The 72,089-nt window shown below is 40.4% G+C and overlaps 1 protein-coding gene across 1 annotated transcript; it reads right to left on the bottom strand.

Moving 5' to 3' along the window:
* Positions 1 to 15,139: 15,139 nt before the first annotated feature.
* On the bottom strand, positions 15,140 to 35,100 carry LOC121996708 (disease resistance protein RPS2-like). The gene is made up of 2 exons (XM_042550773.1): positions 32,328 to 35,100; positions 15,140 to 15,422 (listed from the first exon to the last, which is right to left on the bottom strand). Exon 1 carries the CDS (start codon positions 34,968 to 34,970, stop codon positions 32,328 to 32,330), a length of 2,643 nt encoding a protein of 880 aa, XP_042406707.1. The 5' UTR covers positions 34,971 to 35,100; the 3' UTR covers positions 15,140 to 15,422.
* Positions 35,101 to 72,089: the final 36,989 nt, after the last annotated feature.

Consider the following 72,089-nt stretch of genomic DNA (forward strand, 5'->3'; position numbering starts at 1 on the left):
AAATACTAAATATATGTGCTTGTTATTATATCGGGATTAAGAGTACACACATCCATAATAACAGAGGTTCTGTTCTTTTATGCAGTCAGTATAAAAAGAAACAACCTCAAATGGTCCTGCTTAATACACATATAGTGTACTAGTGTAATTTTATATTCAAGACAAACTAATACCAAATTACACTATAACCATTCCAATGGTTTGTCCCAATCCATCTTAGTTGTGAGCTACTATTTATAATTTATAAGGAACTGATAACATGATCTTCTGTGTGACACCACACACCATGTTATCTATAATATAAATTAAATGAGCAACTACATTTAACTAAATGTAGACATTTGACCAATGTGATTCTCACTTCAAAATAAATGTTTATGCAAAAAGCTAGGCTTTTAGTATACATCCTAACATCAGTAGGGCTGCTCGGGTCCGTAGTTGTTGTCCACTCTGTGAGGGTACTGTACTGCCAATCACTTCCTTGTTCTTCCCTTTATTACATATGGAATCAGCCTGAGAGGATGCTGAAGAAGATGATCCCAGTGTCACTGATACAACCGGAGATGATTCTGTCGAGGATCGATTTGCATCACTACTAGCCGTTTGAGACTGATGATCCGCTGTAGAGGAAGAGGCCTCCTTGCTACTTGAAACCTCTGATATAGCAAACAACTCCTCTTCCGCATTCGACACCTCTACATGATGTACTTACTGTGCACCCACCTCTTCATGATCTAGGGGAGGTTCAATCGCCATGGGCTTAGGACTATGCACTACCACAATTGTCAATTCATTCTGTGTCGCAGGTTCCTCCACATTCTACGGTTGTTGGTTGGTTTGTCTTGCCTGACTTCTGTATCTCGGTTGTGATCTCCTTCTGCCCCAGTGACTCGCTGATTTGGACCTCGACCTTCCTACACAAGGCGCATTCATATTTGATTGAGATGCACGCCTATAGTCCTTCTTTCGATGACCAATCTTCTTACAAACTTCACAATATTCAAGTAAGATTTCATAAACAATCTTGAGATCAACCTGTGCTCCAGTAAGTAATGTGATTGGCACCTCATAAATTGTATCGCCAATGATTGGAACCTCCACCAAGAGATGAGCATACTCCAGCCGCTCCCTTGATAGTGTCAAGTTATTAGTGTATAGAGGCTTCCTTATCTCTGAATCAATCATACTCAGTATTTTCTGTGACCAACAATCTGGTGGTAACCCATGAATTTGAATCCAAGCTGGAATTAGCCGGCCATCCTCATGGAAGAGAAAACACCTTGGCATAAGCTTCAAGAAAATGGGAACTCCAAAAGCAAAATAAGGCCCACCTTGCAATACACCATCTCGATCCTCTTTTGTATCAAAATGGTAGACCACTCACTCACTTTTGTACATAAAAAATTTGTAAGGAACCCTCCATTGATTGGCAATCACATAGACTCCATTCCTTCCCGGATGGTGGCCCATGAAACAACCAACAAGGTAAAACCCCATGGTGTCTTCAATGTCATCGATATCATCAAAGTAAAAAGATAGTCTCTCGCCTTTAGCTTCATATTACTCCAGAGACACGCCTGATGTTGGCTTCCGATTGTTTCTGAATAAGCTTGCCCAAGTCTTCTTCTTTTGCGTCGCCTATGCCGGTTGGGTAGGTGGAACAACATCCTTCTGATTATCACCATCTCCAGTCCCTGATATTAGATTCGGCGTCACCCCCTCCGTTGGTGCATCCTCATTCATGTTGATAGTCTCACCAACAGCCTCCGGCTTTCCATGTTCATCCACCTCAGCACCAGTTTTGAGATTATAAGTCTTGCCATCAAAACCGTCCTTCACAGATTGGTCCACCTGACCAAAACAAGGGTCCACTTCAAACTCCTGGTCCACTTCATGAAATCCATTAGCTGCTAAATTGACCGTTTCAATATGGCTAAATCTTTGCTCTTCATATGAGGCAATTTGCAATTCACGTGTTTGACTCAAAGGAGAGTATTTGAGTCCCTTTTTTCTTTTTCCCATTGTGGAAAGTTGGCACCTAAGCACACTTCAAGATAATTAGCTTCCCAAAAAAAAAGCCACCGAATAAGAAGATTTGCCGTTGAAACTAGGAAGGTGGCCTCATCCAAGATTTCAAAGCCACCCAATCAAATAAAAGAACAGTTGGACAATCAATGGGAAGATATTTGGCAATTATATTAATGCAATGAATGTAAATTAATGAAAATATTTACCGTCGAAAACTTTCCTTCTCTGGCAAAACTTGGCCAGAGATGACAACCACCTGAATTCACCGTCGGGAAAATCTTCTCCTCCAGAAACCACCAACCACTTTGAACAATGGTTGTAGAACTCAGAGAGACCAATAAAAATAGAAAACCAAATAGAGAGAAACAAGGAGAGGAAAGAAATCCAACGGATGGAAAAACCTCCACCTTACACCGGTGATGGAAAAGAGAAAGAGGAGGAAGAGAAGGGAGGGGGGATGAAAGTGACCACACAGGTCGCCAGAGGGTGACTCCGGTGTTTCACCAACCTCCAATCAACTTCTCTCTAGAAATTCTAGAGAGAAGGGAGAGCTTCTCTTGAGAGACCAAAGGGTTCACGATTCTATGGGTGGTGACTGAGAGCTCGACTAAGAGCTCTTTCATGACTGAGAACTCTTTCACGGAAATATGTACATTTATATAAAACTAATTTGAGAAATAAAGACTCTCAAATCGAATGTTGAAACATACATGGTAGTTAGGAGTCCATCCTCTGTAACTGACGTAGACTCCTCTATCATCACTCAATTCATTTACATTATCATGCACTCAACTTCCCTCTCACCATTATGCTTCACGTGGGATAATCCACAAGCAAAAACAAAGTCAAATCAATATCCAATCACACACAGTATCACACTAACACCATTATATGCATTACAAAATGATGTGTGACAATCAAACACGGACAGCAAGCTTGAATACTCAGCCATGAAGTGCGCGGATAGCAAATGGAGTATCTAAAGCACCAGCAGCAAGCAGAGCATCAAAAGCACGGACTGGATCACCAAGATTGTCATCCTTCCATAGATCGTCGCCCCACTTTTAGCAAGTGGTCAGCTATCAACGAATTTACCATGTCTTTACCACGAGCTGTTTGTTGCAGACTAGATAGGCCCTTATGATGAATCTATGAACCCTCTTGGGCTTTTTGGCAAAGCCCCAGTCGTCAACGGATTTGGCGTTGTCCTTATCGCGAATCGTTTGCTGCGGACTAGATAGATCATTATGCTGGATCTATTTAATCTCATAGGCTTTTTGGCAAAATCCTAGCCATCAACGGATTCTATGGGTGGTGTTGCATGGTCATTCTCATTATTCACTATTCATGCGTATACTTACTGTTGCTCCATTTCCTTCCATCTTTCCAGTGACTGACTTGAGCGTCGGAGAGCCAACGTCGGGGACCCCTTCCCTGGCTTGACACTAACATTTCTTATGTTGCAGAGTGGAGGAAGGTCTACATCCAATCAACACAGAAGCCACATCCCCAGCCAGCCATCTCCACGATTTTCGGACGGGATCATATTGACATCGTCTGTGGAAAGGTAACATGTATCTGAAACCCGAAGATGGAGGATGCTAGACAACTCACAACGGTGACATTGACAAAGGAGAAATTAGATATGTTGATACAAGCCAAGCAGTAAAAATGGTAGAACAATAACAGCAACAGGCGTTGGTCGAGCGCCAGGTACATAAGCCCGTGACATCAGCAATAGGGCAACAAGGCGGGTATAAAGAGCGTGCAGAACACGTATCCTTTCGGGGCCAGAATAGGAAGTCGAGTGGCACATATGGGGACGCACCCAATGCGCAAATCCCCTTTCAACGCGCGTTGCTCCAGACTCCATCAGAGGAATAACGCCGAGTGGTAAGAGAACCGGGATCCTCGTCGGACAACGCGCCCATTTGTGATGCACAGAAAGGGAAAGCACCAAGAAGTGATGATTCGCCTGAGTAGATCAACTGACAATTCTCTCAGGGGATTCTAAATGACCCCCTGCCCCGACATTACACACCGCTGACGATCGAGGAATATAATGGAACGATCGATCTGGACGACCACCTGGGGAAGTTCAATAACGCGACCACGTTCCATCAGTACAGCGATGAAGTGAAGAGTCGGGTCTTCCTCACCACTCTTTCCGAGTCAGTGCAGCGCTAGTTCAAACGTTTGCTGATCGGATCAATTCACAGTTTTAAAGATTTCTGAGCAACGTTCTTGCACCACTTCACCAGGAGTAGCCGCTACCAGAAGACAAGTATTAATCTGTTCACGTTGAAGCAGGGGCCCAAGCAGGCACTGAGGGTCTACATTAAGCGATTCAACCAGGTGGTCATGGATATTCCATCGATATCCTCGAAGATATTGGTAAATGTCTTCTTTTAGGGGCTTACCGAAGGGGAATTCTTCTGCTCCCTTATCTGTAGACCGCCAAAAGACTTTTACCACCTACTCAGGAGGGCCACCAAATACATAAATATTGAGGAAGCCTAGGCGGTACTGAGGAATGAAGCACCTGCTGAGCATACTGCTCCCGCGAAACGACGGCCAACCACCAATCATCGACCGTTGAAAGGCCCCCAATCAGGAGCAGCACACCACATCAGGAGCTAAGAACACATGTTGTGCATCATGTAGCAGCAGGTTACTCGAACGCTACAAAAGATAAGTCATGGATGTCATTGTTTTGCTCTTTCCATCAGTCAGCGACGCATAACACACACAACTGCTACGACCTGACACTAATTTCAAATAGACCTGCTCCACGAGGATATTGTCGTCGGTCACTATCTCTTGATCGGCATCATCGATGTCGATCAGTTGGGCGACGGGATGAAGACAGACTAGCGGATGAACAACACTATCATCAATCTCAAAGAAGAAATACCACAAGTCTAGTTTGAGCTTCTGCTGAACGGAACAAACCCTCAGCTCGAGAGGAGGAAAATCGGAACAATGCCACTCGGGGTGAAATTGGATTGATCGCCAGTGGGTCGACCGACGGTGATTCCAACCGAGCAAGAAAGTCGCACGCCCGACGGTTGGAAATACATGTTGTTGGATGCAGCAAGGAGAACGCCAAGGGACCCGAGATCAGCTTCGGTCCCTGAGACTTAGAGGGAGTGGAGATCCCTCATGAGGATATTTTGATCATCCGGGCGGTAATAGCTAACTATAATATTCATTGAACTTTTGTTGATACAGGCAGTTCAGTGAATATAATCTTTAAGAAGGCATTTGATCAACTGTAAATCGACCAGAGTGAACTGTAGCCCATGATGACCCCGCTCTACAGTTTCACAGGCAACGAAGTGTTGCTGATCGGCCAGACTCGGCTAGCCATATTGCTCGGAGAGAAACTTCTCAAGAGGACCAGAACTACAAACTTCATTGTGGTGGATGCACCGTCGGCCTATAATGTCATATTGCGTCGACCGTTCCTTAATGAGTTCCGAGTGGTGGTGTCCACGTTCTGCCAGAAGATCAAGTTTCCGGTGGACCATGAGGTGGGAGAAGTTAAAGGAGACCAGTTGGCTGCTCGGTGGTACTATGTCGAGATGGTCAAATCCGAAGCAAGGGGCACGCGGAAAGTCCCACGTCTGGAAGTGAACGTAATTATGGAAAAACCTCTCACGCTGGTCTATGAGGAAAAGAAGGGGATTCGGATCCATCCTAGCCGATTGAAAGCCACTACATTTGTCGTCGTCGACCTGACAGATGAAAAGAAGGTAGAGCTAGTCGCCTACCTTAGGCGAAATCATGATGTGTTCGCCTGGTCGACACATGAACTCTCGGGTATCTCACCAAGCGTAGCTCAGCACGAGCTTCACATCCGACCGGGCGCTCAGTCGGTGAAGCAGCGAAAGAGGGACTTTAGCTCGGAGCAGAATTAGATTATCCAAGCGGAGATAGAAAAGTTACTGGAAGCAGACCACATCCGCGAGGTACAATTCCTGAGCTAATTGACCAATGTCGTGTTGGTCTCCAAGCCAGGCAACAAGTGGCGAGTCTACATCAGCTTCCGTAATTTGAACAAAGCTTGTCCGAAAGACTTCTATCCATTGCCTCGAATTGATCAAATGATGGACTCCACGGCAGGCTATGAACTGATCTCCATGCTCGACGTGTACCAGGGCTACCACCAGGTGCCGCTTCCTCGTGAAGATTAAGAGAATATCAGATTTATTACGATCGACGGGACATACTGCTACAATGTCATACCGTTCGGACTGAAGGATGCCGACACCACCTATTAGATACTAATGAACAAGATGTTCCAGCGACAGATTGGCCGCGACATGGAAGTATATGACAATGACATATTATTAAAATCTCTCCTAGTTGTTGGCCTTTGCTCAGATATTGCACAAACTTGCTGAACCCTGAGGGCATATGGAATAAAGCTGAATGCGAACAAGTGCCTGTTCGGAGCAAAGAGTGGTCGCTTCCTGGGCTACATCGTCATCGAGCGGGGCATCGAGGCAAATTCGAGCAAGATGAAAGCATTACAGAGATGCCCCCACCCCGCAACTTGAAGGAGGCTCAACAGCTGACCGGACAGATCACCACATTATCAAGGTTCATCTCCAAATCGTTAGACCAGAGTCACCCGTTCTTCAAGATATTGCGCCGAGCGGCGAAGTTCCAATGGGACACGGAGTGCGACAAGGTGCTAGAGGAGCTCAAGGAGTACCTTGCCTCTTTTCCTGTATTAGCCAAGCCCAACACTAGCGAGTCGCTCTGGATTTACTTGTCATTCACCAAACATGCGGTTGGCTCGGAGTTAGTATGGCAGAACAACTCTGAGCAACAGCCAGTGTACTTTCTAAGTCATATATTAAAAGGCATAGAATCCTGCTATACCAGTCTCAAAAAATTAGCATACGTGCTAGTGCTCACCACTCGGAGGCTTCATCCATATTGCCTCTCACATCCAATCATTGTGATGACCAATAGCGTATTGGGGAGAGTCCTCCTTAACCTAGAAGCATCCGGACGACTGATCAAATGAACCATCGAGCTGAGTGAATTCGACATATAGTATCAACTGCGAATGACGATCAAGGACTAGGCTGTTGATTTTGTCACTGAGGTCCAAAAGGTCAGGCTAGACGCGACTTGAAAAATATATGTAGATGGTTCATCTACTCGGTAAGGTAGCAGGATCGACATTCTCTTGATTTCGCCATGGGAGGACAGGATGCAGTTGTCCGTGTGGCTAGATTATCAGACTACAAATAACGAAGTCGAATATGAGGCTTTGACAACTGGTTTACAGGCGGCTCGACATGTAGGAGCCACGAGAGTCCTCATCCATTCAGATTCTCAACTGGTAGCTCAACAGCTATTGGGCACGTTTGAGATAAGTAACGTTCGCCATACGCTAAAGCTTTCAAAAAGTTGAAGGTCGATTTTCAAGAAGTGGTTATCCAGAAGATCTCCCGATCGAACAACCAAACTATTGACGAGCTGGATAAGTTAGCCAGCTCACTATCGTCGATCATGATGGATCAGCCGATCGAACAAGTCTCACTGGTGGCATACATCAATAGGATGGATGGAATAGAATTCCCATGCGATTGGAGGACGCCGCTGATAGAGTTCCTCTGATCAGGCGCCACACCAGCCGATTAAGAAGAAGCTCGTCTGTTGAAAAAGACGGTCGGGTGGTTCACCATGATCAGGGATTAGCTATATAAAAGATCTTTCTCAAGGTCGCTGCTCAAGTGTGTCGGATCAGAGGATATTGAGTACATCTTGCAGGAGGTTCATTAAGGCTCATGCGAAAGTCACCCAGGGAGGAAGATCACTGGCCTGAAAGGTCCTGTTAGCGAGATATTTTTAGCCTACATTGCAAGATGACCCCGCTCAGGCGGTGGGCACCTATTTATCATGCCAAAAGTATCATAACATCCTACACCGACCCACTGAGGAGATGAAAGCGTCCGTGGTGTCTTATCCGTTCGACCAATGAGGTATGGACATCGTTGGACCATTTCCAATGACAATTGGTCAGTGAAGATTTCTACTCGTTGCAATGGATTATTTTTCAAAGTGGGTGAAGGTCGAGCCGCTAGCCAAGATAACTGAGCATATGGTCATCAAATTTATATGACAAAATATCTTATGTCGGTTAGGCATCCATCGTCGGCTCGTCTCGGGCAACAAAAGATAGTTCGCAGGATGGAGGCTCAAGGAGTAGTGCGAAGGCTATGACATTGCGCAAGCTTTCACCTCAGTGGCTTACCCCCAGAGTAATGGTGAGGCGGAAGTCATCAACAGTGAAATCCTCAGAGGTTGTGGGCTCGACTCGACCATGATGGAGGCAACTGGGTCAATGAACTCCCTAGCGTATTTTGGGTCTACCTCACCACACCAAAAGAGGTGATCGACGTCACCCCACTCCATCTAGTGTACGGAGGTGAAGCGGTGGTTCCAGTGGAAGTCAGAGTAAAGTCTGACCGTGTGCAACTCTACGACGAGGGAAATGCCAAACTGAGACTCATTGAGTTTGACTTAGTAGATGAAGCATGGATAAGGTCATCGTCCGGCTCATGGCGTACAAGCAACACATGAAACAGAACTACAATTGCAGGGTAATCCCAAGGTCATTCCAGGTCGACGACTAGGTATGGAAAAGGGCGAAGCCAGTTGGCGACATCACCAAGCTAGAAGCCCCATGGGGAGGACCCTACAGAGTCATTCAGAAGCTCCGTTCAGGAGCCTACTACTTATAGGATGAGGGCGGGAGAAGACTCGAACGACCTTGGAGCGTGAACTATCTCCAACCCTATAGGGCCAGGTGAGAGGTGCATGGTTAAATTCAGATAAAATTGTATCAACATATGTCCTGTAAATGTAGGTGAACAATGAATAAAATTCACAAACGTCCCAGACTCTTGCGCCGATCGGCTAAGTTAAAAGTCGAGCAGCAACTATAAACCCTAGTGCATGTCAATAGTTGAGTGACGACTATAAACCCTTGTATACCCCAACAACAGTCGATCGACGACTATAAACCCCTGTCTACAGCAACAGTCGAGTGACGACTATAAACCCCTGTCTACGTCAACAACAGTCGAGCAGTAACTATAAACCCCTGTTTATGTTAGCAGTCGAGCGACGACTATAAACTTCTGTCTATGCTATCAACAGCCGAGCGGCAGCTATAAACTCGAGTCTACGTCATCAACAGTCGAGCGACAAATATAAATCCCAGTCTATGCCAATAACCGTCGAGCGACTATAAACCCTTGTCTACGTCAACAGTCGAACGACGACTATAAACCCTTGTTTACGCCAACAATAGTCGAGCGAAGACTATAAACCCTTGTCTACGCAAATAACAGTCGAACGATGACTATAAACAACTGTCTACATCAACAGTCAAGCGACGACTATAAACCCTTGTCTATGCCATCAATAGGCGAGCGATGACTATAAACCCAAGTCTACACGATCAACAGTCGAGCGGAGACTATAAACCCTTATTTGCGCCATCAACAACTGAGCGACGACTATAAAGTCGAGCGTACAACAAATAAAGTCGAGCGGTGGCTACAAAACCCGAGAGTAAATTTAATATGGAGTCAAGAGGTGACTAGAAGAAACAATTCTTCGCTAAAATGAGGTCGCTCGACCCACGCTGAAGTGATTACTTGGACGTCTCAGTGACTAGTTACATAGACGATCGAGAAATCGAGGAATCATAATTAGAAAATTTTCACAAAACGCTAAAACGGTATATAGCCCCATGGGGCCGAACGACAATGCATGAAGGAACACTTGCAAAATTTAACAAAGAGAAGAAGCACCGGACGAGTGTTCATTCATTGTCACTTAGAATATTTTACAAAAAATCTAGAGAGAATACCAAAGGTGACCTGCAAAACAAAGAGGGGAGCTACTCGAGATAGTCAAGCATGTTGTCTGGTAGCAACTCAGTCAGCTTCTCCCGGTTGATGATCTTACTAGTTAGTTCAGTAGGGAGATAGCCGTCGTCCTTCAGCTGGTCGAGAGTCCCATCAATGCCGAAGTTGAAGAGGCAGAGCGCCCAGTCTGTGAGCCAATCGTTGAAGGAGTCCGAACAGAGGTAATCCTGCTTGAAAACCTCAAACTGGTTAGGCTCTCCCTCTTGATAAATCTTGAAGGCTGTTCGGGATGCCTCCAACTCGGCCTTTAGCGAGGCCAACTTAGTATCCTTGGCGGGAAGCTAGACCCGCACCGCAGCTTGCTCAGCCAATCGGCTCTCCCGCTCAACACATAAAGCTGCCTCCGCTTCCTTAAGATTTTGAGCCAAGACCCTAGCCTCTTTATTCTTAATATCCAAGTCTTCAATGACTTGGAGCTTCCTAACATTGGCGGAATTGATCTTCACCTCAAAGGAGTTGGCTTGCTTGTTGAGCCGTTCTAGCTATAAGGCCTGCTCGATGTTCTTGCTCCTCTCTGCTTAAGGTAGTTCAGAGCTCCTCTCCAGACCGGCCTTCAATTGGGCCACCTCACCAGTCAACTGCTCCAGATGCGCCCAAGAAGCCTTTAATTGCCACTCAGGGCTTGTAGCTGCTCGACTTCGTGCTCTAGGAAGGCTAGCCTCTAGCACATGACCAGACTTTCGACTCAAAACTGTAATAAAGTGGGTTAGTCATGGATGATCAACAGATAAACAAGCGAAAAATGAGGATAATGTACTTACTCCAGTGTCCTTCTGGGTATGGTCGTCCACGAGCTCCCTTGGGGAGATGGTCGTCGCACGGGCCCTAACATCGGCCTAGACTTGTGCCAGCGATCCTTGTATCTTGATCTGGTGCTCAAGGGAGCGGGGCTTGGTGTCATCCGGATGACGCCACTCATTCATGGGTAAGTGAATGATGACCGTTATATGCCTCTGGCCGCTCGGACCTGAAGGATTGGAGGTTGCTTGGCCGGTGGACCTTGGCAAGGGAAAGGATCGGATGGTGGATACTTGTGCTGCCGGCGAGGAGTGCGGTGGCATGTACGCGATGGGCGGCGCACAAATAGTTCTAGATGGTAGTCCAAACAGTGAAGGCGTTTGGTCAGATGGTAGTGAAGTAGGGAGCACATCGGCTCCTTGCTCAGGAAGGGCGGATGATGGAGCCTCACCCCGTTCAAAGAGAGGGCGAGAGCTAGCAGAGGCGGAGGTCTATGACGCGGAGGCCGCCAAGCGGGATGAACCTTCTCCACAATGCCTCTTGCGACAGACTAAAGGCTCGTCCGATGTAGCTGTAACGGATTCCGACGACACAGTGATCGGCGCCAGAGATGGCCGTTTGGAAGGAAGGTCGGCTGTAGCAGCAACGACATTGCTTGTCGCCGTATGGCCTCCTTCGTTAGCCGTAGCTGTATTTTCTCCAACCTCACCGAGTGGATCATCGGATTGGGTGACCAGCTGTAGGCCAGACTCTCCAACTCGGCGACGCCCGCGGTGTTAATTTCCGTGTCCACAAGCCTACTCTTGATGGCCAGACGTGCCCTCAACATGATCTAAGCTGTAAAAAATGAAAACAAATCAGCTAGATTCAAAGATGAGGAAAAGAAAGAGCATACCAAGGGTGAGCGGTAGCCTCGTGCAGATCTAGCTCAGGCCAAACACGTAGAAGACACTCTCCAACAACAGCCGAAAGATATGATACTTATGACTAGCCAAACTAGAGGCTGCTTGGAGATAGTCCAATCAGTTGAGCGACGAAAGCTTCATCACTTCCATCTACCAGTTGGTCGGGAAGTCGGGTCGATCGAGAAATCGAGCATAAAAATAATGCTCCCTCCAGTGTTTATTGGAGGTCGACATCTTATCAAAAAAGACGGAGCCAACTCAGGCTTGCAACAAAAAGGTCTCTGGCTCGGACAATTTAGGATAGTAAAAGTAATGGAAGACCCGAGGCACTAGGGGGATACCGTGGAGACGAAACAACATGACGACCCCGCATAATAGACTAAAGGAGTTAGACACTAATTGGTGCAGAGAGATATGAAAGTATTTACAAATGGAAGATAAGAAAGGATGAACGGGAAAACGGAGAATGGCGCAAAATTGTTCCTTAAAAAAGGGTAAGAAGTCGGTTGGGGGTAAATGGGGTCGATCGTAGGCTGAAGGGATTGCGATTTGGTAGTCGGAGGGGAAGTGGTATGTCAGTTTCATTTGGTCTATCTCATCCCTGTTGAACTTAGACCAGGTGAAGTATACCAGAGCTCGGGGATGGGTGTAGGGGGTTGTGAAGAGTTGCCCATTGGAAACTAAGAAGAAACAAATCACATACTCAATGGAAGAAGGAAGAGAAAGCTTACTGAGACAGGTCGTCGGTGAAGATGAAGAAGGAACATCGAGGAACGTGTGCAAAGAAGAAACCTCAAGGAAGTGTGAAGGGGACGGCGAGCAAATGAGAGTTTATAAGCCTCGCATGCAATCGCTCTGAGCCATTCGATCAAGGGTTGCACAAAACTAGGATAAAATCTGGCCGTGGAATTTGAAAAGGTGCCTGTCACATCATCAACGGATATCCATCTATCATGACGAGCGTGCGACGGCAGAAAGTGTGACACATGACAGCCAGTTACAACGAACCATTAATGGGGCTTAATTAAAAGGCATGAGCGGTGTGCTTGGCCATAATGATAAAAAATTTGCACAATCTTCTAGAAATTTAGATGACTTCAGCCATTATCAAGGGGCGCTCATCCGAGAAAGTGCAGAGAAATGGAAAAATTCACTAAGTGTTGTCATCAGCCATCCTAATCGGCACAAAACTCAGACTAGGAATGGTTGAGCGACGAATCCAAACACAGATCAACAAGAAAACTTCCATGCTCTTTGCAGTCGAACAGCTCGTCAGGCTCAAGTTAATAAGAAGAGGTAGAGCGGCAATTTTGAAGCTATGAGCTGATCGACGACCCAAGCATAGAGAATGTCCGATCAGAAGAAGGTCACCTTAAACACTACTCGTCCAGTCAGTCGGACTTACAACCTTATTCGACTAGACTTGAGGGGAAGGCTTGTGATACGTTGGTAAAGGGGGCATCCAATTCGGGTCAGAAGTGGGGTTAGCTACCAACATGGAGGTCAAAGTCAAGGTGGTCAACACCAGGGAGTCAATAGGCTCACCCAAAGTGGCCGAGAGGAGATCGACTATAATTGTCGATCGGGGCAAGCAATGTTCGATCGACAAATGACTTGTCTGAGCAAAATGCTACGGCAAAATCGTCAGGCACTCAGTACGGATCGAGGAACGAGACCAGAGCACTTGTCTGGTTGGGCGAAGACGACTACTGAACTTAGTTACCGTAAGGAAGAGCAGCCGAGACCGACAAAGTGGAGGGGTCCCCTACCGAGTGGTTGGGTCCCCAGCCGAGCGGTTACCCCGCTCGACCGAGCAGAGGGATCATTGATGTATCTCTTAATATCTTTCTGAGAGATAGTGCCACTGACACGAGGTATGGTCAACAAGCGGATCGTACGACGGAAGGTTCCACTGTCTCATCAAGGATTTACATGCCTTGTTAAGGTATAGTGTCAAAGACACTTTTCTGACAGGTCCTTTTATGGGATTGTTGGGAAAGCATGCTCGCACCTTGGGAGCGTGTGCATTGCCCACCAAGGCACTATATAAAAGGGTTCATGCATCGACGGAGGTATGCATTATTCACTATTCACGTCTGTACTTATTGTTTCTCTATTTCCTTCCATCTTTCTGGTGATTAACTTGAATGTCGGAGGGTTAATGTCGGGAACCCCTTCCTTGACTCAGCACTAATATTTTTTGTGTTGCAAAAAAAACGATGTCTATATTCAGTTAACACAGAAGTCACATCCCAGTCATTCATTTTCATGATTTTTGGACATGATCAATTTTAGTAAGTGAATTTTTTTACTAGTTTAGATTGTTTTTCTTACTTAAGTGAATTATTATTTTAATTAAGTGTAGTGTTGATGATTATACGTGGAATTATAATTGTGTGGTATGTGTATATGAAATTATAATTGTACAGGGTTAATATCATACCGTAATAGCAGCGTGCGATCAAATGTTGCAAATGCTATTATCTGCGGCGCACAAACATTGTTGCGAATGCTATGATCTGTAGTGTGCGATCGCTGTAATTAAGTGCATTTGAAACGTACCGCCACGTGCTGAAGTTTAGTGCATCCACAACGCTTAATCGTGCATTGCAGATGTCTTATGACTTTTAAAATATGCATTGCAAAATAGAATAATTTTGCACGGTGAAAAATCAAATTTATTGTTGTGCCTGTATTACTCTCAAAACCGAAAGATCAGATATTTGATAATTCAGCTTTAATTTTCAAATAATTGATTAATACCCAACTAGACTGCCAAGAAGTGGATAGAATTTGGATAATCTGTGGATTTGACAAGCAAGAAAAAGAAGATCTTGACAAACTTATTATGTTTGCCTCCCCTTATAATTTGGGCATGATCTTCTACTTTGAAACACGTATGAACTGACCATCTTGGTGTGTAAGATGGAGACAGGGCAGAGAATTCTGTCAGAATACATTACGCCATGCGACTAAGTTCGACCGACTAGGTGAGTCATTTCAACCAGAGTTTTGACATTTTTACGCTTCTTAATTAAGTCAACTATTTGGATCCTGCTATCTCTACAAAGGGTAGTAGTACTAAAATTATCACATGAGGCATCAACAAAGGGGGTGTTAAAGGAACAAGTTTATAGTATCAGTTACCAGGACAGAAATAAGTGTTGGATCTTCAAATTGTTCTCTAATTATAAGGTTCTCAACCCTGAAAGGCGAGAATATTTTTCTTCTGTCAGGACATGATCAGATAACAAGTGTTCAATAGATTTTATCATATTCGGTATCTATGAATCTGAACGTACCTTAGGGTGGTCTTCTTATTTAGAATCCGACTGCAAAATTCACTAAGCACAAAGCAACATACACCATCAGATCAGAGTCATCAGCCATCGTATAGCAATACCTGAAATGATCATACAAAAACAAGTCTTTTGGCAGAAACCTTCTGAGCATGGACCACAGCTGAATTATTATCACTGAAATTTAAGGTACAGTGAGATACTGTAAATGTAAATTGAAATGTGAGGATCATTTCCGACCAAAATATCCTATGAGAATAGAAAATTTTCTGAGATGACACAAAGTTTGAACAGATAACGTTAGGATAAAAAGACATTTTGCCACTCAACAATTTTAATAAACTCCTAGTAAGGGACTCACCAATTACAACAATAAAGAGAATGCGGGAAAAGAAATAGATCAAGAATCAATTGCTGCAATATCCAGATGTGAAGACTCATGAAACGTTTCTCTGGTTCTGCAATATCCACCCTTCCTTGAGAAAAAACAGTTCCTGAAATGCCAACATAGTAGTGATATCCACAGAGATAGAACTATCATACGGGAGACCAAAAAAAAAAGAGACAAAAACAACCTAAGTTAAATGCTTAAGGAATAATTATGGTTCAGCAGAAAAGTAATTGTGGAATACTGAATCAAGTATTATTGATTTTTTTTTCACATTTAAACATGCTATAGTTGAAAGGGAAAAATAGTGTATGATTGTTAGTTCAAAAGGAAAACATTACATCATAGTAATAGGATTGAAGTTTAATCCTGATAACTAAGTACCCAATGTAGGACTAAAGTTTGTAACATATAAACTATAAACTCTAATAACTTTAAAATAATAACTCGAATAAATATCAATTTCTCAAATTGTAGTATCAATTATGTCTAGCTTGTTACATACAATAAAAAAATCTCATAAAAATGAATCTCATAAAAGGGGGAAAACATGCAAACCTGGTTAGAAAGGATGGGGATGAGGCAAACCAGAGTACTGACTCAGAGACTGATGATGCAATGGTTTGTATTAAGTTGGTGATGATTCAAGACATTGAGAATGCCTACAAAGGGCCAAGTTGATGATGATCTTCAAAAAACTTGATCTAGTCTCCCTTTTTGATTCGCTATCAAAATTAACATATTATAGGATCTCAAATTTGATAAGATAACAACAACTAGAGAAAGGTGGCACAATCAAGTAGATTAGGTTTCTAGTGTCTGCTTTTAAAAAGAGGAGTTAATATTGATAGAGATTGGATAAAGTTAAATATACTGGAAGAGGTAAGGATGTCAAAGAGGTGACTAAACTCTAACCTCTATTTGAGAGACGAGATATTGGAAGAGATAAAGAACTATCTATTTTTCAAAGTTGGGACTAATAGAGGGTAGACCTGTGAGCATAGGGTTTCAATCATCTAAAAGGGAAGAAATTATTGAAATTGTCTACGAGTCAGCATGATGACTTGTCTACTCTTCTGCACCTCCAATGAATTGATACAAAGAAATTGTCTATTCTTCTGCACCCTGCACTGTAGAGGGGAAGATTCTAGTCCACTCAACTCGGAAATAAGGTTGAGTCTACTCTAACGCACAATTCAATTCATTAGAACTCTATCCATATGGAGGAAGAAATTTGTTGTCATAAGGGAGAAGAGAGATTGCTATTGTGAATTCTCTTGAATTAGAAGTGACTATTACAAGCTTGGTTTCCTCCTTATATAAACTAGATCAGGATGGAGCTAGACATTTTATCAAGGGGGGTGGTGAGTCAACTAGGTACTCAACCCCTCTTCTAAAAATCATTTAAGGGGGTGGTAGAGTCAACTATGTACTAAACCCCTCTTTAAAAAAAAATTGAAAGGGGGGGGGGGGGGGTTGTCACCACCCCGCCCCCTCCTACGGTCCATCATTGTCTTTTGGGATGTACCAAAGTAGACTTGATTTGGGTCTTTAGATCATATGGATGATTGGCCTTTTGGATCATATGGACGGTCCAAATAGCATTAGAAAGAGGCATTGGTTCACTCAGATTCGTTGAGTCACAAGGTCACACCACTTGGACCAAAGTCATGTTATTGGTGCACACATTGCAGGTTAGCTAATTTGCTCTCCCATGAGGTGATTGAGGTGGTGGGAAACTTCATAAATAGCAATAAAATAAGCCTTAATAGATTCACTATGATGCAACCTTGCATAGGGTACCAACAAAGCCTCATATACGTCACACAAGCCTCATTTGCTAATTTGCCTATGTGTGCCACATGGATGTTACACCAATCCTAGTTGTATAATGTGTGTCTACAGGATGCAACTTGTTGTCATGTGTTTTGCTTACGACTCTCCTATACCACTAACTTCACTTTTTCAAAAGGCATAACTTCATGCATGAAAAAATGTTTAAATGTCTTGATCTTTGATGCGGTGGAAAAGAGGGTCCCAACAGAGATAGGCCAAAGCGAGGAAGACCGGTTGACGTGGAGGTCGAAGTCAACAAGGCGCTGGCCACAGGTTGGCCGAACGGGCCAGTTATGGCTAGTTGAACGAACGACATGTCCGAACGGGCAAGCAAGGTCAAGCGGATAGCATAAAGTTAAGAGACAGACATACGCTACATCCCACGGTTGTCGTCCAAGCGGGGAGGCGTGCCCGTCTGGATTAGAGGCAGCCCTCTGACAACGGAAAATGGAAAATCTAAGGGAGATTACATGGTGCAGTACTACCGAGCGGGGCGTCCCAGCCGAGTGGCCACAGGTTGGCCTACAGCGGGAGCCACCCGTGCATCTCTTCGTAGTCTTTTGGAGATTTGTGCCACTAACGATAGAGCATGTTCTGCAGGCAAATCGTACGGTAGAAGCTCTCAGCCTGTCACATCAGAGATATGCATACTCACTTAAGGAAAGATGTCAGGGACACTTTTTGACTTTTCTTTTTAGAGGACATTTGGGAAAACGTGCACACGCTTGGAGATGTGTGCGTAGACGCTATAGTGACACTATAAAAGGGGTTTCCATCTATAGGAAGAGATATGCGCAACTTTGTTACTCTACACACTTTTGCTACAGCATTCCTACTATTCTCTACATCGCTAGAAACTGACTTGAGAATTGGAGAGCCAACGCTGGGAACCCCTTCCCAACCCGGCACTAACGTTTTTATGTTGCAAGATTGCATGGAGTCTTCGTCCCGTCAAATTTTCAGCCACATCCTCAGCTTTCCATCTTCTCCGCTTTCGGAAGGAACAATCTTCCTCTAAATTCTATATGTAAAATTAAAGTTCCCTCAAAAGCTCCAAGAGCTCTCTTCCTCTTTGTTCTCTGTATTTTGAGAACTACCTTGAAAACCCATTTATTTTGAAAATTTTAAACAAAATGTCCATATGAGAGTTTATCTTATTTTACTTTGGAAGAATAATAAACCGCCAAAAGAGACACTAACTCTAAGAGAATAGAGATACACAATCTCATCTTAAATCTTGAACAAAAGACAAATGAGAAATAAAATAATGGTGATGAATTTGAACCCTTAATGATATTTAAGACAAAGAAGAGATGAAGAAAGATCAAGTGTTAATTTGAGTTTGTCCATTTATCAATTTTTTTTTTATTTTTGTGCTAACCCCATTTCTAATACTTGATATATTACATGGAATTTGTGATCATGATAAATTTTTATTTCAGATCCATGGGGTTAGTAGGTTTGAATTGAGATGAAATATATTCCTTCTAAAAATGACTAGATATAAGAGGGAGACACCCTTCTAAATATATACATAATGGACCATTGCATTTATCCATACAGGATTAGCGGGTGTAATACATTGTAACTTCTACACGGCTCCTCATGTTCATTATGGCTCAAAGACATAGTGTTGGTGCAATTTCCAGTAGGTCAAGGTTGACCTAGTTGACCAAGCGTAAACCTTGGTCATGGTTTCGATGTTTGACAATACAGAAAGACATGTAGACATGGACAATGCAGGTGCAGTTGTCCATACGGAGAGATACTGATCAGGGTCTGATCAGGTTGGATGAAGAAGAGTCAAGTAGGTCAAGGTTGACCGGATACTTGACTGGGAAGTCCTAACTGGGATGTTAGGCAGTTCGGAAAATCCTGGTGAGTGAAGCCAGGTGAAAATCCTAGTGAGTGAAGCTAGGTGAAAGTGAAAGTCCTGGTGAGTGAAGCCAGGCAGTTGGAGAAAGTCCTGGTGAGTGAAGCAGAGGGGAAACCCTGGTGAGTGAAGCCAGGTAAAAGACCTAGTGAGTGAAGCTAGGCAGTTTGGAAGTCCTGGTGAGTGAAGCCAGGCAAGGGAAATCCAAATGGGTCAAGGTTGACCAGACATCTGGTGAAAAGTCCAAGCAGGGAGCTTGGCACGGGAAAAGTCCAAGTATGGAGACTTGGCACGGAGAAGACCAAGATGGAGACTTGGCACGGAAAGTCGGAGAGGGCTCGGTAGCTCGTTCTCCGGACTGTGGTCAGAGAGGGCTCGGTAGCTCGTTCTCTGGACCGGACGAAGTCAGAGAGGGCTCGGTAGCTCGTTCTCCGGACTGTGGTCGGAGAGGGCTCGGTTGCTCGGTCTCCTGATACGCTGGGTTATCTGATCGGTCTGGTGACCGATCAGTAACCAAACAGAAGTATTTTGTTGCTTATCTGATCGGTCAGCAGACCGATCAGTGATCGATCAGTAGCATACGGTGAAGTTCCTGATCGGTCACCAGACCGATCAGGAGACGATCAGAAGGAAATCACCTTCGGGAGGGAAAGGACCTGATCGGTCTCCATGACCGATCAGGGAAGGACCTGATCGGTCTCCATGACCGATCAGGGAAGGGCCTGATCGGTCTTGTGACCGATCAGGACCCTTGTGGACTGATCAGGATGAAGCCTGATCGGTCCACATCCTAGCCGTTGCGTAGCAACGGCTAGTTTCTTCTGTGTCTTCTTCGCAGGTTATAAAAGGAGTTCGAGGGCCTGTACAGAAAAACTTTCTTCTTCTTCTTCCTGCTGAGTTCTGCTGAGCTCTCGCTGCCGAAGCTTCGGGTGAGCTTCCTGCTGGTTTTCTAGCTGAGCTTGGATCCGAGAAGTTGCTGCTTCATCAGGATTCCAGTCGGCAACGAGAAGGTAAACAAAGGGTTTTACATTTCGATTGTTCTTGTTTGCTTTCTCTACTGTTGTACTCCTTATTGCTGTTGCAAAGAGATTGTGGCGAGGTTTCTCCACCCACAAGGAGTATTTATTAGCCGGTTCTCCGGGGACTCATCCACCGACGGATTGATAGGGCTCGTCCACCTTACGGACACGCCGAGGAGTAGGAGTTTATCTCCGAACCTCGTTACATCGACGCGTTGAGGTTTGATCTTCTTGTTTTCGTTTCTTGTTCTTATTTCCGCTGCGCTAACCCTAGTTTGTAGAAAGAAACGCGAAGATTTGGGGTCGGCTATTCACACCCCCCCTCTCTAGCCGCAATCCATCGATCCTAACAAGTGGTATCAGAGCAAGGTCGCTCTTCATTGGATCAACACCCGGGGGAGCACAAGCTAGAGATGGATCAACTCGGAGAAGACATCACCATTCCACCTTTCTATGATCGCGACGACTTCGTGTTTTGGAAGGTAAGAATGAAGTACTTTCTTATGACTAACCTTGAAAATTGGAGTTGTGTTCAATTAGGTTTCAAGCCTCCGATGGACAAGAAAGGAGAAACCCTAGAGAAGAAGGAGTGGACCAAGGAACAAGTCCATCAATCCCTAGTCAACGATGAGGTATTGAAAATTTTTGAATTTTCTCTACCTAATGATGTTTTGTGTAGGATAGGTGGATATAACAATGCCAAGGAGTTGTGGAACAACTTGGCCAAGCTCCATGAGGGGAACTCCACTTCAAGCCATGAAGAGGAGTCAAGTGAGCCAAGTAGCTCACATCATGGAGGAGAGGAATTAGAAGTTGAGGGCTACTCAACATCTATGGAAGAAGAGGAGGAGAGTTCTTCTTCAAGAATGGAGCAAGAGGAAGAAGCTTCTACCTCCGGAAGGGATGAAGAAGAAAGTCTTCATCCATCCTCAACCCTAGGTAACTCATGCATTTCAATTTCAAATAAATTACACATAATGTGCTTTGAGTGTAGGGAGTATGGACATTACAAGAGTAAGTGTCCAAAGAGGGTTAGGAAGACTCCACCGGCGCCAAAGATCAAGGAAGCCAGCAAGGAGCACGTGGTGTGCTTCCAATGCAAGCGAAGGGGACATTATCGGAGCCAATGTCCGAGGGGGAGGCAACCTCACAAGGACAAAAAGACGAGCACATCGATAGGGAGAGCTAAGGCAAACCCTAAGGTAATCTCTAAGGCACATTATTGCAATAATAATAAGACACATGCTAGTAGCCTTATTGCTATTGTTAATAATGGTAAGCATGATAACATTAGAAATCGATACACATGCTTAGGTGCTAAACATGTTAGCCTAGATAAGGACAATTCTAGAAATGTTAACCCTAGAATTAACTCATCTAAGGCTAAGGAAAATCTAGGTAGAAATCCCAAATCATCTAGACATATGCCTAGGAATACCTCAAAGAAAAATGATAAATTAAAGCTTGAGGTATTAGAGAAAAAAAATCAAGTCTTGAGGTCAAGACTTGACTCTCTAGAAAAGGCTCTTGAGGATTTGACTCTAGGGTCTAGGGGTCAAAAATCCAAGTCCAAGGACAAGAAAGGTTTGGGTCACAAACCTAAGTCCCAAGTGGTCAAGCCCACTTATCACAATGTTCCATTCGATTATGGAACAAAATCTAGGGCTAGGAAGACCATCACCAAGGTCACAAGGGGAGTCACCCCTAGAGTTGATCTTGATGAGTCCCAAATGACCAAGGCTTCAAAGTCTAGGAGGGTCATTAGGAGGGTTGCTAGGGAAGTCATCCCTAGTGAATACTTAGTAAACCCAATGAGCTCCAATAGGTATTGGGTTCCTAGGAGCGTGATTTCATCACGCTAGATGAGTTAGGGTGTGCCAACCTTACTTGAATAGGTAGTTAACCTAATCATGACAAAAGGTGGCACTTTAGGAATTTTCAAGGTGCAATCAAGCCTTGAAAATGAAATTGAAAATTATTCCTAAGGTGATTAGGATGTGCCAATCACATTTGAGGAGTTCTCTTAGGTCAATTTAATTGGCACATTGTGATCTAAACATCCTTGGTATGTGATTTTATGTCTATTACACTTAGGAATATAGAACCTATGGCAAAATGATCAAAACTATCAAAAATGGCAACTAAGGCTAGAATTAGGTATTTTCTATACCTTTATGTGCTATTTGCCATATATTGTTTGCCATATGCCATGTCATGACATCATATTTATTTTATGATCATTTAAAATGTCATGATAATGCTTAGGTTAGTTAAATGTCATGCTTTATTTTAAGTTTCATACTTTATGCCATGACATCATGACATTGGCACATGTTTCCATTTATGATACAATTATATGCCATGTCATCATCTTTTGCATTTAAAATCAATTAATTTGATTTAAGGACAAAAACACAATTTGATATGGAGATCAAATTGTTGTTTAGAAAATGCATGAGAAATTAGCCTAAGATGACCTAAACTCATATCTCACATCAAAATTGACTTGGATGTGTTTGATACATCTTAGATGTGTGTGAGATATTAGGATTGTGAGTTAGGATCAAGGTACATAGTTCTTGTACCTAGATGAGCCTAATTCTAATTGGGGATCATAGGGAAAGCTTATGTACAAGTCATGTACATTTAGCCCTAAGATTGTGGTCCCAAATTAAAGGGTTTAAAATCATTTCAAAATTGATTTGAAAAACCTTGATGAAGCTTTTCTAGTGATAGCATTCATCATTGAACAAGTTGATACAAAGATAAGTAACTTTGAGCTATTTCAAAGACTTTTGAACTTTGTATCAAGATTGAAAAATGGAAGTTATTTTCATAGAAAACTATTTTTCCTTGATAGTATATGTTATGAGGAATGTATACTCAAAATTTCACAATTTTTGGAATTTTCTGTAATTTTCTAGAGGTTTCTGAATTTCGTGGAAAGAAATCAGAACTTATCAGACCTTTATCAGGTTTGTGGACCGATCAGAAGGGTTTCTGATCGGTCTAGGGGAGCCTGGATCGGTCACTGTGACCGATCCAGAGGGAGCCTGATCGGTCTGGTGACCGATCAGGGCGTGCCAACCTGCTGAATTTCGACTGTTTGTCTGAAATTGCAGCTATGGAAGTGATGTTTTAGAGTTCTAAAGGTTTGGAACTCTCCAAGACATTGTTGGTGCAATGGTCAAGGGGGAGTTGACCTTTAGGGGGAGTTTTACCTATTAGTCAAGAGGAGTTGACTTTTAGGGGGAGTTTTTTCTCGTTGAAATTTTTGAGGATGAGTGATATGGGATTATCACTAAGTTGATTGCTGAATTGAGTTTCAAGGGGGAAATTGACTAACATTGGAGTTAGTGGGAGAGTTTGTTGATCATGACGAGTGAAGTTGTGAACAACGATAACTTACTCTTCAGGGGGGAGAGTCTGTTGATGTGTGCCAATAGGGGGAGAATGAAGGGTTTAAGTTAGGCCTTCATTATCTAAGAAGGAGGTTGCCTTCTTAGAAGGAGAATGTAAGGTTGTAACTTATGTTTCATTACCTAGTGGCATGAAGAAAGTTGAGGCTATTGGTTTAGCCTAACTTAAAGGTATTGTCAAACATCAAAAAGGGGGAGATTGTTGGTGCAATTTCCAGTAGGTCAAGGTTGACCTAGTTGACCAAGCGTAAACCTTGGTCATGGTTTCGATGTTTGACAATCGAAAGACATGTGAGCGTGGACAATGCGGTGCGGTTGTCCGTGCGGAGAAGATCTTGATCGGTGCGTCAGTTGGATGAAGAAGAGTCAGTAGGTCGAGGTTGGCCGGATACTTGGGGAAGTCTGGCGGGATGTTAGGCGGTTCGGAAAATCCGGTGAGTGAAGCGGTGAAAATCCTAGTGAGTGAAGCTAGGTGAAAGTGAAAGTCACAGTGAGTGAAGCCGGGCAATGAGAAAGTCCCGGTGAGTGAAGCGGGGCAGATGGAAACCCTGAGTGAAGCCGGTAAAGACCTAGTGGTGAAGCTAGGCGGTTTGGAAGTCCGGTGAGTGAAGCGACGAGGAAATCGAATGGGTCGAGGTTGACGACGTCAGTGAAAAGTCAGCGAGGAGCTTGGCGGGAAAAGTCAAGTATGGAGACTTGGCGGAGAAGACCAAGATGGAGACTTGGCACGGAAAGTCGGAGAGGGCTCGGTAGCTCGTTCTCCGGACCGTGGTCGAGAGAGGGCTCGGTAGCTCGTTCTGGGGACGGAGTCATAGAGGGCTCGGTAGCTCGTTCTCCGGACTTTAGTCGGAGAGGCTCGGTAGCTCGTTCTCGGACCCGGACGAAGTCGGAGAGGGCTCGGTAGCTCGTTCTCGGGACCAAGTAGGGTTTAGGGGTGGGAGCTCTAACACGGATCGTCTGATGGCCGATCCGGTGTCTGTTGGGTTATCGATCGGTCACGGTGGCCGATCGGTAACAACAATATTTTGTTGCTTATCGATCGGTCGTGACCGATCGGTGATCGATCGATGGCATACGGTGAAGTTCACGATCGGTCACCGGACCGATCGAGGGAGGCGATCGAAGGAAATCACCTTCGGGAGGGAAAGGACCTGATCGGTCTCCGGACCGATCAGGAAGACCCGATCGGTCTCCGTGACCGATCGGGGAAGGCTGATCGGTCTTGTGACCGTCGGACCCTTGTGGACCGATCGGGATGAAGCTGATCGGTCCATCTAACCGTTAACGGCTAGTTCTCTGTCTTCTTCGCGGGTTATAAAAGGGTTCGAGGGCTACTGTACTTTCTTCTTCTTCCTGCTGAGTTCTGCTGAGCTCTCACTGCCGAAGCTTCGGGTGAGCTTCCTGCTGGTTTTCTAGCTGAGCTTGGATCCGAGAAGTTGCTGCTTCATCAGGATTCCAGTCGGCAACGAGAAGGCAAGCAAAGGGTTTTACATTTCGATTGTTCTTGTTTGCTTTCTCTACTGTTGTACTCCTTATTGCTGTTGCAAAGAGATTGTGGCGAGGTTTCTCCACCCACAAGGAGTATTTATTAGCCGGTTCTCCGGGGACTCATCCACCGACGGATTGATAGGGCTCGTCCACCTTACGGACACGCCGAGGAGTAGGAGTTTATCTCCGAACCTCGTTACATCGACGCGTTGAGGTTTGATCTTCTTGTTTTCGTTTCTTGTTCTTATTTCCGCTGCGCTAACCCTAGTTTGTAGAAAGAAACGCGAAGATTTGGGGTCGGCTATTCACACCCCCCCTCTCTAGCCGCAATCCATCGATCCTAACACATAGGCATCTTGCTCTGGTACCATGTTAAATTAGAGATGATGCTATCCCATCCCATAAAGACTAGTCACTTGAGAGTAGGAGAAGGTAGATTTTTTACACTCGATCCCTCAATCCTAAAAGTATGTTATACTCTTATTAAATAGTAATATTAAGAAAACACAATTAAAACCTTGATAGAATAATCAATTCCAACTAAAGTTCTTTCTTTAATACAATAGTACGCCTTGCTTGATCCTTAGCAACGGTCCATGCACGTGCATAGCTTCTTGGTCACTCGCTTTGTTGTACATTGCATTTGATAAGGAACATCTACATTATATTTTTCCTTATCATTTACAAAATGGCGATTGATGGGGCAGTAAGGAGGAGCCCACCTGGCACGGGTCAACGGCCACGGTGGAGGTCAAAGTCAAAACGATCAATGTCGGGGCTCAGATGCTCAACCGCACCGCCCGAGCGAGAGGGGTCTACATAGGCCGATCGGAGGAACAACTGTCCAGTCGGTCGTCTGGATGAAACAACGTCCGGTCATCCCGATCGGCAGGAGAGCAGGTCGAGCGGGTCACCCGTCTGGCTCGGGGTATGCCATTGATAGTGTAATAAACCAATATGATAAAAGGGGAAAAGACGAATACTTAATAAGGGGAAGAGAAAATAAAAAGAACACTCCATCTATCCTTGAATGCGGAGAAGCCAAGACAAAGATGTCTTTTGTCTGCAATTAATATCATTAAACAGGGGTATATGAAGGGTCACTAAAATAGGTATAAAAGAGCATGATAAGTATGGAGAAAGGCAAGATTCATCTCTGTCCCTATTATTTTCGATTCCTCTCTTTCTGTTTCTAACTTGAGCGTTGGAGGGTCAACGTCAGGGACACCATCCCTGGTCTGGTTTGTTTTGCAGATAGGAGCGAGGTTTTCATCTAGTCAGCGGAACTATCACATCCCCGGCTTTCCAACTTCATGCCTTCGAACAGAATCATTTTGGCGTCGTTTGTGGGAACGTAGTCTACATATGAACGAGAAGATGGAAAACGCTGGACGACTCACAACAGTGACACTGACGCAAGAGAATCTCGACGTACTAATACAGGCTTGAGTAACGAAGCTATTAGAGCAACAGCAACAACAGGCGCTGGCCGATTGCCAAACATAGGAGCCTGCAGCCTCCGCAGCAGGTTGCCAGGCTGAGTAAGGGGATCGAACGGAACAACTTTCCATTCGGAAGCAGAACAAGATACCAATCGGCACCTATGGGGAAGCCCCTCATGCGCCGATCCCCTTATACCGAGCGTCGTTTTGGACCCCGGTAAAAGAGAGGGTCCGAGCGGACAGAGAGCGGGAGATCCTTAGAGGCTTACGAGCTCGGCTTGACCACGCTGAGGGTCGATGGGTCGACGAGCTCCCGAGTGTCTTGTGGGCACTTCGCACGACTCCAAAGGAGGCGACCGACGTAACATCATTTCAGCTGGTATATGGAGAAGCAGTGCTTCCCGTGGAGGTTGCAGTAGAATCTGACCGGGTGTAATTCTATGATGAGAGAAACACCGAGCGGTAATAGAGCTCGACTTGGTGGATGAAGTGCGGGATAAAACTGTCGTTCGACTAATGGCATATCGACAGCGGATGAAGCAAAACTACAACCGGAGGATGATCCCGAGATCCTTCCAAGTCGGCGATCTGGTCTGGAAGAGAATCAAGTCGGTCAGGGACGTCACCAAGCTCGAGGCGCCATGGGTGGGACCTTACAAGGTCGTACAGAAATTCCGTTCGGTTGCATACTATTTGGAAGATGAAGACAGAAAACTGCTGGAACGACCATGGAATGCGAATCATCTCCAACCCTACGGAGTAGCCGGGTGAGAGGTGCGTGAGTAAATATAGATATACTTATGTATATGCCTTCTGGATACAGGACAGACATAAATAAACGACGAAAATTTTTCAAACTCTTGAGCTGATCGGCCAAGTTAAAAGTCAAGCGGCGACCTTAAACCCTTGTCGCCAACCGCGGTTGAACAACGACTTTAAACCCTTGTCTCCATTAGCGGTCGAGCGACGACTTTAAACCCTTGTCGCCATTAGCGGTGGAGCGGCGACCTTAAACCCTTGTCACGGTCGAGCGGCGACCTTAAAACCTCGGCTACACCATTCAACAGTCCGACGGCGACCTTAAACCCCGCGTCTACATCAAAAGCCAAGCAGCAGTTGTAAACCCGAGACAGATGAAAAATGGCTCGTCTAGGTAATTAATATGACGTCGATCGGTGGGCCACAGAGCCACACTAATGAGCAGTAGCACAATGAAACATCTAAAAAATATGAAAAGGAAAAGCCGAATGGCGCAGAACAAAGGATTGACATTAAATAAAAAGGTCTGCCGAACGGGCAACCATCCATTAATACTTCGATAAAACCTATAAGCACATCAAGGGCAATACAAAATAACTCAGCAAGCTCACTCCAAAAAATCCAAAACATCATCGGGCAGCGACTCAATCAGCTTGTCCCGACTGATGACCTTACTTGTCAGAGCAGAGTGGAGGCAGTTGATCGAGCGTCCCGTCAATAGCAAGGTTGAATAGACGGAGTGCCCGATCGGCGACCTTGTAGTTAAAAGCGTCCGAGCGGATGTAGGCCTACTAAATGAGATCGAACCAGCTCGACTTGGCTCCCTGATAAGTCTCTAAGGCCGTTCGGGAGGCCTTCAGCTCTTCCTTTAACTTGGCCAGCTCTTCATCTTTGGCGTCGAGTTGGGTCTTCGTAGTGGAGCGTTCGGTTGACCTGCTCTCCCTCTCGACGTTTAGCGAGGCCTCCACATCCTTCAGGTTTTGAGCCAGCACCTGGAACTCCTTATTTTTTATCTCCAAGTCCTTGATGGCCCAGAGCTTCCTGGTGTTGGTCAAGTTAAGCTTGGACTCGAAGGAGCTAGCCTGTTTATCAAGCCGAGCCAATTGAGCAGCCTGCTAAGCGCCTTTATTCTCCTCCACCTTCAGCTGCTCGGAGCTCTTACTCAGATTGACTCTTAATTGAGCCATCTCGGTGCTCATTTGTTCCAGCTGCGCCTGAGAAGCTGCTGCCTAGCCGCTCAAGGCGTACAGCTGCATGACTTCCTACTCCAAAAATACGAGCCTTTGACACATGGTCAGCCTCTCTACCCAATACTGCAAGGAACCCAAGAAAGTATTAGAACCAAGCGGAAAAAAATTAAAACATACAAGTAAAATGCTCACCCCAGTAGACATTTGGGTATGATTGTCAGTAAGTGCCCCCGGAGGCATGACCACCGCGCGAGCCCTAACGTCAGCCCATATCTGAGCGAGCGACCCCTGGATAATTATCTGGTGCTCAGAGGCTCAGGACTCGGCGCTATCCGAGGCACGCCACTCATCCGTAGGCAGATAAATGGCTGCCGTTATGTGGCGTCCGCCGCTCGGAGCGGACGGGGGTGGCGTTGCCCTCCCAACCGAATGAAGCGATGACGCTAGGTTGAACGTGGGACACTTGTGCCGCCGACAAAGGGGATGGCAGGAAGGCGACCGACGGTGTAGCTATTAATCCCTCAGGCAAACCGGACAGTGACGGAGTCCGATCGGAAGATATAGTGCCTGGGAGCACAGCGACTCCTTGATCGGGAGCAGGCACGAAGGTTTCACCCAGCTCGGAAGGGGGTCGGGAAACGATCGGTGCTCGAGTCTGCAAGGCGGAAGTTGTAGATCGAGAGGAACCCCCTTCCGCTCGGCGCCTTTTGCAGCGTCGCAGGGGCTCGTCGGAAGTCGCCGACTCCGAAGCGACCACTATCGAAACCATGGACAACCGTTCAGGCAAAAGATTTGCTGTTGCAGCCGCCACATCGCTCGCGGCTATCCGACTTCCTCCAGCACAGCTCCCCACCACTTGAGTTCCCTCTGCCTCGCCGAGCGGATCTTCGTTGGAACCTACCGGCTGCAGACTGCGGCTCTCCAACTCGGCCACGGCTGCAGCATTGATGTCTGCGTCCGCAGACTTACACTTGTCAGCCAGACGAGGTCGCAACATGATTCGAGCTGCACAAAAGGAAGAAAAATCAGTTAGATTCAAAAGTTGGGGAAAAGAAAGAGCATACCTAGACTGGACGGAAGCCTTGTGCGGATCAAGCTTAGACCGAACACGTAGAGGATACCATCCAACAGTAACTTGTGGATATGATATTTCTGATCAGCCAAGTTGGAAGCTGTATGGAGGTAGTCCGAGCGACTCTTCTATTTCTTGAGCTAGGGAGGGTTCGACACCTCTAATTGTCACCTGGTCGGAAAGTCCGGCCGCTCAAAAAAGCGAACAAAGAAGTAGCAGTCCTTCCAATGCTTGTTGGAGGACGACATCTTGTCAAAGAAGACTAGGCCCACTCGGGCTTGGAAGAGAAAAGTCCCGACTTGGACAATTTGGGATAATAGAAATAGTGGAAGAGCCGAAAAGTAAGAGGAATGTCGTGCAGGCGGAACAAAACGACGACCCCGCACAACAGCCGAAAGGAGTTCGACACTAGTTGATGGAGAGAAATACTAAAATATTTACAAACGGCAGAAAAAAAAGGGTGGATCGGGAACCGCAGACAGGCGGTAAATTGGTCCCTAAAGAAGCATACAAAACCCAGAGGCGGCTCGTTCGGTCGGTTGAAAGCCGAAAGAAGACCGATTTGATAATCAGAGGAAATTTCAAAAACAGCTCTCAAACTCTGAGCATCGCCTCCGTCGAACCTGGACTCGATGGACGTGTACCAGAGTCCAAGAACGAAGACAGGAGGTTGAGAGGAGCTTGTCTTCGGAAATAAACGTCGATAAGAAACAACGAAGAAGTTCCATTGAAAGAAAGGACGCTAAGAACAACGAACAGATCCGGTTGAAGGGTACAGAAAGCTTACTAGAGAGATCGCTACGATCGCCGGAAAGGAAGAAGAGCGTAGTGTCGTTAGAAAGTTCGAAGACGAAGGCGCAGAGTGAGGAAGACGACGACGTACGCGAGGTTTATAAACCTCGCGGCCGATTGATCTCAGCCGTCCGATCCAAAGCTACGGAAACCTAGAAGCAGATCCCATCGTTGATTTTGAAAAGGCGCACGCCTCGTTGCAAGAGAATATCCGCCTGTCACATCGAGCGTGCGGCGACAGTGAGGAGCACGTGTCTTTCGGTCACCGGATAAAATTTAATGAGCTTAATTAAAAAGGTATGGCCGCGTGCTCGACCATAACTATCAGGGATTTACACGGTCTTCAAGAAATTTGGATGACATCAGCCAAGATCGAGCTCGCCTGAGGACGCATAAGGAAAAGGAAAACATGTGCCAAGTGTTGCTGCTCATCGTCCCGATCGGCGCAAAGAACGGGTCACTGGGCTGAACCCAGCAACGATAAAATGAAGCTAAGCGGCATTGGCTTGTAGGTCGATCAACGATTAAAGACAAAGCACAATCCGATTGGCCACTGAAACATATGGGTCGAACGGACCTTAAAGTCGAAGACACATTTGCTTGTCCAGTCAGTCGGACTTGCAGCCTCCTTCGACTAGACTTGAAGGGGAGGCTTATGATGCGGCGGTAAGGAGGAGCCCACCTAGCACAGGTCAACGGCCACAGTGGAGGTCAAAGTCAAAACGGACAACGGTAGGGCTCAGATGTTCAACCGCGCCGCTCGAGCGAGAGGGGACTACATAGGCCGATCGGAGGAACTATTGTCTGGTCGGCCGTCTGGATGAAATAGCGTCTGGTCAACCCGATCGACAGGAGAGCGGGTCACCCGTCAAGCTCAGGGTATGCCATTGACAGTGTAATAAATTGATATGATAAAAGAGGAAAAGACGGATACTTAATAAGGGAAAGAGAAAATAAAAGAGAACACTCCATTTATCCTTGAATGTAGAGAAGTCAAGACAAAGATGTCTTCTGTCTGCAATTAATATCATTAAACAAGGACATATGAAGAGTCACTAAAACAGGTATAAAAGAGTATGATAGGTATGAAGAAAGGCAAGATTCATCTCCGTCCCTATTATTTTCGATTCCTCTCCTTCTGTTTCTAACTTGAGTATTGGAGGGTCAACGCCAGGAACCCCTTTCCTAGTTTGATTTGTTTTGTAGATAGGAGCGAGGTCTTCATCCTATTAGCGGAACTGCCACATCCTCGGCTTTCCAACGTCACACCTTCCGACAGGATCAACGATAAAGGAGAAGAAAATTGAGAACAAGTCTGGATGAAAAAAATTGAGTTACTTAACAGCTGGACAATGGACAACCAACGTTGAAACTGTCCAAACTAATCAATATAGTTGGGAGTAACATGGTTACAACGATGAGGATGATAATGTCAATGATAAAAGGTACATAAAGATTAACAAAAAACTTCTGTGTGCACATATGAACATTTTGTTCATATCTTTTTTTGGTACTTGCCGAAAGCAATCCAACTTAGATCAGGTACAAAATTCTCAGCTTTTGCATTGTCGTTAAACACTATCCTTAAGAAACTTAATTTGCCTTCATTAATGGTAAAGGGTCAATGGAACAAAGTTTCAAGTGGCAACTCTCATAATTCCTTAAGCATTATGATCTGATAATTAAGAGACAATACAGAAGATCATTTCAATATTGACCTATACAGTTAAATAGCAATTCGAAACAATGATAAAATTCAATTCAGAGTTTAAACTTCATAGTTAGGCACTACTATAAATACCATTAATGATTAAATGTTGTTCTTTCCCAAACGGAATAATAGAAATCTGAAAACAGAATAAAAGAAACATGTTATCTCAATTATAAAGAGCCTATATATGACTTCCAAGTGTTGCACATCAACTTGTCTTGAATTGTGTTCTTTTTCTTACACGTAAAGAAATCTCTTTATTCCAGCTATCAAGTAAAACTACTAGCATATTATCTACCTAAAGAGAAATATCAGATAGATCACTATAGCCAAACACAGCTTTGGATAGATAATTAAGAAAAGAAGAAAGTGGAATGTATGGACAAAATGGTCAAGTGAACCTCACTTACCTATTGTAATGGTGTAAAAAGGGGAAAGAGAGCTTCTTTAATTTTCTCATCTTTCCACTCCAATCCATCCCACCATTCTTGTTTGCAACAGATCTGTGTCAGTCCTTCTCCAGTAATACTAAGTTCCTTGAGCTTGGGGCACTCCTTCACCTCAAGAACTCTCAAGCAGGGGAATGCCAGCACTCTTTCACCTCCTAAGCTCTTCAACTCTGGTAGGGAAGCAAGATGCAACTCTTTGAGATGGGGAAAGGCAGTGATGACTTCAGATTCTTGCCCTTCGCTCAGTTCATCTTCAAACTTGACCAATTGCTCTAAACCAATGCAGTACCAAACATACAAGAACCGAAGGTTTTGAAAATTCCGATCCCTAAAGACGAACTTTGCTTTGAGCAAATGCTGGAGGATAAGAACATGCAAGTTCGGAAGCAATGACCATTCACCAATAGTACTGCCACCACCAACTATTATTTCTTCCAATATGCTAGATTGAGATATACGAAGGCCCCGTAAGCCTTTCATATATCTCCCAAGAGAAGTAGAAGGTAAATGAATAGTAGTTAGTCCAAGACAGCCTCTTATATGCAGATAACGAGTGGACATGGAAAGACGGCGAGCCCGTGACAACCTTTGCAGAGTGCTTGCATTCTGCAGGGTAATATCAAGATATCTTAGCCGCTTCAATCCTTCCAATTCCTCAAAGTTAATCCCTGGTCCAGAGGAACTCACTCTCCAGTTACCATAGCTGTCATTCATAGACAAAACTCGCAACTCAGTGAAGCGAGCAATCACTCCATGTGGGATTTCCTTAAGGAGAGGAGTGCTTGAAAGCAGCAATGATTTGAGCTTAACCAAATTGCCCAATTCTTTTGGTAGCGATGCAATGTTTGTTTCATAAAGATCAAGGTGTTGGAGCGTAAGCACCTTACCAATTTCAGGTGGCAATTCCTTGATTGAAGTGCGCGACAGATCCAGGACTTTGAGGCGTGGCATGGAAAGGAAGAAGCTGTTGGGAATCTTGCTTAGCTCATAGTTGCGACTTAGAAGAAGCGTCAAGAGCTCTGGGCAGTAAGGATCCTCGGGCAATGAGCATATCTCATTGGACACCAATGAGACCCTTTCTGCATGTTCCCATTTCTCATAATCAGGTACTTCAGCTAGTCCAGTACCGACTTGCACCAGCCATTTTCCATCCTTCTTCCCATGTTCACAGACGATCCATGACACCATGGCGTGGACAAAAGGATGCATTTGCACATAGTCATCGCCGCTGCTTTCAAGTAGGGACGCCGCTTTCAAGACTCCAAGGAGGTGATACCCCTTGCTGTAAGCATCCTCCGGGTCATCGAACTCGTTGATTGCTCCTTCCCCTATGCACAAATTGATGACGGTAGCATTGTGCATTGGCATCTTGTTCATGAGTAAAGATGCGTAAAGAAGGAAAGTTTTCAATCTGTCATCGTTTAACTTGTCATAGCTCAGCTTCAGAGGCTGTAGAACGCTCTCCTCCATGCCCAGAAGATGCCATGGCGTGTTGGCGAGCGTCGTGACGGCATGATGCCACTCCTTGGCGGTCCGCTTACTCGCCATAGCCCGTCCGAGCGTGATCAGAGCCAAAGGAAGTCCACCGCATCGCTGGGCAAGGTCCTCGGCATGGCGGCGGATGTCGGGGTCGCCACGGAGGAGCGTACCCAATCCTCTCCCAGCCTTTTTCTCAAACAACTCCCAGGCGTCCTCCCATTCCAAGCACTCCATCCTCATCTTCCTCGCGTCCATGCGGTCGCAAACGTCCTCGATCCGCGTGGTGAGGATGATTTTGGAAGCGCCGGTGGGGGTGGGGATGCCCACTATAGAGAGGTCCAGCGGCTCCCACAGGTCGTCCAGCAGCAGCACGAAACGCATCCTGCTGAGCACCTTGAAGAGGACCATGCTCCGCTCGTCGTCGCTCTTTCTCTCGTCCCACGAGAGTCCGATTCGGTCGCCGATCTCGCGTTGGATCTTCTCCACGTCAAAATTACGGGTGACCTTGACTGAAATCACCACGTCGAGGTGTGCCACCTGGACGAGCACCTCATTGTTGAACCGGTTGAGGAGCGCCGTCTTTCCTACGCCGCCCATGCCATGGATCCCAATGACGCCCACATCGTCATCACATGCCTTCCGAAGCTGCTCGATCATTGAGTCCATGCCTACGGTGAGCGCGCTGGGGCGCTCCTCGAAGCGGATCGGCATCAGCCGATCGGCGACCTTGTTGAAGTGGGACTTCGTTTTGAGCACGGTGGCCTCGCCGCAGGCGTCTTCGGCGCGCTTGCTGAGGTGGTAGCTGACGACGAGCTTGGACCGGGAGTCATCGGCGGCCGGGTTGGCGTAGTGGGTCTCGAAGTCGTCCGTGATGCGCGCCGCCTCCTCCTCCAGGCGCTCGACGTTTTGGAGCCAGAGCATGACCTCGTTGGTGGCTTCCATGCCCTGGCGGGCCTCGCGATCGACCTCTCGCTTGACGTCGTCGCGCTTGCTCCGCAGCTCGCCCATCTCCTTTTGGAGCGACTCGATGTACTGCTCGCAGGACATGGCGTAGCCGAAGGTGCGGGTGAAGAAGGCCACCACGGGGCGGAAGATGGAATCCAAGATCGATATAATGGACTCCATGATTCACTCTGCAACAATCGGAAGGCAATTAAGCAGAAGAAGAAGAAGAAGAAGAAGAAGAAAAATGAGGATTGGGGAGGAAGTTGCTATTGAGGTTCATCTTAAGGCTGCTGCTTCGATCTGTACTCAAGACTATAGTCAAACACAAATTGTTAAATACATTACCGATTTTATATACAGATTAATTAATAACTTATAAGAATGCAATTATATTTTTTAAAAATAATAAATTTTATTGCTAGAATTCCAAACTAGTTTTTTTTTACTTTTATTTTATTTATTTAAATAGTAAAAAATTATTTATTAATTCGTCAAAATTTAGATTTAACTTTTTAAGAAACTGAGAAGGCGTGCCCACTCAAGGACACGTTTTTTTTTTTTTTACTTTTAGTTATTTTCATATACTCAACAAAATTTCTCATTAATTATAATTAAAAATATTTTTAATATTATAAAATTACTTTAAAACTATTTTAATTTGATTAAAATCAACTAAACAATATTAGAATTTTTTTTTTTGGAAAATTACTTGGCTCGATGCTGGAACGACTTTGACTAAGTTGTCACAAGTCAATGAGGGTAGTTTTAAAATATAAAATGTATATTTATTTAAAATATATAATTTTAAAACAAATAAAAATAAGAAATAAGGAGCTCTTTTTTAATTTTAACCCAAATTTTAATTTTTTAAAATTCAAAATAATTTTATTTTTTTCCTCCGGTAAATTTAGTAATAATTTTAACAATTATGTTATGCTTAAGATAAATTTTAATTATCTGCCCGCTTCTCGCTTTGCAAACTGTTCCATTCAATCATGCCTTCAAATATTCATTTGCCATAAAAATATTAACCGCATATTGGCGACCAAAATCCAAATTTATAATACGATTCCAACAGCCAGACTGACACATCTCAAAAAATAATAAATTATTTCTACCTAACCAAGCATTATCCATCATTAATTTGTCTAAAATATTGATAGCGTGTCAGATATGCCCACGTCAGTAGGAATGACGATTGGATTTCAGTTGTATATATCATAATGGGATAATTTACCTGCAATCCCTATTCCTATTGATAAATAAATTTTTACATATAATTTTTATCAATCAAAATTTTTATTTTCACTTTCTAATCAAATATATTTATCTAATTACTCATAATATTTTTAAATATTAAAAATCCAAAAATCAATATAATACCTCTTAAATTCAGTATCTTAAATTAGAATCTAGTATATTTTCTATCAAATTGAGTACGATTTTCTTTCACCTCGATTGGATGGAAAATATACTAGATTTTTTTAAATAATACTCAATTGGATGAAAAATATATTAGATTTTCATCCCTAGTCAAATATATTTACCTAATTACCTATGATACTTTTAGGTATAAAAAATCCAAAAATCAGTATAATTTCTCTTAAATTCAGTACATTAAATTAGAATCTAGTACATTTTCTATCAAATTGAGTACGATTCTTTTTTCACCTCAAGATTTTTTTAAAATGATACTCAATTAAATGAAAAATATATTATATTTTCTTTAAATAGTAAATAATGCTGAATTTATAAGGAATTATATTAAGCAGGAAAAAAAATATGCTCAATTTAATAGAAAATATATTCAATTATAGTTTAATGTGCTAAATTTAATAGGAATTATACTCATTTTCAGAATATTTGTAACGGAAAAAATATGAGGGTTAATTTTGATAGAAAATATACTCAATTCTAGCATAAAATACTGGATTCTAGTGTAAAGTGCTGAATTTAATCGGAAATATACTCGTTTTTAGACTTTTTATATCTAACAAATCTGAAGGGCAATTTAGGCAATAATATTTGTATGAGAAATTGAAACAAATAATATTTTAATACAAGGAATGGAAACAAAATTTTTTTTATTGAGTACTACATGTAAAATTATGATTATGATTAAAAATTTTTCTCTAATTTACAATATCATATATCATATCATTAACCTAAATACCTTCTGTATTAATATTTTTTTTCGCCATACCATCCTCTTACAATAAAAATATATTTATATTAAAATTAACATTATATTAAAAATATAAATATAATTAAAAAATAATACTCTTAACATTAATAAAACATATTTAACAGATTTTAGGAAAAAAATTTCTTTAATAATATATATATATAGTAAATTTATATCATGGAGGTCTCCTAGGGACTTCACCCGTGATATCATATTTTCATTTTTCTTTCTATTTATTTTTTTTTACCAATGGGCATGTCATTTAAAAGTTTATCTTTAGACTTTATGAATTAGATTATAATATTATTATTATATTAACTATAATTTAAATTAAAAAAAAAATTAGATACCCATAGAATATACGATTTAAAATCCTTATAAATTATTTAAATTATATGATGCTCGACTCATTTCCACGTCTAATTTTATTTTTGCAACTGAAATGATTCAAAACACCTGAAATCACTGAGGTACCCCGAATATTTCTAAAAGCCCTGGGTTGTTTCAGTTTCGGAAATCAAGCGCGGAAACTGAGTTAGGATGAAATTATCATCCCTCCACACACGTCACGTCGTTGATTTTAAATTTCTAGAATATGTTTTTGTAAAAGTACCAACAAAATTCCTGACTTGCTAGACATCCCCGATTACTGAGCAGGCCATTGAATGGGAAGGAGGCCATTGATAAGGCCGTCCCAATTAATAGACTGTGAATTAGAGAATGCCGAAATTAATCAACAACAAGGGTGGATCAATTATAATTAGACAAGTGAATGTGGCAAATTATTTCTGTGTTCTCCCGTAATCTGACACAAACCACAACAACCTAATTAAACCATCTCTGTTGCTTTAATCTAAGGGTGCGTTTGGTTCGGGATTATTCTTAATAATCTTGGTTATCCATTCAAGGTTATCAACAAAAATCTTGTTTGGTTTAGGTATTCGATGATTGAGTAATGTTCTATGTCCGACTCGTCAGAAAAATGGTCATGCAGTCCGGAATCGGAAAACTTCAGAAAACTAAGGTTTTTCTTGATTCCGAGGTTAACAAATTTTTTATACCAAAAATATCCTCCGATAAGGAAAAATATGGAAAAAAGAGAAAAAATGTAAAAAAAATATTAAAAAATATTAAAAAATAAAAAAATAAAAAAAATTTAAAATTTTTTAAAAATAAATAATTTTAAAAAAATATTTTTTAAAAAAAATATAAATTTTAAAAATAAAAAATTTAAATTTTAAAAAAAATTAAAATTTAAAAAAATTTTAAAATTTTTTTAAAAACATTAAAAAAAAAATTAAAAAATTTAAAATTTTAAAAATAAAAAATTTATAAAAATTTAAAAATTTTAAAAATAAAGAATTAAAAAATTAAATAAATAAATTAAAATTAAAATTTAAAAAATGTAAAAAAATAAAAAATATATAAATATGAATAATATAAAAACATTAAAAAAAACATAAAAAAGTAAAAAATATATACAAGAAAAAGAAAAGTAAAAAAAACATAAAAAAATAAATAAATAAATAATAATAATAATAATAATATGTATAGTTGATTTTGTAACTGAGGGTAATATGGTAAAATATTAAACTAAGGTATTCATTAAAACCTTCAAACAAACAAGTTTTTGTTGCATTACCTAAGTTGAACCAAACAACATTTGGTTATGTTTTATTCCCCATAACCTTGGTTATGTGATTACCTGGTAATCACATAACCAAGGTTATATATGATAATTTGAACCAAACACACCCTAAGGATAATGCTAAATAGCCAGAATCTAGCCACCCAGAATATATACATGCATGTGTATACATGAGTATTTTAGTAATATCATACGTAGATATTAATTACATGCATGTACATGCATGTATTATAATTGGGAGATAAAAATTTCTAACCAACAAGATTTACCCAAGCTTCCTAACGGCTGATACTAAATTTTCTTGTGGTCATTGTACCGAATGTTTTTTTTAACAAACTTTTTGTTAATCTAGATATTCAAATTTTACAACTCATCTGATTAATTCTGGAGGTGAATATTTCGATTCTATTAAAAAAATTTTATCGATCATCAGAACAAATCAAAAAAATGCATGGCTCCAAACGTGATGTCCAGCTCACGAATAGTTCTAGCGCTGCAAGCATCCGGAAATATGTTTGTTGCATGGGTCTTAAACCCCCGCCGCGTCAGTAACCGCCCAATCCTTCTACTAACGCACCAAGCCCTTAGGGCAACCGAATGGCTTGTTTACACCTTACAAAGTTGGCAATGGATGGAAAAAATTTTATCTCGATATTAAATCAAACACTTTGTTGCTTATTATTTGTGCAATTTAGTTGCAACAATAAGATATCTTCTCAATTTCTAAGTATTTAAGGATTGAATTCCAATTTCAACGAATTAACAGAGGAATTTTTTTTAATGGATAATCGATCTAAGATCATTATACTGATAGACCGTTTGCTGTGATTATTTTTCAATTTATTTTATTCTAATGATGATGAAAAAATTCTATATGGCCAAACTGATCATCTGAAAATCAATATGCATAAATTAAATATTTGATGTCAATTAAAAGCGTTAAAACAAGGACGAAGTGCCTCACGCTTTGTCTGAATGCAAGCAGCTAATGAGCTCCAAAGCATAACGTCGAAGCTGCTGAAGCTGCTCGATCATTGAGTCCATGCCTACGGTGAGCGCGCTGGGGCGCTCCTCGAAGCGGATCGGCATCAGCCGATCGGCGACCTTGTTGAAGTGGGACTTCGTTTTGAGCACGGTGGCCTCGCCGCAGGCGTCTTCGGCGCGCTTGCTGAGGTGGTAGCTGACGACGAGCTTGGACCGGGAGTCATCGGCGGCCGGGTTGGCGTAGTGGGTCTCGAAGTCGTCCGTGATGCGCGCCGCCTCCTCCTCCAGGCGCTCGACGTTTTGGAGCCAGAGCATGACCTCGTTGGTGGCCTCCATGCCCTGGCGGGCCTCGCGATCGACCTCTCGCTTGACGTCGTCGCGCTTGCTCCGCAGCTCGCCCATCTCCTTTTGGAGCGACTCGATGTACTGCTCGCAGGACATGGCGTAGCCGAAGGTGCGGGTGAAGAAGGCCACCACGGGGCGGAAGATGGAATCCAAGATCGATAGAATGGACTCCATGATTCACTCTGCAACAATCGGAAGGCAATTAAGCAGAAGAAGAAGAAGAAGAAGAAGAAGAAGAAAAATGAGGATTGGGGAGGAAGTTGCTATTGAGGTTCATCTTAAGGCTGCTGCTTCGATCTGTACTCAAGACTATAGTCAAACACAAATTGTTAAATACATTACCGATTTTATATACAGATTAATTAATAACTTATAAGAATGCAATTATATTTTTTAAAAATAATAAATTTTATTGCTAGAATTCCAAACTAGTTTTCTTTTTTACTTTTATTTTATTTATTTAGATAGTAAAAAATTATTTATTAATTCGTCAAAATTTAGATTTAACTTTTTAAGAAACTGAGAAGGCGTGCCCACTCAAGGACACGTTTTTTTTTTTTTTTTTAACTTTTAGTTATTTTCATATACTCAACAAAATTTCTCATTAATTATAATTAAAAATATTTTTAATATTATAAAATTACTTTAAATTATTTTAATTTGATTAAAATCAACTAAATAATATTAGATTTTTTTTTGGAAAATTACTTGGCTCGATGCTGGAACGACTTTGACTAAGTTGTCACAAGTCAATGAGGGTCGTTTTAAAATATAAAATGTATATTTATTTAAAATATATAATTTTAAAACAAATAAAAATAAGAAATAAGGAGCTCTTTTTAAATTTTAACCCAAATTTTTATTTTTAAAATTCAAAATAAATTTATTTTTTTCCTCGGGTAAAATTAGTAATAATTTTAACAATTATGTTATGCTTAAGATAAATTTTAATTATTTTAATTTTCTGCCCGCTTCTCACTTTGCATACTGTTCCATTCAATCATGCCTTCAAATATTCATTTGCCATAAAAATATTAACCGCATATTGGCGACCAAAATCCAAATTTATAATACGATTCCAACAGCCAGACTGACACATCTCAAAAAATAATAAATTATTTCTACCTAACAAGCAGTATCCATCATTAATTTGTCTAAAATAATGATAGCGTGTCAGATATGCCCACGTCAGTAGGAATGACGATTGGATTTCAGTTGTATATTGATAATGGGATAATTTACCTGCAATCCCTATTGATAATGCAATTTTCATCCATCAAAAATTTTATTTTCACTTTCTAATCAAATATATTTATCTAATTATTTCTAATACTTTTAAGTATTAAAAGTCCAAAAATCAATATAATACCTCTTAAATTCAGTACCTTAAATTAAAATCTAATGTATTTTCTATCAAATTGAGTACGATTTTCTTTTCACCTCAATTGGATGGAAAATATACTAGATTTTTTTTAAAATAATACTCAATTGGATGAAAAATATACTAGATTTTCATCCTTAATCAAACATATTTACCTAATTACCCATGATACTTTTAGGTATAAAAAGTCCAAAAATCAGTATAATTTCTCTTAAATTCAGTACATTAAATTTGAATCTAGTACATTTTCTATCAAATTGAATACGATTCTTTTTTTACCTCAAGATTTTTTTTAAATGGTACTCAATTAAATGAAAAATATACTATATTTTCTTTAAATAGTAAATAATACTGAATTTATAAGGAATTATATTAAGCAGGAAAAAAATTATGCTCAATTTAATAGAAAATATATTCAATTATAGTTTAATGTGCTAAATTTAATAGGAATTATACTCATTTTCAGAATATTTGTAACGGAAAAAATATAAGGGTTAATTTTGAAAGAAAATATACTCGATTCCAGCATAAAATACTGGATTTTAGTGTAAAGTGCTGAATTTAATCGGAAATATATTCGTTTTTAGACTTTTTATATCTAATAAATCTGAAGGGCAATTTAGGTAACAATATTTGTATGAGAAATTGAAACAAATAATATTTTAATACAAGGAATGGAAACAAAATTTTTTTTATTGAGTACTACATGTAAAATTATGATTATGATTAAAAATTTTTCTCTAATTTACAATATCATATATCATATCATTAACCTAAATACCTTCTGTATTAATATTTTTTTTCGCCATACCATCCTCTTACAATAAAAATATATTTATATTAAAATTAACATTATATTAAAAATATAAATATAATTAAAAAATAATACTCTTAACATTAATAAAACATATTTAACAGATTTTAGGAAAAAAATTCTTTAATAATATATATATATAGTAAATTTATATCATCGAGGTCTCCTAGGGACTTCACCCGTGATATCATATTTTCATTTTTCTTTCTATTTATTTTTTTTTACCAATGGGCATGTCATTTAAAAGTTTATCTTTAGACTTTATGAATTAGATTATAATATTATTATTATATTAACTATAATTTAAATTTAAAAAAATTAGATACCCATAGGATATACGATTTAAAATCCTTATAAATTATTTAAATTATATGATGCTCGACTCATTTTCACGTCTAATTTTATTTTTACAACTGAAATGATTCAAAACATCTGAAATCACTCGAGGTACCCCGAATATTTCTAAAAGCCCTGGGTTGTTTCAGTTTCGGAAATCAAGCGCGGAAACTGAGTTAGGATGAAATTATCATCCCTCCACACACGTCACGTCGTTGATTTTAAATTTCTAGAATATGTTTTTGTAAAAGTACCAACAAAATTCCTGACTTGCTAGACATCCCCGATTACTGAGCAGACCATTGAATGGGAAGGAGGCCATTGATAAGGCCGTCCCAATTAATAGACTGTGAATTAGAGAATGCCGAAATTAATCAACAACAAGGGTGGATCAATTATAATTAGACAAGTGAATGTGGCAAATTATTTCTGTGTTCTCCCGTAATCTGACACAAACCACAACAACCTAATTAAACCATCTCTGTTGCTTTAATCTAAGGGTGCGTTTGGTTCGGGATTATTCTTAATAATCTTGATTATCCATCCAAGGTTATCAATAAAAATCTTGTTTGGTTTAGGTATTCGATGATTGAGTAATGTTCCATGTCCGACTTGTCAGAAAAAGGGTCATGCAGCCCGGAATCGGAAAACCTCAGAAAACTAAGGTTTTTCTTGATTCCAGGGTTAACAAATTTTTTATACCAAAAATACCCTCCGATAAGGAAAAATATGGAAAAAAGAGAAAAAATGTAAAAAAAATATTAAAAAATTTTAAAATTGTTTAAAAATAAATAATATAAAAAAAAAATAAAAATTTTAAATTTTAATAATTTTTAAAAATTTAATTTTTTTTAAAATTTAAAAATTTTTAAAAAAATAAAAAAATAAAAAATTTATAAAAATTTAAAAATTTTAAAAATAAAGAATTAAAAAATTAAATAAATAAATTAAAATTAAAATTTAAAAAATGTAAAAAAATAAAAAAAATATAAATATGAATAATATAAAAACATTAAAAAAAACATAAAAAAAGTAAAAAATATATACAAGAAAAAGAAAAGTAAAAAAAACATAAAAAAATAAATAAATAATAATAATAATAATAATAATAATAATATGTATAGTTGATTTTGTAACTGAGGGTAATATGGTAAAATATTAAACTAAGGTATTCATTAAAACCTTCAAACAAACAAGTTTTTGTTGCATTACCTAGGTTGAACCAAACAACATTTGGTTATGTTTTATTCCCCATAACCTTGGTTATGTGATTACCTGGTAATCACATAACCAAAGTTATATATGATAACTTGAACCAAACACACCCTAAAGGTGCGTTTGGTTCAGGGTTATTCTTGATAACTTTAGTTATCCATCCAAGATTATCAACAAAAACCTTGTTTGGTTTAGGTATTCGATGATTCCCAAGTAATGTTCCATGCCCGACACGTCAGCAAAAGGGTCATGCAGCCCGGAATCAGAAAACCTCAGAAAACTAAGGTTTTTGTTGATTCCGGGGTTAACGATTTTTTTTTACCAAAAATACCCTCCGATAAGTAAAAACATGAAAAAAAAGAGAAAAAATGTAAAAAAATATTAAAAAATGTAAAAAATAAAAAAATGTTTTAAAAAATTTAAAAATTTATTTTTTTCAAAAAATAAATAATTTAAAAAAATAAAAAAAAATTTTAAAAAAAATTAAAAATGTTAAAAAATTTTAAAAATTTTTAAAAAAGATTAAAAAAAATTATAAAAATTTAACATTTTTAAAATTTTAAAAAATTTTAAAAAATAAAAAAAATTATAATTTTTTTTTAAAAAATTTAAAATAAAATAAAAAAATTAAAATTAAAATTTAAAAAATGTAAAAAAATTAAAAAATATAAATATAAATAATATAAAAATATAAAAACATTAAAAAATAAAAAACACATAAAAAAGTAAAAAAATATACAAGGAAAAAGAAAAATAAAAATAAATAAATAAATAATAATAATAATAATAATAATAATAATATTATGTATAGTTGGTTTTGTAACTGAGGGTAATACGGTAAAATATTAAACTAGAGTATTCATTAAAACCTTCAAACAAACAAGTTTTTGTTGCATTACCTAAGTTGAACCAAACAACATTTAGTTATATTTTATTCCCTATAACCTTGGTTATATGATTACCTGGTAATCACATAATCAAGGTTATACATGATGACTTGAACCAAACACACCCTAAGGGTAATGCTAAATAGCCAGAATCTAGCCATCCAGAATATATACATGCATGTGTATGCATGAGTATTTTAGTAATATCATACGTAGATATTAATTACATACATGTACATACATGTATTATAATTGAAAGATAAAAATTTCTAACCAACAAGATTTACCCAAGCTTCCTAACGGCTGATACTAAATTTTCTTGTGGTCATTGTACCGAATGTTTTTTTTTAACAAACTTTTTGTTAATCTAGATATTCAAATTTTACAACTCATTTGATTAATTCTGGAGGTGAATACTTCGATTCTATTAAAAAATTTTTATCGATCATCAGAACAAATAAAAAAAATGCATGGCTCCAAACGTGATGTCCAGCTCACGAATAGTTCTAGCGCTGCAAGCATCCGGAAATATGTTTGTTGCATGGGTCTTAAACCCCCGCCGCGTCAGTAACCGCCCAATCCTTCTACTAACGCACCAAGCCCTTAGGGCAACCGAATGGCTTGTTTACACCTTACAAAGTTGGCAATGGATGGAAAAAATTTTATCTCGATATTAAATCAAACACTTTGTTGCTTATTATTTGTGCAATTTAGTTGCAACAATAAGATATCTTCTCAGTTTCTAAGTATTTAAGGATTGAATTCCAATTTCAACGAATTAACAGAGGAATTTTTTTTAATGGATAATCGATCTAAGATCATTATACTGATAGACCGTTTGCTGTGATTATTTTTCAATTTATTTTATTCTAATGATGATGAAAAAATTCTATATGGCCAAACTGATCATCTGTAAATCAATATGCATAAATTAAATATTTGATGTCAATTAAAAGCGTTAAAACAAGGACGAAGTGCCTCACGCTTTGTCTGAATGCAAGCAGCTAATGAGCTCCAAAGCATAACGTCGAACACCTTCACTGCAGTTGTATTAAGCGAAAGCAGGTGAATGAAGTATAATTCCGAAGACTCACAATGGCAAGCAAGCAAGGATCTTGGGTTAGGTACGACGAGAGCGTTGGGGCGAATGATTTCATCTTTTTGCAGCTGTTGTTTCAAACAAGACTCATCGGTTTTTTCGGCGAGCGGTCTGTCCCGGATCACCTTATGCCCTGTTTACATGAGAAACATGAGACAGCGGAAGTTAAAATTAGAGAAGGTTTTCCACTGTGGAGCGGAGCCCAGCCGAACTGTTCTCATGGCAGACCAAGGGGTTTTAGGCGTTTATGGGGGTTTTAGAATCCAAACAATATTGTGATGGCACGAAGAGCGAGGAAGGATAGGAAGCCTGCGCCCAATTCAACCCACTCGGCGGCATTAACCACTGGAATATTTGGATTCCCCCGAGGCAAAATCGCGTGGAGCAGCTCACCGTAAAGCAGGCGGAAAGCGACCAGACCCAAACCCCCCATCACTTGTTCGACGGATTGCCTCTTTGGAAATAATCCATTTCTTTACCTTTGAGTTTTGAGCTTGGACAAAACATATTGCAGAGGAATGTAATTGTACTGTGTGCGTGATTCATTGGCCTCTGCAATTTTTTAGACATCTTTCTTATCTGAGATGACATTACAAAAGCTGGCTTGCTGATTTCATGGAGCCCTTCCATCAGCCGGTAACTTCAAACTTACTGACTTCAAACTTATTGAATGGAATGAACAGTTCTAGTCAAAATTGAGAGGAATAATTGCAGACAGTGTTCAACGTATGAACAGAAGAGGATTATGATGGAAGCTTGCAAGTCAATATTCTGGGACTTCATCGAGCTCATTTATTACACAAGAAAAGAGAGAAACCAGTCAACCCATTGATCCACACGCCATAAATACTGAAGAAAATGGAGGTATGTTCTTTACAGAAGACGCCAAGTTGATTTTTTTTTTCAGAGTTTTTGCTGTTTTAATCTTGAGTTAATTAGGAGCTGAGACAAGCAGTCATGGAGCTCCCATTACAGTTCCTGCTAATAAATGATTTGAATTTGTGGTTTTTAATCGATTTACCGAGCAAAAACTGTGCTTTTTAAGTTTGCAGCACTGTGAAAGCGGACCAGAGATGGAACAAAGCAAAAAAGATAGGAAAAAGGTAGCATCTCCATGTCCTTCTCTGTACTATTGAGCTCCACTTCCCACTGTGCTCTCGCTTCTCTCTCTCTTTCTCCTCTTGCTCAAGTCGCAGCTCCCATTATTAATACGGTTCTCCCACCTGCTGCTCCAACGAGCATGTCGCTCTTTTTCAGCGAGGTGGTGGAAATGGCGTTCGCCGGCGGGATGGTGGCGGCTCTAGAGGCGGCCGGGGTGGGAGGGAAGAGGCGGTTCAAGAGCTTATACTACGGACTGAGGACGAAGATAGAGAGGCAGCTCGCCACGGGATATAACGCGAGAAGAAGGAGGAGAGAGAGCAAGAGGCGGCGCTCCAGCTTCCACTACGACCCTTTCAGCTACGCCCTCAACTTCGACGACACCTCTGCCTCCCTCTCCCTGTAGATCGTTTTAGCTTCTCCTTAGAAAATCTTTAACCAGTCCTTGTAATCAATGTAACGTTGGATTAATGCAAGTTTAGTGAAGCGTGTTTCGCGTTTTTGTTGTGGATGTCTCTGTGTTCTTCAGAGTTTAATGAACTCTGAAGTTTGATGATAAAAAAAAAAAATGAAAAACAGAAACTGGTTGCCTTGTGCGCTGCTCTGCTCTGCTGGAACAAGGTGGCTCTTGCTTTGAAAGAGGCCTGTGACTGGAAGAGAAGCAGGACGAGGAACAGAGAAACCAATTATGGTCGGTTTGATTGAATCCCTTCTGCACTCTGCTTCTTGTCCCCTTGCGCACTTAAATGCAGCAAGCAAATTAAGGAGTGCTACTGATTTGGTTTTACTGGATCATGATTAGTTAAGTCTGGCAGTAAAAGAATGAGAATTGAATGCCATCTGCTGAATCATAATAGTGCTTCCAAATCCATGAACGAAAATGAGCAGTAAAAAGGCCCACGGGTTGACGCAGTTTGCGGGTATTTATATTTCGAGGTTAATTTTTAAGGGGGTAAAATACCTGATTTTCACTCGGTAGATAAATGAACTTAATTTTTTATTTGATTTTATTTATTATTATTTTTTAATATAGATGATTGACCTAAAATATCTAGATTAACGAATCATCTGAGTTTTTTTTTAATTTATTCTAATGGTCGGTGGAAAAAATTTTATGTGAACAGATTGGTCAATCTTAAGATTAGTCGACATAGGTGAATGTCACTCACTTGGCTAGCAGGATTCATAAACTCTAGTACTTAATCTAGAGGTCTAGAGTTCGAAACATGGGGAAGACAAAAATCCACTGGTCAGGGGTGGGAAGACCTAGTGAGTAATGGCACGGCCGAGAGTCGTTGGTTGACGACATAAGGGGTCGCCAATTTGGGCCACCCAAGGGACGTGCCTTTTTATTGTAACGACCCGACCCCTCGACCCTTTAGGTGGCCCAACTGGCGACCCATTTTGGCGGTCCCTTGGGCCGCCTAACTGGCGACCCCTTATGTCGTCGACCGACGACCCTCGACCGTGCCGTTACTCACTAGGTCTTCCCACCCTTGGCGCTCACTTGGCTACCAGGATTTATAAACTCTAGTACTTAGCCTGGAGGTCTAGAATTCGAATCTTGGGGAAGACAAAAATCCACTGGTCAAGGGTGGGAAGACCTAGTGAGTAACGACATGGCCAAGGGTCATCGGTTGACGACATAAGGGGCCGCCAGTTGGGCTGCCCAAGGGGCCTAGGGGTCGGGTTGTTACATTTTTAGTGTACTTTTTTCATCTGCTTTGGATTAACAATCTCTTCGGTTGTAATCAAGTAAATTCTCGGTGCCTTTTTCCTTTTAGTTTCTTTATTAGTCTTATGCAAGTGTTTTTTAATTAAGTTCTAAGTTCGAGAAAGGTTGTATTTGCTTATTTTGTGCAGGGGCTATTCACCCCCTCCCCCCCTTTAGCCGGCCATCAAAGGACCTAACAAGTGGTATCAGAGTCAGGACGGTTTAGGAGGACTAACCGTCGAACTAAGCACACGAGATGACTAAACTGAGCATCTACCCACCAGTATTTGAGGGGGAGTTTACTTTTTGGAGACGTCGAATGGGGGTTTATTTTAAAACTAATTTTAATATTTATCTAACAATTGAGTATGGTTTTGATATCCCCAAAAGCGAAGAAGGAAAAGAACTTGAAAAGCATCGATGGACTGAAAAGCAGCGCAACGACTTCATGGATAATGGTAAGGCTGAGTCCCCGCCTTCTAAGCATTCTACCTGCCCAGGACCTCGACAGAGTAGGAAAATACAAGAGTACAAAAGAACTTTGGGAAAAGTTTTTAAAGCTCTACGAAGAACGAAAAGTAGCCGAATCCAACACCTCAATGAACTCCGAGTCGTCATCAGAAGCACAAAATGAGGAAATTGCCGAAACTGCTCTCATAGTCGAGTACCTACCTAAAGATAAAGAAATTTATTTAGAAATGAGCATTGAGAGCATCAATGAAGGGGGAGCAACGTCGGAGGAAAATAGCTCTACAGGGGAGCATCAGAAGTCGACAGGTAAGTCAAGTACGGTCTCTACCTCCTAACCAATTGTTTAATTAGATAAAAATGTTGTCGAAAGATTCTTGTAAATCAGAAACAGAAAATAAAAATTATTAACAGAGAATAATGAGTTAAAAGGAACTCTAGCAACAACTTGTCGATTGAAGATTTCAACAAACTAAAAATAGAAAATGAAATATTAAAGGAACATATACAAACTTTAAAAATTTCTGCATGTTCAAAATTCTCTGCTTTGAATTTTAGAAATTATTATAGACTAAAATGGAAATTTAAATATCACAATGGACAAATTAGAAAATTGTCAAAAACCTAAAAATATTCTTGTTAATACGGTAGAAAGGAATCTATTTTGGATTCCAAGATCATGCTTGTGTGTTTTTACAAATTGAATTGTTTAAACTACAAAATTTCTTTTCAGTTTAATTATTATTCGAAATTAACTTGATCCCAATTTTTTTGAGAAAGAGGAATTCAATATTCATCCATAGAAAAATCTCAATAGTTGAATTTTGTTATTCAAAATTTTCAAGAGTTATCCCTGCTAACTAAGAAAACTTTTCTAAAAAGTTTTTGAGTTATTTATCTAAATACAACTTTTTAAAGAATTTTTAAAATTATAAATCTTGAAAATATATTTTCTTTTGTCAAAATGCATGCTCTATACATTTTTAAGAAAATATTTCAAGATTTCCAAACTTGTATTAAGGCTTTCAATTTTGATTTATTTACTCTTAGACTTGTGTTTAAGATTGACTAAATTTTTTAAGTCAATTTTGTTAGTTAGAGTCCTAGAACCAATCATTTGATGATTGTATTATGGACTTGTTGTATCATATTCTTATATAAATAAAAGCATGTGTTTTGATTATTATACTTATTTGTATTCGTGCCAAATAAACTAAGTATAATAGCGTCCTTGAGTAGAAGATTCTCACCTATATCAATCAATTAGTTGAACCGATAGTGAGATAATATAGGGAACACTACTCTTAATCATTCCTAGTCGAGTATTAACATTCAGGGACAATTTTAATGCAATAAGACTGGCATGTAGGTCAGCTCGATGACTTGATCTCACAAGTCATGGATATAGAGATATCAAGTTGACACATGGGTATGCATTGGAGAATATATACTGAATGACTCGCCATGAGAAAGTATCATGGATCGTTATATGAGTGTCATATACTTTCTCATGTGGCTATTAGTATGACTACTAGTCCTTGGACCTGAAGTCACCACGGATCCCTACATAAGGAGTTATGTACTTTGGTTTCGTCAAACGTCACCCGTAACTGGGTGGACTATAAAGGCGATTACTGGGTATGTAATGAATTATGCAGAGGGATGTGAGTGATGTAGATGGGATCTATCCCTCCTATATGACGGGAGTGACATCGATATTCTTGATAGAGTGAGACCACGAAGTGCATGACCATGCCCAAATGAGTCAATATGAGATATTGAGCACATTTGATTTAGTGAGTCTACTTGGAGTTCAAGATTTAGATTGATTAGAGGATGACACGGTCTATGCCTCACATTGATCAATCTAGATGTCTAGGATAGAAGGACACTTGTCATATATTGTGAGGAGTCACAATTAGTAGTCACAAGGTGATGTTGGATCTCGACATTCTTGTAACTTGGGTAGTAATGATGTGTTGCTAGATACCGCTCATTACTTATGCTCCTAAATAGGTTTAGGGGCATTGCCAACGTTATAAGAACCTATAGGGTCACACACTAAGGACAATTAGATGGAGATTAGGTTCATATGATGAACCAAGAGGATTAGATTCATGTGATGAATCAAATTGGATTAAGAGTAATCCTAATTGGACTAATTGAGTTGGAGTCAAGTTGATTCATGTGTTCAATGAGTCTAATTTAGATTATGACTCATTGAATCAATTTAATTAAATGAATTAGATTCATTATATTAAATTGGCTTGAATTAAATGGTTGGATTAGATCAACTATGAGAGAGATTAAGTCAAGTTTGACTTGACTTGAGAGGAAGATGAAGAGTCAAGTTTGACTTGACTTTATGTCACATCATTTGTGACTTGACATTAAGTAGCCAATGATGAGGTGCCACATCATCATGTTTAGCACATGTGTGTGCCACCTCATGGAGGTTACAAATCTCTTTAATGGTCACATTTAATGAGAATGGGAGTTACACTTGTGCTTGTGGCCGGCCACTTTTGTGGTGAATGAGAATTCATTTTTCATTCAAGGCAATTCACATCATCTTCTTCCTCTTGCTCTCTTCTTGCTCTCCCTCTCCTCTCTTGGCCGAACACCATCTAGGTGCTAGCACACCTATTGTTTGGTCTTCTCCACCTAATTAGTTCGTGTGGATACTTCTAGAGAGTTGTCTACCTTGACAACTTGAGATCCGGCATCTCCTTGGACGAGTGGGACTTACGAAGGGCACGCAACGAGGGTAATATTCTTCTCCTCTGTAGATTTAGTGTAAATCTAAGTTAGAAACTCATACTCATAATATTTTCGAAAGTTTTATTCTTCGCACGGATCCGTGGCTTGGGGTTTCGGGGTTTCCGCGACGCGAAAAAGCGGTTTTCGCAGCCTGAAAAACCCAATAGTGGTATCAGAGCCACGTGCGAAGCTTGTATGAGTTTAGTTTTTATTTTTATGACAAAACTTTAGTACTGTAACATTCTGTAAATTTTTTATTTTTAGAGTTTTTATGGGTATTTTTCTCGTAGAAGCGAAGCACAAGTGTTTCGACACTTGTAGGCTTCGACTACCGAGAAGATTTTTCTGAAACGGCAAGGTTTCGCCCCAAAACTTTTTGGGACAGCGGGTTAAGGCGCTGTAGGATTGCTAAGGAACCCTCGCAATGGTTAGATTGCGGGTAGGGGCGCTGCCCCTGGCCCCGCAAGGGGATTCGTTCCGCGATTGCGCCCGAAAATCGCTAAACGGGACCGCCGGGAATTTTTACTCGTAAAAATTGTAAAAATTGGTATTAAAATTGCAGAAAATTATAGAAAATATATAATTTAGAATTATGTATAATTTTTTATAGTCATGGCCCAAAAAGACCCAATCTGATTGGATTTGTGTTGTAATTCATATTATGGCCTGCGCGCCGTTCATTGTGTTGTGCGTGTTGTACATTTGATTCGCGACCTGCGCGTCGTGCCTTTCTTTATTATTTATTCTTGTTATAAATTAGTTTAGACTCAAATGTAACTCGAGTTTCAAAATTGTAATATACAAAATTGGAACGGTGGAAGGTCCACTCGAGACGGAGTTAGGAGAAGGGCGCGAGCAACACAAGGTGATCAAAGGGAGGAGCTTAAGAAGCTGTTGACCCTAGGTTGACCATCCGATCTTCTCATTGGCTTGAGAAGATCGTAGTAGGGCCATGACTAATCACAAATTAATTTAATTAATTGCTTGTGTATATGTGATGCATGATTAAGTAATTAATTAGTGCCTAACGATTAGATTAGATCTAAGTCATGCACATGATGCACCCTTTCGATTAGATTAGATCTATCGAGTATATGATACGCATCATCGTTTAGATTAGATCTAAATCACGTCAACTCTAATGTCTACCGTGTCGTGATACCTATCACTACCTTGATCACATGTGTTGTTGAATCTGCCAAAGCAGAGCAACACATATTATCTTGGTAGGGTACGGAGGGACAATCTTGGTCCCGCTTATCAACGCATGGGCGAGTACAAACTCAATTAGATTGAGCATTCCTAGTTAACTCGGTTGGATCGAGTACAACTATAGGCATTCTTCCAACGGTTGGAAATATAGGTCATAATCACATTTATATTAATTCTTGGGTGTATTAGCCAAAGTTAACTCAAGTTTTAATATAACTGCGGATAATGATCCTATAAACAAGAGTTGCATAGAGATGTAATTGGTAAATCGTTACCTACCGATCATACTAAGTCTTCGGCGATTTAGCCAAAGCTAACTCAAGGGTTAGTATGATGTGGATCTTGTCCCACATGAATTATAGAATTCAGTGGGAGCATCATTTAGTTAAAGGCCTAATTAAATGATTTAAAAGAATATGATATTTATTTTTCTGCATTTTTCTGTTGTAGATAACCATGACGTCGAATACGAACACTTTCTCCCTGCGTTCTGTTCTTGAGAACGACAAGCTCAACGGAGCAAATTTCCTGGACTGGTACAGGAACTTGAGAATAGTTCTCACCCAGGAACGTAAACTGTACGTTCTGGAGCAGCCCATTCCGGAGGCTCCTCCTGCCAATGTCCCGCGAGCTGACAAAGATGCTTACAAGAAGCGTCAAGATGATGCATTAGATGTGTCCTGTCTAATGCTCGCGACCATGAACTTTGAGCTTCAAAAGCAACATGAGTTAATGGGCGCTTACGATATGGTTGAACATCTTCGTCGACTGTATCAAGACAAGCGCGACATGAGAGATTTGAGATCTCAAGGGCACTGTTTCAGTGCAAGATGTCAGATGGGGCTCCCGTAGGCCCATATGTACTCAAAATGATTGGGTACATAGAAAACCTACAGAGGTTGGGATTCCCGCTTGGCCAAGAGCTGGCCATTGACCTGATCTTGCAATCCTTGCCGGATAGCTATAGTCAGTTCGTTCTAAACTACAATATGAATGAAATTGACAAGCCACTGGCCGAGCTGTTTAGCATGTTAAGAACTGCTGAGCTAAACCTTAAGAAGGCAAAGCCCCACTCTGTTCTGATGGTTCAGAAACACAAGGGCAAGGGCAAACCCAAAGGCAAGGGAAAGTCCCAACCCAAGGGCAAAAGCAAGGCACTGAAGCCTAAAGGAGGGGTCGCCAAGGATGCTACCTGCTTCCACTGCGGTCAGAGGAACTGCAAGGTGTACCTAAAAGATCTTAAGAAGAAGCGAAGTGAGACTTCCACTTCAGGTATATATGTTATAGAAGTCAATCTATCTATTTCTTCATCATGGGTATTAAATACCGGATGTGCATCTCACATTTGTACTAATGTGCAAGCGCTGAGAAATAGCAGGGCATTGGCGAAGGGCGAGGTGGACCTACGCGTAGGCAATGGAGCACGGGTTGCTGTTGTTGCTGTACGGACTTATTTTCTATCTCTGCCCTCTGCGCTTGTATTAGAGTTGGATGATTGTTGTTAAGTGCCTACATTAACTAAGAACATAATTTCAGTTTCTTGTTTGGACAAGAAAGGTTTCTCTTTTATAATTAAGGACAAATGTTGTTCTGTTTATTTAAAAGATATGTTCTATTGTAGTGCACCTATGATGAACAGACTCTACATTCTAGATCTTGAAAGTCTTATCTATAACATAAATACCAAGAGGTTCAAGTCAAATGACATGAACCAAACCTATCTCTGGCACTGTCGCTTAGGTCATATAAATGACAAGCGCTTATCCCAGCTCCATAAGGATGGTTTGCTGGACTCATTTGATTTTTAATCTTATGAAACGTGCGAGTCATGCCTACTAGGCAAGATGACCAAGACTCCCTTTAGTGGGCACAGTGAGAGAGTGACTGACTTGTTAGGTCTTATACATAGTGATGTATGTGGCCCTTTCAATGTCGCTGCTAGAGGCGGTTATAGGTACTTCATCACATTTACTGATGACTTCAGTAGATATGGTTATGTGTACTTGATGACACATAAGTCTGAATCCTTTGAAAAGTTCAAAGAATTCAAGAATGAAGTACAGAACCAGCTTGGCAAGAGTATTAAGATACTTCGATCAGATCGAGGTGGAGAATACCTTAGACATGAGTTTCGTGACTATCTAGCTGAGTGTGGAATTTTATCCCAACTCACTCCTCCTAGAACACCACAGTGGAATGGTGTATCCGAAAGGAGGAATCGTACCCTATTAGATATGGTACGGTCTATGATGAGTCACACAGATCTTCCGACATACCTTTGGGGCTATGCTCTAGACACGGCAGCTTTTATACTCAACCGAGTTCCATCTAAGGCCGTGATAAAGACACCATATAGGATATGGACTGGGAGAGATGCTCAGGTGTCTTTCATGAGGATTTGGGGTTGTGAGGCTTACGTTTGACGTCAAGTCTCAGACAAGTTAGGACCCAAATACGACAAGTGCTACTTTATTGGATATCCCAAGGAAACTAAGAGATATTACTTCTACATTCCCAGTCAGCACAAGGTAGTTGTGGCAAAGACTGGGGTCTTTCTAGAAAGGGACTTTGTTTCTAGAAAGACTAGTGGGAGTACGTTCGATCTTGAAAAAGTTCAAGATGCGGACCATAGCACTGAAGCCTCGATGGAAGTTGAACTTGAACCACAAAGTGTTGTGGATGATGTTGTTCCACAAGGAGTTGAGGAACAACAACCAGTTCAAGTAGACATACCTCTTCACAGGTCTGATAGGGTAGGTCATCAGCCTGAGAGATACTCATTTCTCTTGTCTGACCATGATGACATTGTGCTCATAGAGGATGAGCCTACCACCTATCAGGAAGCTGTGATGAGACCAGATTTCGAGAAATGGCTAGAGGCCATGAGATCCGAGATGGAATCTATGTACACCAACCAAGTATGGACTTTGGTTGATCCACCTGAAGGGGTAAAGCTCATTAGGTGTAAGTGGGTCTTTAACAGAAAGACTGACATGGATGGACTTATCTATAAGGGTCGCTTGGTAGCTAAAGGTTTCAAGCAGATTCATGGTATTGACTATGATGAAACCTTTTCTCCAGTAGCGATGTTTAAGTCCATTCGGATCATGCTTGCTATTGCAGCTTACCATGACTATGAGATATGACAGATGGATGTCAAAACCGCATTTCTGAATGGAAACCTGCCGAGGATGTGTACATGACACAACCTGAGGGTTTTGTAGATCCACAGCATACTAGCAGAGTATGCAAGCTGCATAGGTCCATTTATGGACTAAAGCAAGCTTCTCGGAGCTGGAATCTTCGATTCGATGATGCAATCAAACAGTTTGGTTTCATCAAGAACGAAGATGAGCCTTGTGTCTACAAGAAGGTTGTAGGGGGCATAGTTGTCTTCCTCATACTGTATGTGGATGACATACTACTCATTGGAAAGGACATCCCTTTGCTTCAGTCTGTCAAGACCTGGCTAGGGAGTTGCTTCTCAATGAAGGACTTAGGTGAGGCATCCCGCATTCTAGGGATACAGATCTATAGAGATAGATCTAAGAGATTGCTTGGCCTAAGTCAGAGTACATATATTGACAAGGTACTCCTTCGGTTTGTCATGCAGAACTCCAAGAAGGGATTTCTGCCGATGTCACATGGCGTGAGTCTTTCGAAGACTCAAGGTCCCTCTTCTAGAGAGGAGAGAGACCGCATGGATCAGATCCCTTATGCCTCAGCAATAGGATCTATCATGTACGCCATGCTATGTACTCGACCTGATGTCTCGTATGTTTTGAGCATGACGAGCAGATACCAGTCAGATCCAGGTGAAAGTCATTGGATAGCGGTCAAGAATATTCTTAAGTACTTGAGAAGGACTAAAGAATATTTCTTGATATATGGAGGCAATGATGAGCTAGCTGTAAAGGGTTACAGTGATGCCAACTTCCAGACTAATCAGGATGATTATCGATCGCAGTCAGAGTTCGTATTTTACATAAATGGTGGTGCTGTGAACTGGAAGAGTTCGAAGCAGGACACAGTAGCTGATTCTACGACAGAGACCGAGTACATTGCTGCATCAGAGGCAGCAAAGGAGGTAGTTTGGATCCGCAAGTTCATCACTGAACTTGGGGCGGTTCCCAGTATCGCTGACCCTATTGAGCGCTATTGTGACAACAATGGAGCTATAGCACAGGCGAAGGAACCTCGCTCACACCAGCGGACCAAACACATACTACGGCGCTTCTATCTCATTCGAGAGATTATCGAGAGAGGAGATGTGAAGATTTGTAGAGTACCTACAGAGGCTAACATCGCAGATCCCTTGACCAAGGCTTTGGCACAGAGGAAGCATGATGGTCACACTAGGTCATTGGAGCTTAGAGCCTACACTGATTGACACTAGTGCTAGTGGGAGATTGTCAGTTAGAGCCCTAGAGCTAATCATTTGATGATTGTATTATGGACTTGTTGTATCATATTCTTATATAAATAAAGGCATGTGTTTTGGTTATTATACTTACTTGTATTGGTGCCAAATAAACTAAGTATAATAGCGTCCTTGAGTAGAAGGTTCTCACCTATATCAATCGGTTAGTTGAACCGATAGTGAGATGATATAGGGAATACTACTCTTAATCATTCATAGTCGAGTATTAACATTCAGGGACAATGTTAATGTAATAAGACTAGCATGTAGGTCAGCTCGATGACTTGATCTCACAAGTCATGGATATAGAGATATCAAGTTGACACATGGGTATGCATTGGAGAATGTATACTGAATGACCCGCCATGAGAAAGTATCATGAATCGTTATATGAGTTTCATATACTTTCTTATGTGGCTATTAGTATGACTACTAGTCCTTGGACCTGAAGTCACCATGGATCCCTACATAAGGAGTTATGTACTTTGGTTTCGTCAAACGTCACCCGTAACTGGGTGGACTATAAAGGCGATTACTGGGTATGTAACGAATTATGCAGAGGGATGTGAGTGATGTAGATGGGATCTATCCCTCCTATATGACGGGAGTGACATCGATATTCTTGATAGTGTGAGACCACGAAGTGCATGGCCATGCCCAAATGAGTCAATATGAGATATTGAGCTCATTTGATTTAGTGAGTCTACTTGGAGTTCAAGATTTAGATTGATTAGAGGATGACACGGTCTATGCCTCACATTGATCAATCTAGATGTCTAGGATAGGAAGACACTTGTCATATATTGTGAGGAGTCACAATTAGTAGTCACAAGGTGATGTTGGATCTCGACATTCTTATAACTTGGGTAGTAATGATGTGTTGCTAGATACCGCTCATTACTTATGCTCCTAAATGGGTTTAGGGGCATTGCCAACATTATAAGAACCTATAGGGTCACACACTAAGGACAATTAGATGGAGATTAGGTTCATATGATGAACCAAGAGGATTAGATTCATGTGATGAATCAAATTGGATTAAGAGTAATCCTAATTGAGCTAATTGAGTTGGACTCAAGTTGATTCATGTGTTCAATGAGTCTAATTTAGATTATGACTCATTGAATCAATTTAATTAAATGAATTAGATTCATTATATTAAATTGGCTTAAATTAAATGGTTAGATTAGATCAACCATGAGAGAGATTAAGTTAAGTTTGACTTGACTTAAGAGGATGATGAAGAGTCAAGTTTGACTTGACTTTATGCCACATCATTTGTGACTTGGCATTAAGTATCCAATGATGAGGTGCCACATCATCATGTTTAGCACATGTGTGTGCCACCTTATGGAGGTTACAAATCTCTTTAATGGTCACATTTAATGAGAATGGGAGTTACACTTGTGCTTGTGGCCGGCCACTTTTGTGGTGAATGAGAATTCATTTTTCATTCAAGGCAATTCACATCATCTTCTTCCTCTTGCTCTCTTCTTGCTCTCCCTCTCCTCTCTTGGCCGAACACCATCTAGGTGCTAGCACACCTATTGTTTGGTCTTCTCCACCTAATTAGTTCATGTGGATACTTCTAGAAAGTTGTCTACCTTGACAACTTGAGATCCGGCATCTCCTTGGACGAGTGGGACTTACGAAGGGCACGCAACGAGGGTAATATTCTTCTCCTCTGTAGATTTAGTGTAAATCTAAGTTAGAAACTCATACTCATAATATTTTCGAAAGTTTTATTCTTCGTACGGATCCGTGACTTGGGGTTTCGGGGTTTCCGCGACACGAAAAAGTGGTTTTCGCGGCCCGAAAAACCCAACAAATTTAACCTTATTCAGAATTTTGTTTGTTAAACGACTTAAAATTCTTGACAAGTTACCCTTAGACTTTTGAAGTACCCCACTTTTTTATGTGATTAAAGGGGGGAGAAGGGAAGCTTAAGTCTAGGGAGAGGTAGCTTAACTTTTTTAAAATTTTTGCACATTATTGCAAAAATTATTTCTTTTACTTTATGTTGGTTTACCCTAACTTAACTTGGGTTGCTCACGTCAAAAAGGGAGAAATTGTTGGTACCCCAAGGTAGTTTTGATATGATCAAACAAGTTAAGTTAGGTCCCATTGTGTTTAACCTTGTGTCTAAGTGTACAGGAACTTAGGAGCACAAGACGTCGAGCAAGAGACACAACTAGCGAGAAGGATGGCACGGGAGAGAGCCGACGGGCTCGGCGCGTCTGAGGGACGAGGTGCTGCTGAAGAGTACACTGACGGACGAGAAGGGAGCGTGCGGTGTTTCCGAGGGATAAAAAGTCGGAGCGAAAGATTGCTCGAGGAGCAAAAGATGCATCTGTTCGAGGGACGAAAAGCTGTGGAAGAGTATGTTGGCAGACGAGAAGGAAGTAAGCAGTGATTCCGAGGGACAAGAAGCCGAAGCGAAAGTTTGCTCGAGAAGGCTGGAAGTTGGGTTTGGGTGAGCCCTATTCCGGATGGCCGAAATCACCCAAGCGAGTGGAGTCGGAGCGGAAGACCCGGACCGATGCGAGCGGAACCAAAGAAGGAGGTCAGGACCAAAAATCATCAGAGGTTGATTTTTGGCCCCGAGCGCCCGGACTAGTTCGTGGCGCCCAGAACCATTCCGAGCGCCCGGAAACCAAGTTTTATCCAAATTGATGTGGTGTTTGACCGTTACATCGGGGATAGATTTCTATCTCATTCCAGGCGCCTGGAACGCTTCCAGACGCCCTGAGCAGGGCTATACAAGCAGCCCTACTCCCAGAAGCTAATAACAACAAGAATTACAGAGTAATAACACTTGTGTTTGAGTTTGTCTGAGTTTAGCTTTGTTTTGTGAGCTTTGAATGATGTAAGAGGCTTCTTCACCCAGAGGATATTTTTAATGTGTTTTTTTTCATCTTCCTTGGATTAACAACCTCCTCGGTTGTATCCAAGTAAATTCTCGGTGCCTCTTTCCTTTTAGTTTCTTTATTAGTCTTATGCAAGTGTTTTTTTAATTAGCTTATAAGTTCGAGAAAGGTTGTGTTTGCTTATTTTGTGCAGGGGCTATTCAGCCCCCCCCCCTCCTCTCTAGTCGACCGCCAAGGGTCCTAACAAGTTGTAACCAAGTAAATCTGTTGGTCTCTTTTATTTTATTAGTTGTTCATTTCTGTTTATTATAATTGTGAAATTACTGTTAATTGAAGTCCAAAGTTCGGGAAAGGTTCTTTTTATTTCTTAACAGACAATTCAACCTCCTCTTGCCGGCTCCGCTGCGTCAACAATTAGGACTAGTTTGATTAGGGATAAAAGATTAGCGTGATAAACAGTGCTAAAGAATTTTTGGATGATAGTAGGTTAGGGAAGCTCTGTCTATGCATGTCTAGGAAGATATAACTTCAATATAGCGCATTTAACTTAGTGGAACTAACTAAAGCTACCCCTTACTAATCCAGCCTAGTTGGATCAAAGTTTTGTACTAAGTTCAGTGGGTAGAACTATTTAGAAAATTTTAAATACGTAGATTATATACTCTTTTATGCATGTTTTTACGCACATTTACATATTTTGAGCATGCTTGATCTATGCATTTTTATACTTCCAGCTTTCCTTTTAGCATATTTACTCTTTTGGTTCGGAGATCTGCTTTTTGTGCATTTTCTGTACACAGGAGTCGATTTGGTGAAGAATCTACATCTTTGGGCATGCATTGGAGGAAACAAAGGGAGAAAGCACCGGGCCGTGTACCTCACACGGCCATGCACTGGTATGAAGCTCAGGCCGTGTGGAGTTTGGCACCAACAGAAGAGGAAGATGACATGGCCGTGTGAACCTCGCACGGCCGTGTCAAGATTTGAAGCCAACCAGAGCAGAAGCCTTACATGGCCGTGTGGATCTACACGGCCGTGTGAAATTTCCAGAGACCAAGCCGTGTGGACTACACTGCCGTGTGAGATTTCCAGAGGCCAAGCAGAAGGTGGCCGTGTGCACCACACGGCCGTGTAGCATTTCCAGAGAGCAGAAGGGTTCTGGCCGTGTGGAGTCACACGGCCGTGCAGCTTTGGCAGAGAGGGAACTGGACATGGCCGTGTGAATCTCACACGGCCGTGTCACGGGGCCGTGTGGCGCCCGATTCCCTCCTCTATTTAAACCCTTCTTCATGAATTGAAAGGGGATCTCTCCCCCTTTGGGAGAAAGCAAGATTTGGTGGTTTCCTCCCAATCTTGGGAGGATTTCTGGGCGATTCAAGGGGAGATCTCGACGATTTCGACTCCGGAGCGAGGATTGGATCCGAAGACGAGGCTTCTTCGTAGATAAGTTTTCTCTTTCCCCCTCTTCTTGATTTCTTGGATTGGGGACTTAAGAAATGCTTGTAATTTCTATTTCTTCGGGTTTTCTTCCTCGATTCATGGAGTAGATCTTGTATTCTAGGATTAAGGGAGTATTTGTATGATGGATTGATGTAATCTCTAATGGATTTGCCATTTTCTTGTTTCAATGACATTGACTTGCTTGTATCAATTAGATCTTGAATGATTAATGGTGATTTGTGCTTAATTCTCATTCTTGATTGATTGTTTGGATTTCTTGTGGACTTTGTAAAGATAAACTCTCACTCGATCATCCGAGGGATCCACGTGACAGGTGCAAGCCCGTGTAAGGACGTTTGAGAGATAATCTTGAAGAGGAAATGGGAATATTCAAGAGAGTAGGATGGATCTTGTGATTAGTTTCTTGTATCTTGATAGATTAATGAGTTGTGGGCTTCTATGTTGATATCCGAGGAAGGCATAGTAATAGGTGCGCTTCTGTGTAAGGACAATGTAGGTTCATGTCTAATTAATCCTACTTAGATACATTTCTCAGTCCTTAGCCGGTTGTCTATTGCAAGAGAGAACCGGCAACTTTCTACATGTTTGGCAATTGAGGGATGAGAATTGGTGAACCATTTACATTCAAGAAATCTTACAAAGAAACCGAAACTCCTAGAATCTCCCTTTATCATAACCCAAAACACTAGACTCTTGTTTGTTGATCTTTAAGACTAGATTTGTTTACCTTTACTTTGCTTTTGAAACGATTGGATAGTTGTTTAGCTAATTCGCATTGAGACATTTCTAGTGCTTATTCCAGTCCCTGTGGATACGATAATCTTTTATATTACTTGCGACATTTCCGTACACTTGCAGAGAGCGAACAAGTTTTTGGCGCCGTTGCCGGGGACTGCGCTATAACATTAGGAATTATCAATTGAGTTAGACTAAACATAACATTTGTTTTCCTTCCATATTGCATAGTTGTAACTGATCAGTAGATTTCTGTTTTTACTTTCTTGTATAACTTTCACTTCTTGTTAATTCTTTTTGTACAAATTCAATTCTGCATTTTTTATCCTTCTATTTTTCTTTTTGTGTCGAATTGCCATCTGCTATCTTGTTCTTGTGTATGCGAAGATCTAACTTTGCAGGGAAATTCTTTCCTTTTGACCCTGAGATTGATAGAACTTTCCATAAAAGAAGAATTCTGCAAAGGCAAATTGAAGAACAGGAACATTTGAACATGGCAAATATACCACTCAAGGATTATGCAGCACCCTATGCGAGAGGTTTTCGATCTAGTATTTCAAGACCTTCAGTGGAAGCTAATAACTTTGAGATCAAACCCGCGATCATATCTATGGTGCAGCAGAACTAATTCGGTGGAGGACCTCATGAGGACCCTAATCAACACTTAGAGGTCTTTTATGAAATATGTGGTACCATGAAAATGAATGGAGTTCCTTCAGATGCAATTAGATTATTGTTATTTGGGTTTTCTCTAAGAGATAGGGCAAAGCAATGGCTGAATTCTTTGCCAGCTAATAGCATACCACTATGGGAGCAATGTGAGCAATTATTTCTTGATAAGTTCTATCCACCAAGCAAAACAGCTCATATACGGAATTTGATAGCCAGCTTCAAGCATGTTGACACAGAATCATTATATGAGGCCTAGGATAGATTCAAGAACATGCTTAGAATGTGCCCCCATCATGGGTTGGAAAGATGGTTAGTCATCCACACGTTTTATAATAGCATCAATTATCATACCAAGGTGTCTCTAGACTCAGTTGTTGGAGGGGCACTTATGAACAAAAGCTTAGATGAAGCCAAAGAAATCATTGAAAGTGTAGCACAAAATCATCATCAATGGGCAAATAAGCAAAGTGGAAGCCTATTCCCTGTAAACCCAACAATTAAAGCATCAGGGAAGTTTGATGTAGATGCAGTCACTCTTTTGTCTGCAAAATTGGATGCTCTTACAAAGAAATTTGAGAATATGGGGACTAGTGCTAATATGGTCAATGCTATTAGTACATCTTGTGAAGTATGTGGGAGTTCAGAGCATTCAAATGACTCATGTCCATTGGGAGCTATCACTGCACAAATCAATCAACTTGAACAATGTGATGCAATCATGAGTTACAATCAAAGGCAGAACAACTCATACTCAAATACTTATAACCCTGGATGGAAGAGTCATCCAAATTTTTCTTACAGAAACAATCAAGATCAAGGACCATCCATGGGGGCAAGACCAAATTTTCAAGATGGACAACAAAATTTTCAACATCTATCTTCTCAAGGCTTACCAAAGTCAAATGTTGAAAAGATGCTTGAAGAAATTATCTCAGGTCAGAATGAAATGAAGCAAGATATAGCAAAGCTCATCCAGAGAATGGATAATTCTGAAAAGCATCAAAAGATCCAGGATAGTCAAATTGCCCAACTAGCTTCCTCATCATCCAGAGCACCAGGACAACTTCCAGGAAAACCTGATGTGAATCCTATGGAGCATTGCAATAGGATTGAGCTTAGGAGCGGACGGACCTTGGGAGACTCCCAAGTGACTGCTTCAAAAGGGATACAAAAAGAAGAAGAGCTCTCTCCTCCTATATCAAATCAGATTCAAGCTAATGAGGAGAGTACCATTGAGGTTGAAGAAACTCTTCCACTGAACCATCAGAGCAAAGCTGTCCCTTTTCCTCAAAGACTTACAATGCTCAAGAAAGATGAAGAATTTGGCAAGTTTCTAGAAAAAGTTAAGGAAATTTGTGTAGAGGTACCTCTTATCGATGCTATTCTGCAAATGCCTAGATTTGCCAAATTCCTGAAGGATCTCATGTCAAACAAGAGAAGAAGAGGAGAGGTCGAGACCATTGCGCTTAGTGAGGAATGTAGTGCTATTTTTGAGAAGAACACTTCTCCAAAACTGAAGGACCCAGGGAGTTTTTATATCCCTTGCAACATAGGAAAAGAATTTTTTGAAAAAGCTTTCTGTGACTTGGGGGCGAGTGTTAGCCTCATTCCTTACTCAATTTGTAATAAATTAGGTCTCAAAAACATTAAACTTACTACTATGGCACTTCAATTTGCCGATCATTCCTGCAGGTACCCTTTGGGTATTATAGAAGATGTGCCAGTAGAGGTGGATGGGAATGTTATTCCCACAGATTTTGTCGTATTGGACATGGAAGAGGACCCTAGGATTCCTATCATATTAGGAAGACCTTTCCTTGCTACAGCTGGAGCTATAATTGATGTCAAAAATCATAAGCTTTCTTTGGTAATTGGTAAGGAAAAGTTGGAATATGATTTATCTAATATCTCTAACCATGTCTCGTCTCTTTTAAATGCTTGTAGCAGGTCAAGCATTTATAAACTTGAGGAATGGAATTTCCATCCTCATGGAAGGCCACCAAATGAAGAAGACAATGAGGTGGAGGATGTTGGGAGAAGATCTCCCAACAAAAACGAAAAGTATATCTATCCTCCAAGGGCGAGAAAAAGAAGCGAATGATAAAGTTTGGTCGAGCTAAAGACCTTAAACAAGCGCTTCTTGGGAGGCAACCCAAGGGTTCTTTTAGTTAGTTTTGATCTGCATCTAAATCTCTTTTAGTTTGATGCATTCTTTTGATTTTTGTTTTCAGGTTAGGTGCAAAACGGAGCTTGGTCGTGTGCTATACACGGCCAGGCAAAAGTTGTAGAGAAGGGAAGTGCTTAGGCCGTGTCATCCAGACACGACCGTGTAGCATCTTCCGAGGAGAAAAGGATCTAGGCCGTGTCTAAAACATGGCCGTGTAAAGAATCCCGAGAGGAAGGATGAAGAGGCCGTGTCCCAGACACGGCCGTGCGAGGAATCCAGAGGAGGAAGAGTGGGAGGCCGTGTGGATCTACACGGCCCATGCAAAGAATCCCGAGAGGAAAGATGGGGAGGCCGTGTAGATCTACATGGCCCGTGTAGGAGAACTATGAAAGTCTTCTTCCTACCTCACACGGCCAGATCTTGGCCGTGTTCCGCACACCCCCGACTCTCCAAAACATATCTTTCTCTCCCAATTTCTTAAAAACCCCTCTCTAATCTCTCAAGATCTCTTAGATCTGATTCTCCTCCTCTCTAAGACTTGGACTTTTTGTTCTCTTAACCTAAGATCTTTTGTTCTTTGAAGTTTTGTTCTTTGAGTTCCACAACTCTAGATAATTCTTCCCCTTTCTAAACTCATCAAGATGTCCAATATTTTGAAGAGACTTCGCAAAGGAGGGGGTGGATCTAGTGGAGACAAAGAGAAGGAGCCATCAAGGGACAAAGGAAAACAACCAGTGAAGGGCAAAGGCAAAAGGACTTCACACAACGAAGGTAATGACAATGAATTCAATATTGTGTTTAGAAATGATGATCAAGTAACTAGATTTGCAATTCTTGTCAATAGAAAGATAGTGTGTACTAGATATATGGACCCAACTGTTCTTGATATGCTTGGAATTAGGGAAGATGTAGATTTGATGATTGGGTTTTTGGATTGGAGTGATATTATGTACACACATTTGCCTACATATCCTCGTCTTGTTTTGGAATTTTTAAGTTCATTGGATGTCCATTTTACTAATGATGATGATTATTCTGGAAAAATCTCTTTTAGATTAATGAATCAAGAATTTCTATGGGCATTTAGTGACTTTAATTCTTGTTTCGGAATAACCACCGGTAGCCCTCGTAGGTTTGATCCAAGGTTTAATTGGAATCATTTTTGGAATGCAATAACTGGGTTAGATCAACCTTATGAGCCTTCAAGAGCTAAGGCCTCCCATATGCAAAACCCCATCTTTAGGTATCTACATAGAGTCATGAGTAAAACTATTTTTGGTAGGGGAGAGAGTGATGAGGTGGTTAAAAAGATAGAGCTTTATGCTTTATGGGCTATGCTTTATAAGGTTGAATTTGACTCTGATTTTCATTTTGTTCAAACCTTATTGAGATCGGCTAGGGCATCATCGGGATCGATTGTTTTTGGTGGTTTGATTACCCGAATAGCTTATAATTTAAATCTTGATGTTGATGGGTTGGAAATAATTCATGGTAATGACATGATTGACATTGATACATGTCTTGCTATGAAAATGATCGTTCGGGATGAGAATGGTTTCGCGTTTCCTAGGAGGAGTGGTTCTCCTTTACCCCTTCCTTTTCCTGAACGAACTATTATTCGTAACCCGGCTAATTGGGTGATTTCTGAGTTAGATTTTGAGGATAACCCTTCTATACCTGGAGACACTGAGCCACATCATGAGCCCTCGTCATTTGGACACACGTAGCCTTCTAGCTTTATGGAGCCTACTAGGCATTCTTTTGCATATGACACGGGATCTTCTAGGTTTGATTTTTCGAATTTTCGTACGTCTCTAGAATCACTTCATGAGAAGCAAGATTCCCAACGAAAAATGTTGGAGGGGCGCTTCTCTTTATCTGATGATCAGTTTAGGGAGGTACAAAATCATTTTCAATTTACGAGGAATTTTCAAGGTCAAGTGGCTGAGTTTGTGCAGGATTATGATACTGATCAGGCTAGGATAAGAGATTTTATGCAGAGTATGACGCTTACTAGCCAACAAGTAGATGCTTTATATGAGTATCATAGATCCTTGGGTGAGATTCCAGGTTTTCCTAGTTTTCCTATTGGCCAACCACGTCGTAGACCTCCTTTCCCTCGTACACCTCCACCTCCTCCACCATACTGATTTCATCGGGACGATGAAAAGTTTAAGTCTGGGGGGGTGTCATGTATTGTTTAGTTTGGTTTTCAGTTTTTAGTTTTTGTTAGTTTTTTATGTTGGTTCTTATTTTCATTGCTTGTTGTTTTATTTTGCTTGTTTTTGAAATAATCATGGCAAGAAAATTTTTTGAGAACATCAAATCTTCACTTATATGCTTTTTTGGATTCAAGTGAAATGTTAGCACGATTATTGTCTTGATTCATGATGTTCGAATGATGCTAGTAGTAAACTTTGTGTAATTCTTTTTTCTATCTTGGGAAGCATTAATAAGCTAAGAATCTTATGGTGATGAGTTTTAGTTTTGGTTCAACCTTAAGGATTTTATCTTCACTACACTTGTGCTTGACGCTTGAATAGTTGATGTCATTGAAATAGTCATGATTCATCTTGTTTGCTTAGTACTTGGTTTCCATGGTGATTTCTCAACTTTCATTTTGGTTACTGGATGAGGCTCAAATCATTAAAGCTCATTTGGAAAAATCAAAATATCCCAATATGTGTGCTAAAAGTACATTTGTGAATAAGTTTTGCACAATGCAAACACTTATAAAAAAAAATAAAAAAAATAAAAGAATAATAAGGGATATAAAAAACAGTTGTCATGAGTGGAATCTAGCAAGTCACCCCTTTGAGACCGAGTTAGGTTACTGGGGAAATGACTGCTTAGCTTCCCTTGAGATTGAGCACACCTTTGAGACCTTGGGTTAGTTGAGAAATATGAACCAAGTGAATGGTGAGTAAGTGCCTATCACTGGTTACTTGTCGTTCACTGGGAACACTAGGAATTCAAATTTGATGACGACTTGACTAGGACATGGATTGAAACTTGAAGGGTGTTGAGTTACTTTTACACTGCGCACAAGATTCTTATGCTTGAACCATACTTTACTTGTTTCCATGATCATGCTTGTTAATGAAACTTTTTGATAGAGTTAGGAAAGTGCACTGGGTTTTATGAATGTGTTGTAGAACATATGAATTTAGACTGCAGCATTTTGCTTGAGGACAAGCAAAGGTTTAAGTCTGGGGGTGTGATGTGCGTAGATTATATACTCTTTTATGCATGTTTTTACGCACATTTACATATTTTGAGCATGCTTGATCTATGCATTTTTATACTTCCAGCTTTCCTTTTAGCATATTTACTCTTTTGGTTCGGAGATCTGCTTTTTGTGCATTTTCTGTACACAGGAGTCGATTTGGTGAAGAATCTACATCTTTGGGCATGCATTGGAGGAAACAAAGGGAGAAAGCACCGGGCCGTGTACCTCACACGGCCATGCACTGGTATGGAGCTCGGGCCGTGTGGAGTTTGGCACCAACAGAAGAGGAAGATGACATGGCCGTGTGAACCTCGCACGGCCGTGTCAAGATTTGAAGCCAACCAGAGCAGAAGCCTTACATGGCCGTGTGGATCTACACGGCCGTGTGAAATTTCCAGAGACCAAGCAGGCTGCGGCCGTGTGCACCACACGGCCGTGTAGCATTTCCAGAGACTAAGCAGGCTGTGGCCGTGTGCACCACACGGCCGTGTAGCATTTCCAGAGAGCAGAAGGGTTCTGGCCGTGTGGAGTCACACGGCCGTGCAGCTTTGGCAGAGAGGGAACTGGACATGGCCGTGTGAATCTCACACGGCCGTGTCACGGGGCCGTGTGGCGCCCGATTCCCTCCTCTATTTAAACTCTTCTTCATGAATTGAAAGGGGATCTCTCCCCCTTTGGGAGAAAGCAAGATTTGGTGGTTTCCTCCTAATCTTGGGAGGATTTCTGGGCGATTCAAGGGGAGATCTCGACGATTTCGACTCCGGAGCGAGGATTGGATCTGAAGACGAGGCTTCTTCGTAGATAAGTTTTCTTTTTCCCCCTCTTCTTGATTTCTTGGATTGGGGACTTAAGAAATGCTTGTAATTTCTATTTCTTCGGGTTTTCTTCCTCGATTCATGGAGTAGATCTTGTATTCTAGGATTAAGGGAGTATTTGTATGATGGATTGATGTAATCTCTAATGGATTTGCCATTTTCTTGTTTCAATGACATTGACTTGCTTGTATCAATTAGATCTTGAATGATTAATGGTGATTTGTGCTTAATTCTCATTCTTGATTGATTGTTTGGATTTCTTGTGGACTTTGTAAAGATAAACTCTCACTCGATCATCCGAGGGATCCACGTGACAGGTGCAAGCCCGTGTAAGGACGTTTGAGAGATAATCTTGAAGAGGAAATGAGAATATTCAAGAGAGTAGGATGGATCTTGTGATTAGTTTCTTGTATCTTGATAGATTAATGAGTTGTGGGCTTCTATGTTGATATCCGAGGAAGGCATAGTAATAGGTGCGCTTCTGTGTAAGGACAATGTAGGTTCATGTCTAATTAATCCTACTTAGATACATTTCTCAGTCCTTAGCCGGTTGTCTATTGCAAGAGAGAACCGGTAACTTTCTACATGTTTGGCAATTGAGGGATGAGAATTGGTGAACCATTTACATTCAAGAAATCTTACAAAGAAACCGAAACTCCTAGAATCTCCCTTTATCATAACCCAAAACACTAGACTCTTGTTTGTTGATCTTTAAGACTAGATTTGTTTACCTTTACTTTGCTTTTGAAATGATTGGATAGTTGTTTAGCTAATTCGCATTGAGACATTTCTAGTGCTTATTCCAGTCCCTGTGGATACGATAATCTTTTATATTACTTGCGACATTTCCGTACACTTGCGGAGAGCGAACAGTAGAACTATTTAGAAAATTTTAAATACGTGGTTACTCTAATGATGTCCAGGTGACTTATCATAGCTTAGATGTTTATCCAAAGAATACATGTTTGTTGAACCCAAAGCTAAATTTATATCTAACACAACTTAAACCAAATCCTGAAACTCAAACTTAACTCATCTCACAAAAATATAGGATTCTCTGATTAAAAATATAAGATCAAATGAGATGAATAAGGATGAAATTTAAAGTAAAATAAATTAAATTTAATTAAAATAAAATAAAAAAATTAAATTTAATTAAAATAAATTAAATTGAAATTCAATTCAATAAAAATAAAACAAATCAAATTAAAATAAGATATGATAAATTAAAATAAAAAAATTAAAACTTCAACTTAAAATTCAAACTTAAACTTAAAATTCAAATTGACCTTAATTAAACTTAATTTAATCAAACATAAACTTTGAATTATTTTAAAAATCTCTTATAGATCATTTTAAAAATCTTTCAAAATAAATCATTTTAAATTTTTTTTTAAAAAATCTTTAAAAAACTCGTTTCTTTTTTTAAAAAAATTCTTTTCAAAAAATTTATTTTAAAAAATCTTTTTAAATTCCTGTAAAAATCTTTTTAAATCCTATTAAAAATATTTCAAAAATTATATTAAAATTCCTTTAAAAAATCTTTTTAAAATCCTTTTATTTTTTAAAATGTCTTTTAAATCCTTTAAAAAATTAATTTTTAAAATTGGTTTAACAACCTTTTAAAATATTACTTAAAACTTAAATCTTAACAAAAACAAATAATTAAATCAAGTAAATTAACTTAAATTTAAAACTTAATTAAACAATTAATAAGCAAACAACTAAAACTCAATTGAATTAAACTCAAAACATTAACCAAACTTAACTAAATTCAACTCAATTTAATTTTTAACATAAAATAACTTTAATTAATAATTCAACTTAAGTAAATCTAATCAAAAGATAAAGTAAATTAAAATTAAATTAAAACTAATACCGTTAATTAATTAATTAACTCATTCAATTAATCTAAAATTTAAGTTAATTAATTAAATAAATATTAAATTATTGAATTGAGTTAAGTAAGAGTTTAATCAATAAACTTTTGATAATGATTAACTATTATTGAGCTAGTAACAAAGTGTTTCATTTAGCCTGATATTTAATTTAATTAAGTTAATCCTAGATTAATCTTTTAGGGATAACTGATTAATAATTAATAGTTAATCAAATTTAATGGGTGAATAGAACATACGAGTTTTCGAAATAATATTTTTTTTTATTCAATATTCCCAATATTAATTCCCCTAAATACTTAGGTAAAACTTCTTATAGCTAACAAAGATATTCAAAAGGTGATAGTTAAGGGGGAGAAAGGGCCTTAAAAATATGTTGCACAAGATAACCAAACCCTAGTACGAATTAAGGGGGAGTGTTAACATAAGGGAGAGAAAGGATTCAAATACTTTAAAAAATATTTTTACTTTGTTTTGAAATATATATTGAAAATATTTCCAAAATTAATTTGTTAAATTTCTTTGAAGATTTGAAAAATCCTTTTCAAAATTTTCTTTAAACAACTTACCTTCAAAATGTCATTTCAAACCTTGCTTTGTGAAATACACTTATATTTTTTCAAATATCTATTTTGAAAATCGAAAAAAAGTGTTTTGTAAAATACTTTAAAAACTTCGTTGGTAGTCTCTATGAAAATGTTTTGCAAAAATATTTTGAAATTTACTTTATCACTTTGAAAATAATGTTGAAAATTACTTTAAAAAACATCTTTAAAATAATTATTTACTTAAAAATATTACTTGTAAAAATTCTTTAAAAAGATAGCATTTTCTATTTGCAATAGTTGTTTTTAAAAACTTGTTTTCAAAATTTTAAAAACTTGAAATC

This window comes from Zingiber officinale, chromosome 6A (assembly GCF_018446385.1).
Source record: "Zingiber officinale cultivar Zhangliang chromosome 6A, Zo_v1.1, whole genome shotgun sequence".
NCBI classification, from domain to species: Eukaryota; Viridiplantae; Streptophyta; class Magnoliopsida; order Zingiberales; family Zingiberaceae; genus Zingiber; species Zingiber officinale.

What these genes read in the sequence shown, in the direction of transcription:
- LOC121996708 (XM_042550773.1), bottom strand. Translation starts at nt 34,970, where the DNA reads ATGGAGTCCATTATATCGATCTTGGATTCCATCTTCCGCCCCGTGGTG.